At 43.2% G+C, this 70,292-nt stretch overlaps 4 protein-coding genes and 1 non-coding gene across 8 annotated transcripts; 2 read left to right on the forward strand and 3 right to left on the reverse strand.

Annotated features, from left to right (window-relative positions):
- The first annotated feature begins 5,646 nt into the window (after window positions 1-5,646).
- Window positions 5,647-9,252, forward strand: LOC122006398 (AP2-like ethylene-responsive transcription factor AIL1). Of its 3 annotated transcripts, none has more exons than XM_042561887.1 (11): window positions 5,647-5,993; window positions 6,099-6,220; window positions 6,322-6,617; window positions 6,720-7,293; window positions 7,379-7,461; window positions 7,585-7,593; window positions 7,689-7,777; window positions 7,862-7,947; window positions 8,034-8,084; window positions 8,167-8,243; window positions 8,318-9,252. In XM_042561887.1, exons 3-11 carry the CDS (start codon window positions 6,341-6,343, stop codon window positions 8,956-8,958), a joined length of 1,887 nt encoding a protein of 628 aa, XP_042417821.1. In that variant the 5' UTR covers window positions 5,647-5,993; window positions 6,099-6,220; window positions 6,322-6,340; the 3' UTR covers window positions 8,959-9,252. The 3 variants fall into 3 exon arrangements, with proteins under 3 accessions (XP_042417821.1, XP_042417820.1, XP_042417822.1); XM_042561886.1 differs by having other exon boundaries at window positions 5,655-5,993; window positions 6,313-6,617; XM_042561888.1 differs by having other exon boundaries at window positions 5,664-5,993; window positions 6,313-6,617; window positions 7,874-7,947.
- A 35,057-nt stretch (window positions 9,253-44,309) lies between these two features.
- On the reverse strand, window positions 44,310-45,918 carry LOC122003946 (probable inactive poly [ADP-ribose] polymerase SRO3). Its single transcript, XM_042558908.1, has 3 exons — window positions 45,050-45,918; window positions 44,597-44,975; window positions 44,310-44,511 (listed from the first exon to the last, which is right to left on the reverse strand). Exons 1-3 carry the CDS (start codon window positions 45,901-45,903, stop codon window positions 44,413-44,415), a joined length of 1,332 nt encoding a protein of 443 aa, XP_042414842.1. The 5' UTR covers window positions 45,904-45,918; the 3' UTR covers window positions 44,310-44,412.
- Window positions 45,919-48,252: 2,334 nt separating this feature from the next.
- On the reverse strand, window positions 48,253-58,230 carry LOC122006399 (probable protein S-acyltransferase 23). 2 transcript variants are annotated; one of them, XM_042561889.1, is made up of 13 exons: window positions 57,775-58,230; window positions 57,546-57,686; window positions 56,420-56,532; window positions 55,224-55,303; window positions 52,543-52,706; window positions 51,699-51,828; window positions 51,506-51,605; window positions 50,497-50,551; window positions 49,885-49,959; window positions 49,630-49,728; window positions 49,406-49,484; window positions 49,184-49,332; window positions 48,253-48,734 (listed from the first exon to the last, which is right to left on the reverse strand). In XM_042561889.1, exons 1-13 carry the CDS (start codon window positions 58,033-58,035, stop codon window positions 48,531-48,533), a joined length of 1,650 nt encoding a protein of 549 aa, XP_042417823.1. In that variant the 5' UTR covers window positions 58,036-58,230; the 3' UTR covers window positions 48,253-48,530. The 2 variants fall into 2 exon arrangements, 1 of the variants encoding a protein (XP_042417823.1); XR_006118691.1 differs by lacking the exon at window positions 48,253-48,734 and having other exon boundaries at window positions 49,270-49,332; window positions 49,635-49,728.
- A 135-nt stretch (window positions 58,231-58,365) lies between these two features.
- Window positions 58,366-58,439, forward strand: TRNAE-UUC. The gene has a single exon. It is a non-coding gene; the product is annotated as a tRNA-Glu (tRNA).
- Window positions 58,440-58,790: 351 nt separating this feature from the next.
- Window positions 58,791-61,971, reverse strand: LOC122003947 (proline-rich receptor-like protein kinase PERK7). Its single transcript, XM_042558909.1, has 8 exons — window positions 60,691-61,971; window positions 60,087-60,629; window positions 59,915-60,001; window positions 59,771-59,841; window positions 59,610-59,686; window positions 59,388-59,532; window positions 59,146-59,307; window positions 58,791-59,076 (listed from the first exon to the last, which is right to left on the reverse strand). Exons 1-8 carry the CDS (start codon window positions 61,289-61,291, stop codon window positions 58,807-58,809), a joined length of 1,956 nt encoding a protein of 651 aa, XP_042414843.1. The 5' UTR covers window positions 61,292-61,971; the 3' UTR covers window positions 58,791-58,806.
- Window positions 61,972-70,292: the final 8,321 nt, after the last annotated feature.

Consider the following 70,292-nt stretch of genomic DNA (forward strand, 5'->3'; position numbering starts at 1 on the left):
GTATGATATGAACTCATTGGGCCTGCTTATTTTTAGTGTTGTTCTTAGTTTGATAAGATTGGAAATGTGCGTGCAAGCAAAGGTCTCGAACAATCTACTAGAACATAAATTTTTAAAATTTAAAAATACTTATATCCAGAATGAAAATAAGCAATTGGAAAGTGTATTAGGGCACTGTGAGAGCACAAGTCCTATATTTAATCCGAAGTACGATTTAATCAAAATTGAAGAGATTAAAACAGAAGAGCAAAGGTGATGACCTTTTAGGGTTTGTAGAAGTGTGAAGTAATGAGGCAATCTAGCATTCTAGCAACACAGAGGGTGCCTTTGAGAGAGGGTTTGTAATCGTCGTAGTGAGAGAGAGAAGGCGCGACAAGGAAGGCTCCGGCGAGGAGAATTGCGAGGGCACTTCAGTCAAGAGAATTGGCGCTTCAACGACTAGAATTGTGGGCACTTGAAGAGGAGAATCGTGGGTGCTTCGGCGAGGGCTTTGACGAGGGTTTCGACAAAGAAACGAAGAAAAAGTTGATTTTAGGAAATACACACATATATATATATATATAAATTTATTAAAAATGGGCCCATGATATTTATGGGCCCTGGGCAAGAGCACTGGTAACCCTGGCCTAGGGTCGACTCTGTTTACAGATCTATGGTGGGTGATCACCGAGAGCAATCCTCACATGCAAAATGACTGGGGCATCGATGGTCATCCATCATGGATGTGCAAGGTATCAACCATGTATATATATATAGAGGAGTTTTAATTTGCACATCCGCCTGTACACGCCTGTACACGATTATTGAATTTGGGGTGTCCAAAAGTTAGTCGGGATATCTGATTCATTTCCGGATGTTCGAATCACTTCCAGACACCTCAGTCACCCTAGGAGTCGTGCACAAGCAGATATCTAGGTTATCAATTCCTTTTATATAGCTTGGTCCACTCTCAGCATCATTTTTATTCTTCCAAATTTATGATTAGATATCTGCATTTTTTAAATAAACTGTGGAACAATTGATTAAGGACCGGATTAACTGGCTTCTTCACAAACTTTAAACTATAATTGAGATTTTCTTTGACTATTTCCTGTATCGTTTTTTCTTTTAACCACAAGGTTATCTCCGCACCACATTGGCAACATGATCAAAGTCTCTCCAAACAGTAGGTTGCACATTGTCAAAAATATTTTATTTAATATTTTTCTTGGTACCATCCGAAATCAAATTTAATTCCAAATGTAAAAAAGAAAGTAATATAGAAGTTCTATTAGGTAATGGCTGAGAAATAGATATGGATGAGTTGACCGTGTACAAAAGGCCCACTTTACAAGCCTATGGATCGTTGTGAATGAGCAAATTAAATCCCTCAAATTACTCGACGCTTCAACGTTCAAGTGTCAGTTCGAGTGTTTTGCTTGCTTCGTCTTCCAACAGCTAGCTAGCTAGCTAGATTTTGTCCAAAGCTTTGCAATTGACCAGGAATGAACATTGAACAGCCTCATGATGCAATTACTGCGGCTGGTTTTCGTGACAATGCTTTTTAGTCAACAGACAAAACAGAGTGCCCATCACTGAGAAGGCCACCTCAAAGAAGATCCTCCAAGAATCTGCAATTCAGGTATGGTACTAATGCAGGACTTGGCCAGAACCTGTCCTGTCAGTCTGGCCAGAGACATCAACATGCATAACTTGCATCAAAAGAAACTTGAAGCAGCACAGAATCTAGGCATTGCTTGCAGATCTTCTCTCTCCCACAGAGGAATGACTGAGTGAGAGAGAGAGAGTAAAAGCTCGGATGTGTCATGCGGCAGTACGTAGTCTGAAGCCAAGTAGATCGCCGGGAGAATCTCTCTGGTCTCTTCATCCAGCCTGAGACTCCGAAGCTGGCAGAGGACCAAGGTAGACATTTCATTTCTCACAGCAGGATTTTCGGAATAGGAGAATACAAGCTGTTCTCTATGCCATTGAAGGTTTTAGAAGGCGATCAATTTATGCACTGCCTCCTGCTGTCTCAGCATTCCATATCAAATCATTTGACAGTTTACTATAGCTTGTTTTTTCTTCCCGCCTCGGTCTTCAGTGGCGTCTGGGCACTGCTTTTCATGAAGAAAATGGATCCATACACGTTTCCATGCAAAGACCATAACCTCCGGAGACTGACGAGGTTTCTCCTCCAATTTGCAGTACCTTTGCGTGGCATCTCCATCAGGAAATCAGGGATGACAAAACATAAAGGCAAAGAGAGGGTTACATAGTGGCTTGTCCATTCGAGTGGACAAGTGAGGAGAAGGGAGAGGATGGTTGGCACCATGGAGGCCCAATCTAGGTGCTAACAAGTTAACAAACGCATGGGCCGATTGGTAACTTTTTCAGTATTTATTTTCCAATTTTTTTAATTTTTTGAAAAAGGAAATGGAAAAGATAAATATGAGAAAGTAAATTCCTTTACAGCTTTGGCAGGAAAGAGCCTCAAGACAAGACCAAGAGCATTGAAGGCTCTGTCCTCGACCCAGGCTTTCTTTAATCACAACGAAACAGATGGAAATGTGGAGGCATGCTCACATCCATTTGAACAAGGATCCCACCAGTGCGGACTGACGTGAGGGAAGGACCGCAGGGCTGCAGACCTGCTACACTGTAGAGATATAGCCCTTGAGCCAGATGTTTATTTTGATGATTTGTCTAAATCTCTTCAATGCATGCCTCTCTCTTGCTGTTCTTAGCCTCTGGCTTTTCTGTGTCTGTTCTGTTCTGCTCATCTTTTTTTTACCGTCCCATCCAGTAACTTGCCAGTGTTGGTGGGGGAAGATGCAGCAGGGTTGGCTGGGGCCATTGCGCTGTCTCCTCTCTCGTATCACGGTAATAAAAGATCAATACACTCGTTCTTAGTATCTCTGTCAATTCATCTCAAGATTAACACGGAAAAATTAAATCACGAGCGGTTACTGATATTTGAAATAATGATTAACACATTTACCAATTACGGACGGCTACATAAAGAAGATATTTATTTTGATTTTATCAAGATTCAAACTCAAGATCTCACGATGATAACATTTCATGCGCTAACCACTCTCTCACATCCGCACTTAAGGTTGATGACCAAATGACATGCCTCTGGTAATTGACATTTCAGGCATAATTCACATTTACGATCAGGAACATGGCTGCTGAAACTTGGAAGGCAGAGGGTTAGTAACAGTCTTTAATTGGATCCTTAATTGTGAGTTAATGCAGCTACTGGAAAGTGGAATGTCATGCGAGCTTACACACTCTCCTCCACCTCTCTCAGATTGACTTTAGTCATGTTCCCTCCCTCGCGAGGCTGTTGTCACTTTCATTCAGTTGCCATCCGAATAGACCTCCTTGCTCTTCACCTTTAGACTGTCTTCTATTCTCGTAGGGTATTTTACTTGGATTTTGTTTGGATTTATTGTTTCCCATGTGAAAGCTAAGCAAGCACACATTAAATAACTAGCCATTGCTTCTGAACAGTAGTTGCAGCTTGCATGTCACTGGTATTTTATGCCTTCTTATATTATTCATTTATAGAACCCAGAGTAGTTGAGAATTAAAGGGTTGGACTAGCTTTTCAAGGCATTACTTGTATATGCTTTGTCTTATTGATGCCATATGTTAAACTATCTTAAGTGTTTCTGTCACTCGAATCTTTAATTGTAGGAACTGTTCCATTCAGCAAAGCCCTGTATGCTAATTGGATGCACATGCATTCAGAAAATTGAAACTGTAAACGGGCCTCAAGTCACACACAGCTTGTTTCTTCAATGAAAACAAAATGCAACAGTATCAGAAGTTGCTGTATGAATTGTCATTTCATCTGTTTGGACTGTAGCTCTTGTGTTCATGTGTGTGACCCAAAACTATTTAGGTACTAGATTCTACTTTAACAAATACACGGCAAGGGGGACAGATGGTGGGTTTTTTTTCCTTGGTTGATGGTTGAAATTCCCACATAGCTTCTCCTTTTATGGTTTCATACCTCCCCACTGACCTTTGTCTCTTGTGAGCTTTAAACTGGCATTGCTTATTGCTGTGCTTTTTTCTCTGTAACCAGCGACTCAAGCGAGCCTTTTCTTTCCTGAGGTGATGTACCACATCTTCATTCAAGGAAGAAAAAGGTCGAGCCTTTGCCTTGTAGATCCTCTGTCTCTATATAAATCTCTCCACTCAGGCGTGAGAGTGCATGAGAGGCAAATGTCTGTTCCATGAAAGCTAAGAATTGCTTTGGCATGATTAGGTGTGCGCATGCAAAGGCACAGTGAAGAAAAGGAGAGGAGACCACACCTAACAACTTTGGCAAAGTAGCATATAGACAAAGATCGATCTATATATATATATATATATATATATATATAAACTTATCTCGAATGTTTGAATACAGTAAGCACACTTGATATGGATATATAAGATTTCTTGATTCATCTACTTAATGAGCTTGATATCTGTTATCCACTTTAACAGACACCTTTTCAGATTAACTACTCTGTGTATATGAACTGGCTGACTTAAGAATTGGTGAGGTGACCAGGGGACCATACGATGGGCCCTTTAATAAATCATTTTCCTTAGATTACATGACGTAGGAAAGGAAGTGGATGGAATGAATGTTAATATTCAAACAAAGTCTTTTTGAACCACTGAAATATTCATCCCTGCAGCCTCTGAAAAGAAATCGTCAAGATAATGCCATTGTAGATTGCTTGTTTTGTACTCACTCTCTCTGTCCATACTCATGTGTGATGAATATAAATCATACACGTGTGGGTGTAGGTAATAACAGAGATTATTCTCACAGCTGATTGCCTATGCATGCTTCTTTCGCTACAAACATGAGGTCCCCTGAGGAAACAAGACAGAGGTATATATGTATCAGAAATGAGCTGGTTTTATATGTTTGTATCTATCTTAGAGACCTTGTCCTTGAGTGAGCTTGCAGTACTAACATATAAATGATGAACATGAACAATGTTTTGACAATAAACCTTGTTCTTAAGTGAGAGGATCGTTATAAAACTGAAGCAAGATTAGTGAGAATGAGAGGAAAAGGCGCAATGGAATGATTTGGACATTCCTCCGAGTTAGGAGACATCGTGCCATTTGCGTGTGCAGTCATCATTGGGATGGTCAAAAAAGAACGAGGAACTAGAAGCATCCCTCTTCTCCTCTTTCTTTCCTGGTCTCTGTCTCTCTTCCATTCCATATGCTTTCCTGCTTCCTAATCATTCTCCAGGGAAAAATTGTCTATTTGAAGGCCATGCACACTTGCATGCCAATAAAAAAAGCCTCGATAAAGCCTTATGGAATCTCCTTAGCCTGCATGATAACATCACCATCCAACGTATTCCACTTCCCAAGCAATCAGCTATGAGCTTTGGTTGATTGTTTAGAGCTATGTGAAATGGCTATGATAATCATGATTGTATCAAGTTGTATCGGGGTGGTCATTTTCTAATCATTTCTAAGCAAATATCATTATAGCATGTTTCTCTTCATCAGTTTACACATCTTAGTGAGTGATGCTTTTATCTCCATTATTTTTTTGGATGACAGAGCTGTGTAAAGAGATAATAAATGGGAACAGGAGGAGCATAATAGCAGGTTTAATCGGATCCTTGGATTGCACTGCTATATCTAAGGTAGGAGGCTCGTACTGTGCTAAAGTGGCTGGTTGCACAGTTGTCTTCGCTCCCCAGTCAATCCATATGGCATCTCACATACACCAAACTGTGCAAAGAGCAACCTTGTTTTTGGTACCACAGTAACCACCTTAGTGCTCATTGATATCTAAACACACATCAGCCATGGCCAAGGGAAGGGCTTACTCAGTATCCTACTTCATGGATGCTGCCAAGCCAAGCTAACATTACATGTTGGTGTAACTGGCTGTCTGCTCCTCTTCCCATCTCTCTTGGACGAAGGTTTAAGGATCTTAAGAAAAGCAAGGGAAGAAAAAGCTACAAGCTTACATGGTGCTTCTCGGAACACAGATCCCTATGGAGTGCTGCATGGTTTTGTATTGATACAGATTTTTGTTTAGTGGAGGAGCTCAGCTAATTCCTCTTTTTTCCCTTTAGTTTATAGGTCCTGCGGTTGTGTTGCGGTAATCTTCTTCTCGAGTGCCTAGCTTTTTCCTGCCACATAGTTGTCGCAAGGGGGAAGACAATGGTTGGGTTATTTGTGTCGTAGACGATCGAGGGTAAAATCTTCATTGAACTTGTCTCTTTTTTTTTTCCGGCGCTTTCACGGAGATATGTTCATTAGTTTTATTACCTTCTTCGTCTTCTTAAGAGTGTTCAGCTAGCAGCGAGAGTCGAAGATGAAATCCATGAACAATAGCAGCAACTGGCTTGGCTTCTCTCTCTCTCCTCACAAGAACATGGAAGTTGCTTCGGAGCCGCCACATCATCATCATCATCATGGGAGCCATCGTCAGCTGATCACCACGGCTGATGTTTCTTCTTCTGCAGTCCCATGCAGCTTCTTTGTATCTCCCACCACCGGAATCTGCTATGGAGGGGAAGGAGATCAGGCAGCAGGGTTTTATTGCTCTCAGTTGCCTGTCATGGAAGCCATCACAAGATCACAGCACCAAGGTTACATTTTTTTTTTTTTTTAATTTGACCTCTTTTAGTTAAGCTCCAAACAGAACTAGTTTCCTGAAAAATCCTATACTCGTTCCTTTGCATGCCATGAAGGAGCCATGGCGTCTCCAACCCGGAAGCTCGAAGACTTCTTAGGTGGCAGCGGACCAAACACGGTCCCCCTCCATCAACACTATTCCAACTTCGAAAGGGAAGCAATGGCTTTGAGCTTGGACAGCCTCCACTACTATCAAAACCCACACCAGATTCTAGCGCAACATCACCAGCTGTTCTTGCAACCCTTGCAGGAAGGGATGTGCTCAGGCAACGGTATGTATCAGGGGGGACAGATCGAGGGAGCCATGGCAGAAGAAGACGATGGCCTCCCGAGCCTCAAAAATTGGGTGGCTGGGAGTTTCAGTGAGGAAGTGGGGATGGGCACCAGCTCCGTTAATGGCGCAGCTGGGTTCGGGGAGCTGCAATCCCTGAGCCTGTCCATGAGCCCTGGCTCACAGTCGAGCTGTGTCACAGCTCCAACGCTGCCGGTTTCTTCTGCAACTGATCAGTGCATGGCCTTTGGTACCAACAAGAAGCTGAGGTCTGTTAAAGGAAGCCAGAAGCAACCAGTTCATAGGAAGTCCATCGACACATTTGGGCAGAGGACATCACAATATAGAGGTGTCACAAGGTTAGTAATATTCAATGAGCCATTCTTTTCTTTAGCATGCATCCATTAGTATATTATGTTGCAAACCTTGTATCTTCTTCCTCAGGCATAGGTGGACCGGGAGATACGAAGCTCATCTCTGGGACAACAGCTGCAAGAAAGAAGGTCAGTCAAGAAAAGGAAGACAAGGTTAGAAGCATAAACAATCGCCCTTACTTCTAATGCTTCTTTAAGTTTTTTTATCAACTTTCATTAATATATCCCTTTGTTTTCATGCTTGGGAATGCCATAATTCTTTCTGTGCTCCGACAGTTTATCTAGGTAGGTCTCCTGAATTGCACTATATTGAATCTGCTTTGGTTTTATTGTTTTAATCTAAAATACTGTCTCTAAGCATCAACTTTGGCTCCCTTCAGGGGGGTATGATACTGAGGACAAAGCTGCGAGGGCTTATGACTTGGCTGCATTGAAGTACTGGGGACCATCAACACACATTAACTTCCCTGTATCTATCATCCATCGACTCATAGATTTTGTGTTTTTTTTATTACTATGTTTGAATTCCTAACAATGTTTTGCTCTCCACGAGTTTGATGCGCAGTTGGAGAGTTACCAGGAAGAGATGGATGAGATGAAGAGCATGAGCAGGCAAGAGTATGTTGCCCACCTAAGAAGGTATATCCACTGAAGATTTCTATACCGTTTACTTACTAAATCAAAGATGACTAAAACCTTTTTTTTGTGCCTTCAAATGCTTGCAGAAACAGCAGTGGTTTTTCTCGAGGGGCTTCGATTTACCGAGGAGTAACAAGGTAAAGGTCAAGTCGTTCGTAAGAACCATGTCGTTGTTCTAGCATCTTTTCATTATTTGTTAGTCTTCTGAACTTTCTGCAGGCATCACCAACATGGAAGATGGCAAGCTAGAATTGGCAGAGTTGCCGGAAACAAGGATCTTTATCTGGGAACCTTTAGTAAGTTCTCTGCATACTTAACGAGCTTCTCAATTCACTAAGGCCATGGTTATCATAGACTAGATCGACTTCAGGTACTCAAGAGGAAGCAGCCGAAGCATATGATATTGCTGCTATAAAATTTCGCGGGGTGAATGCGGTTACTAATTTTGACATAACAAGATACGACGTAGAGAAGATCATAGCAAGTAGTACATTACTGCCAGGGGAGCTTGCAAGGAAGAACAAGGCAACTGAAGCAGCTAAAGATGTTCACTCGGAGAAGAGTCTACATGGAGAACCAGCTGAAGTAGGCAATATTGCAGGTTCGGGGTGGAAGATGCTCCTCTATCACTCCACTGAGGCAGTTCCATCAGCTGGGCCTCATGACCATGAACCCTTGATGATCAATGGAGACTACAGGAGTCCTATGACATACAAATCAGCAATTCATGGTGGACTGATTGGCTCGGAATCAGGGAATTCAGTGCGAGCGGCTGACGATTCTGAGAAGCTAAACAATGCCCATCTATCAAACCACTCATCCTTGGTCACAAGCTTGGGCAGTTCTAGGGAAGGGAGTCCCGACCGGACCGGTCTCTCCACCATGTTTGCCTGTGGCCTTGGCACACCCAAGTTCAATCCCACTCTAAGTTCATTGGTTCCGCCACTGCAACTGAGGCCGACTACTTCTGCAGCCCAAATGCATGTTTTTGCTGCATGGAATGATGGTTAGTGCTGTCATGACTACTAAGCATGCGAGAAGAAAAGCATATTGGCTAAAGTGAAGGGATGCTTTTCTTTCCTTCTTTCTTTGTTTCAGATGTTTGTGAGAAAGATTGATGATTCATGGTCCATGTGGGATCGACATGCCAGTGCTTTCTCTTTCACTTTAGCTTTGAGGACGTCTAAGTGGTGATTTTTTGCAGAAAGCAGACGTGTGTGAGATGATGCTTAGTTTCTCTCCATTAGTTCGTTATGAAAAGCAGTTCAATGGCTTTAAGAAATGCAGTTTAATCTTTTGACCAAACATTCTCCTTTTTCGTGTGGACTTTGTTCATCCAACATTCTTCATCATTTTGATTTTTCTGAAGGTTGTAGATTCCCCCGATCATGATTCATTAAACAATGATAAATTTAGTAACTAGATCTCAGAGGACAGTCACAGTAGGTGGAACGATGAGTCAAGCCCATGCTGATCGGTACGGGACAAAAGTTATCAACTTGAACAGTCGTAACACAATTCGCCTCTTACTTTGGACTTCTGTAGTGGGTTTTGGCACCTTGCGATCGATGCTGTTCTTTTGGCCACTGCAACTCTACACTAACTTTGCTGGTGCCTTGTTTTTTTTGTTCATATCAGGCAAATGGAAACATGAATCTCTCGCCTCCTGTTCATACGCATCAATCCTGTTCATGGTTCTGTGAAACTGACCAAACATCTGGTCCGATGGCTCAATGAGTTTGAAACATGACTAATCTGCAGCACACATGATGAAGGGGTGTGTTTGCAGAGGCGAGCATGTGAGCGAACAGCTTGATGCCCTGAGCAATTGTGTTCCCAGAACTCAATCCTTCATTGAAGTGGAACACCACAAGACTGTGGAAACTGCTGGTACATCATCTTTAAGCGAAGCAAGCGATCAAATCTGATACGAAGGGGCCCTTCGGCCAAAAAATGAATGATCGGATTAACTCCCTGATCAAGGAATTGTAGCAGGTTGTCTGCAATCCCATCAGCCTCCTTCCATGAACTTAATTGTCTTGGTACTTGTAAATAGTACCGCACTGTGGGTCTGAACAATGTTTTCTTGGTGGTAAAATGAAGTTACGTTTAACCCATATGCTGTCTTTTCTTGTAAAAACTAGCCTTTTGTTGTTCAAAGCAAAGGAGGTGCCCAAATACAACAATACGTCTTCAGTCTAAAATCTAAGTGAAACAAGACCAAACTACAATAAAATAGCAAGTGTCTGACGATCATCATTTTGCTCTCTGTTTCCTCCATGATGTCTTTGATGTTGTCTGAAAGCGGAGAAGATGTTGTCTGAAAACGGAGAAGATAGTAAACTAGGGATGTGATTGTGGGGTTAACTAAACCGTGACTTCGCACGGTCCTACAATACAAAAGGTGTAGTACTGAGCAGGGAAGGAGTTTCCGACGTTGGCCCTACGAAATTTAAGTAAGTTCCTGACACAGTGGAGAATAGTAAGAATACTGTAATAAAGAACGTGTCGAATCGTAAAGTTGCGCATACCTCCGTTCGTAGATAGGAATCCCCTTTTAAGGTGTCACTGTAATATTTACGCACACATTTCAAAACATATGCACGTTTTCCAAAACATCTTAATAAAATATAATTCAAAAAGTATCACTGACATTTTTCTTTAAACGAGCACATAAATCTCTGATGTGACAGGTTAGAAATTTCTAAATGACAGTCTGACTGTTGGACATGCTTCGTTGTTAGTGACACAAGTCTTCAAAAAGGTATGATGAGATACACAGATAAACCCCATTGTAGGCCGAATGGACGCCGATCAAAGGTCGCTCGACAAGGACGTACTCGTTCGGTTATACTGAATAAAGTTATTTTCCTTTGTTCGGTCTTTTTGTTGTCAGAGAGCTGCCTTTCATCTGATCAGTCATGGCGTTTGGTCGGGACGAGAATTGGGAGATTTATGCCTTGTCTCTGACCATCGTCACAAGCTCCCTGTAGCTGGTCGTCCGAATACCCATGTCCGACCAACCATGCATCCTGTTCAACCCACTATGTCTTGCCAAGAGACCTACACTTTGATTATTTTTATTTTGACCTCCACATCCGTCATTCTTTCCTACTTTAACCCATCTTCTATGGGCCGTTTTCATTACCGTATCAGTCTCCTTCCCATAACACTTTGGACTGGAGGAGAATGATCCCTGCTGGTTCAAATCCTCTTTATAACAGGTGAATGCTTCGTGTGTGGTATGTTGGAAGAAATTTGTGAGTTCTTTAGATCGTTGACTTTACTTTGATTAATGGATATGTACTCATCAGTGGTCCCTCGTACACAAATACTAGAATTTGTTTTCTATTTTTACTGAAACTATGCTTTCGTGAGAAAAAGGGCCGGTTAAACAATACAAAAGGATCCGCTTCCATAACAGAGCGAGTACAGAAAAAGTACATGCAAAAATAATTTTAACGTGTCATACAAATTGGAGCCAGTCCTTAGAAATAACTGATACGGCGAATAAGAGCATCCGCAAACAAGGACATCCTCAAAAAAATCTCCTTTAATATCTTGTCAAGGATACCTCAAAAGTAAATTTTTTTATATATCTATCATTAAAAAAAAAAAAAAAAAAAAAAAAAAAACTTTTCAACAAGTTTTTGCATGGATCCCATATTTTTCCATTATATATATTTCTTCTCTTCTTCCTATTTTACCTTAAATATAATTAAATTTATATAGAATTTAAATCTATAAATTATTAACATTAGGAATATTATTAATAATTTAAAAAATACATAAACATTACCATATATGAAATAAAAAATAAAATATTATCGCAATTGATAATTTTTTTTTCTGATTATACCATATGATCCTGTCCGAATCAGGAGTCAACGGACACTGGTACGTGGCGCTCCCTGCTGGATCCTCGAGTGCTCCGGCGAACCTGCAGCAAAACCGAGCCGGGAGGGGTGTCCCGGCGACGGCCCTCCGACGCTCAAGTCAGGCGAGGAATAACAAAAAGGTGGCCTCAAGATGAAGACTTGCATACCTCCGGTGAAGAAATGGAGACCTTATATAGACCTCTCGAAGAAGCCTGGGCGCGCCAATCAAAGCAACCACCTGCTTTTGACCATGCCCAGGTATGGGTCTGTCAGAAGGATGTTCATGAGGCCATACTGCTACTGTATCAACCTTTCCATGATGTGACGGCAAGATCCTCCATCGTGCACTCTTGTGTACGGCGTAATCATCAGACATGCCGTTATTGACATCCCATATCCTGAGCCAAACGAATAGGCCGCTCGGCTAACCTTCGTACCCTCGCCCTTATCCTGGCCGAACGGACCACCCGCTCGGCCCTTCGGTCCCAGCCGAGCAGACGCCCCGCTCGGCCATTCGGTTCTCCCGCCTTGGCGTCGGAAACCCCAGCCCATGACTGGGTTATCTTTGGTTCCGCTTGGACCTACTCAGCTGCTCGGCGCGGCCATTAACCGCTTAGTCAGCCCTCCATCTGTCCTCAAGCTGAGACCCTTCAGGAAGTGGATCCCCCATTCTTACCGCCGGATCACTTGCCTTCCCTTCAAGTCTAGTCGAAGGAGGCAGTGAGTCCGACTGACTGGACTATGTGTCCGAGCGCTAGGGCCGTTCGGCCCTTCTGCCAAATTCAGCCGCTCGGCTCTTCGTTTTGGTTGTCTTGTCGCTCAACGTGGATGTTTGCTTGTCTAAATCTTCTCGAAAATCACGCAAATCCTCTCCATTAAGCCGAAGCATGCGCGGTATGGGCGCCTTAATTGCACCTGGTGACAGAGCGCCACGTGGCTCCTCTTGCGTGGCGGTGATGATCCGTACGATGGGACGCCGATTGCTTTGAAATGGACGGTTAGATGATGACCTTGTCTCCCGTGACCTGCATCCGACGGCGGAGGCCGACCGACCTCAGCCGTATAAAGCCTCCGTCTCCTTCCTTCGCCGCATATTCGCTTGCGCGTTGTCCTTCTGTCTCTTCCTCTGCCGTGACCTCCGACGATCCAGTTCCTGTTTTTCGGCGGCTACCATCTCACCGGTGATCCTTTCCGTCCGTTTCCTTCTCAGTGAGTCTTCTCCCTTCGTTTACAAGGTCTTCCCAACTTGTTTTGGCTCTTTTGTTCTCATTCCTTCGATTTCTTGCTATCTTTTTGCTTCTTCGAGATGGCAAGCTCCTCCGAACCCGCTGTTGGTGTTCATGGCCCTTGGTACCTGACCATGGAGAGTCGATTTGATGAGCAGGGTGCTCGGCGCCTTGTTCGGACGTATGGGATTCCTGATAACCATGAAATAGTTATAGCCGACCCGACTGACCGGCCCCATGACCCCCCGATCGGCACCATTTGTTTTTTTCTAGACCAATTCCAGGGCGGCCTTAGATTTCCTACCCATCCCTTTATTTTAGAGGTTTGTAATTATTTTCGCATCCCGCTCGGCCAACTTGTGCCGAATTCCTTTACGCTGCTGAGCGGGGTGGTCGTCCTCTTTAAGCTGCACAGTATCCCACTCGACCCCAAGATATTCCACTATTTCTTCTATCCCAAACAATCCGAGTTGGGCACTTTTATTTTCCAAAGTAGAATAGGCTTCAAATTTTTTGATAATATGCCGACCTCCAACAAACACTGGAAGGAGTTCTTCTTCTACATACGACTTCCCGAGCGGCCAGCGTTTAGAAGCAAATGGCAGACCGCTGTGCCTGTTAGAGTGTATACTAAAAGCCTAGCTTTTGGTATAAACATTTATCTAGAGATAAGAATCACATTGGTCAAATGTCTACATTTGTGATAAATGTAGTTGTTCAATTAATTTATATTGTAGATAACATGGTGTGTGGTGTCAAACACAGAGGATCATGTTATCAGTACCTTATAAATTATAAACAGTAGCTCACGACCAAAATGGAAAGGAACAAACCATTAGAAGGTCGTAGTGTAATTAGGTATCAGTTTATCTTGACTGTATAATTACACTAGTACACTCAGAGTGTATTGAGTAGGACCATTTGAGGTCGTTTCTTTTATACTGATTTTATAAAGAAACAAAGACCTCGGTTATTATGGAAGTGTGTGCTCTTAATCCTGAAATAATAACAAGCACATATATTTGATATTTATTTCTTTAATTTATCAATGGGTGAGATTTAGTTCGATGAATCAATAAACCCGATAAGTTGGGAAATGGTATCACTTATAGTGTGTGTTGTTGATTATAGAAGAACCGTGTCCTAGAGATACTAGGTTGATAATGTCCCCAAGAGGAGCTCATAAGGATTGTCATGTTAAACCTGCGGTGGACTTAGTCCGACATGGCGATAAGGTTGAGTGGTACTACTCTTGGACTTAGATATTAATTAAATGAGTTGTCGGTAACTCACTTAATTAGTGGACATTCAATATCTTAAACACAGGAGACTAACACACTCATAATAAGAAGGAGCCCAAAATGTAATTTGGGATTGGTGCGGTAGTTCAATGATAGTTCTCTAGTGGAATGAATTATCATTGATAAAATTAAGTTGTGTGTTCGGGGCGAACACGGGATGCTTAATTTTATCGGGAGACCAAAACCAATTCCTCCTCTCGGTCCCTATCGTAGCCTCTTATTTATAGAGTTCTATACCCACCTATACCCACCTTCTAAACCTACCCAATAGGGGCCGGCCAAGCTAGCTTGGGAACAAGCTAGGGCCGGCCTAGGTATAAAATTGGGTGGCCGGCCCTAGCTTGAACCCAAGCTAGTAGGGCCGGCCAAAATAAATTAAAAAAGAAATTTAATTTTAATTTTTATTATTATGTGGAAGATATAATTTAAAGAGAATTAAAATTAAAATATCTCTCTTGTAATAGATCTACAAAAGATTAAAGAAAAAGATTAGATCTCTTTCCTTATTTGTAGATTGTAGAGATGTTTTATTTTCTCTTTAAATATTATCCACATGTTGATAAAATTAAAATTATAGAAATTTCCTTTTTATCAACCATGAAGGGATTTTGGAGAGAAATTAAATTTACAAAAACAAATAAGGAAATTTTTGTTGATTGGAAATTTTTCTTCTCTTTAAATTGTGGCCGGCCATATGAATTTAATGGGGAGTTTTTATTTTATTAATTCCTCATTAATTCATATTAAGGAAAGCTATTGATATTATTTTTAATAAGTTTCCTTAATTGTCAAGGCCAAGGATTATAAAAGAGGGGGTTAAGGTGCCTTGAAGAGAGATAATATTTTTTATTTTTCTCTCCCTCTTTTCTTCTTCTTGTGGCCGGCCCTAGCCTTTCTTCTTTCTTCTCTTTTGGTGGCCGAACCATACATCTCTTGGAGCTCTTGTTGGTGGCCGGACCTAGGAAGGAGAAGAAGAAGAGGAGGAAGCCTCATCTTGAAGATCCTTTGGAGCATTGGTGGTGATCAAGTTCTTCTTCCTTGGAGGTGGTTCTTCTTGTGGCCGAACCTTGCTTGGAGAAGAAGAAGGTGCGTGGTGGTTCTCATCTCGGAAGATCGTCGCCCACACGACGTCCGGGATAAGAAGAGGAATACGGTAGAAGATCAAGAGGTTTTTTCTACAAGGTATAACTAGTAATTTCTATTTCCGCATCATGCTAGTTATTTATGGAAATAATACCAAATACAAGAGGCTTACGTTCTAGTGTTTCGAATATGGTTTTTCGAAGTTGTGTTCTTTTGTTTCTTTCTTTTCCTTGTGATTTGATTGTTCTCTTTGGTTAACCTAAAGTTATTTTAGGAAATTAAATATTAGCTTTCTATTAAAGGTTTTGTCTAGTCGGTGGTGGTTGCTCCCATATCCAAGAAGGCCATGTGTCTCGCCACGTCAGTACTGGGAACCTTTTATGGAAATTAATATTTAATGGAATTAATAACTTAAGGAGACTTGGGTCAAACGTGTTAAGTTTCGTAGAAGATCCAAGTCAAAACCTAAAAGAACAAATAGATTAAGTTTTGGATCAAACGTGTTAAGTTCCGCAGGCGATCCAAAATTTAATTTAAAAGAACACATGGTAGCTAGGAAAAGGTTCAGACCTTTGTACAAAATTTTTGTACAGTGGAACCTATAGGTTTTCCGAGTAGCAACCAACAATTGGTATCAGAGCTAGGGTTTTGCCTCTGTGTATTTGGTATTAGTTTAATTATGCACATGTCATACATAATTTAGGCAGGATAATAGTAGGATGTGCTAACTTTGTGGATGCAGGATCCAACTATTATGGCTTTTAGTTATTATGTGTGTGATTGGACCCTTGGACATGTCAAGGGCATTTATCTGTGTGTGCATGATTGTATTAAAATACAGCAGGAGCTGTATTTAGTTTTATTAGGATTTTATTTTTGATCTAGATACATGTACATTCCTTTTATGGAATATAGGATCAAAAATGTAAAATTCTATTTATGTCGCGGATCGAATCTTGCAAAGCGTGGAACCTTCTAAGGACCAGAGGCGCAGCGGAACTAGGAGCAAGATGGATGCGACAGCTAGACCCGGTGGCGGTGGCCAAATATGGCAGCAGCTTGGGATGACAACACACGGAGGACAACTAGAGATAAAAGCCATAATAGTTGAAAATTAGATTTTCTATTTATTGCTTTTATATTGTGCTGTGTGTGTATGTTAGTTTACAAGTTTAGTAGGCTAGCATAGTTAAAATTCCTCATTCATAAATAACTAAGTGGGAGAGGGATTTTTAAGTAAATCCCATGGTCTCCATTACTGGTTTGTAAGTGATGCAAACAAGCTTGCGCGTTGGCTCTGAGTGCCTTCCTTCTTGGTGTGGATCACTATGATCATCTCCCTTCCATTTTGTGGTGACGAAGTTAAAGGCGTGTGATCTTCCCCAACGGAAGGGGCATAATCTTATTAATGGACTTAGTGTCAAGTAATGGTATACACTTAGACACATCTAATAGTATCCTCCCCATCGGAGTCACTGCTATTATTTGTGTGACCAAATGAAACCAACTATTAATTTGTCATAAAACTAGGTTGACAAGATAATAAAATTAAAGGGTTAAAACCCTCTTACAAATGATTGATTTTGTATACGTCCACACTAACGTGGCATACAAAATTAACGGTGTTTGAGATAATTTTATTTGTCATAAAGTTACGTTGACAAGATAATTAATGGGTAAAACCTTCCTCTTACAAATGATGATTTTGTATACGTCCATACTAACGTGGCATGCAAAATTCACGGTGTTTTGAGGTGTTGGTAAATTTAAATAGTATTGTTAGAGGAATCAATATTATTTTAAATTTAGAGTCTTGACCAAATATTTGATTAAAGATAGACCAACTATTAATTTTATTCGTCATAAAGTAAAGTTGACGAGATAATAAAATTAATGAAATCTCCTCTTCAATTTTGTATACGCAAAATTTATGGAGATTTTAAGAAGTTGATCTTGACCAAATATTTTTGTGATTCTTAGGATGTTTGTCAATCCCTAGTAGTCATACTATAGAAAAAGACTTAGTAGTCCCAAATTGTAATGATTGGAAATAAGACTTGGACATTAAGGTAGACTGTCTTCTTAGAACTAAGAACAATTTAGGTGTATTTAATTCATTAGTTGAAACATGTCTAGTGGTGTTATCTACCAGAACCTGGAGTGTAGATACAAGATGCCATTAATCATGTCTGCAATTCATTGCAGGGTTCCAGGAAACCCGACAACTAAATGAAAGGTAAATCACCGTCCACATGGGCACTACTGTAAAAGTGGTAGCTATTGCAGTGGGAGATGTTTATCCTTTGATAAGAATAAAATATGAATTTTAAGTAATTGTCTTTACGTACCAAGTTTAGAAAGAACCTGACTTCAGTTTCTAAACTATTATAGATATTGTGTCTATTTTGATAACAAAGTTGTTATCAAGAAAAAAAGGGAAGTTATCTATTCTGGTATGGTGGTTGACAATTTATAATCCAATAACTCCCACGATGCAACAAATGGAAATTAGTAACACATCTTCTAATTTTAAGAGAAAGTAACCTTCGGAAATGAACCAATTATATCTTTGACATCTAAAAGTTAGGTTATACTTGAGTAGGATTCATTGGTAGCTGATGAACTTTTGGGTTCATTAGTAGTGGAAATCTTTCCAACCTGCGAGTCTTACTTGGAAGGAAAATAACCAAGGAGCTTTTAAGTCTAAGGAGTATGGAACCAAAGATATATAGGAATTGGTTCATTCTGATTTGTGTGATCCTATGAGCATCCAGGCAAGAGGTTGTTTCAAATATTTCATCTATTTTATAGATAACTATTTGAGATACGGATATATTTACTTGATGTGCCGCAAGTCTAAGTGCTTTGATTAGTTCAAAGAGTACGAGGCTGATGTGGAAAAATATCAAGACACTACGGTAAGATCGTAGTGGCAAGTACCTCTTGGGAGAATTTAGGAGTCAATTATCAGAAGTAGGGATTCAATCCCAACTAACTACATCTGGTACACTCCAACAGAATGGTGTAGTAGAAAGAAGGTAAAGGACTCTTATGGAATAATTAGATAGATGATGAGTTATTCAGAAAATTACCAAATTTGTTTTAAGGATAAACTCTGAAAACGAAAGTGAACATAGTACCTTCCAAGTTAGAACTCTCTACTCATATAGAATTGCTGAATAGGTGAAAACCTATTTTGAAGCATATTCGGATTCGGGTAATCTAGCACATATGAGAGACATTGATAAGTTGGATAGGAGTTCACTTGTTTGTAAGTTATCCTAGATAAACAAAAGTAGGTTTATAGTCTTAAAATCAGAAAGTCATTGTTAGCATCAATGACTGATTTTTAGAAAAGGACTATATAATGAACCACGTGCTCATAAGTAAATTTGTTCTTAAGGAAATAATAAAGGACATGTCTAACCTAGTACCAACTGTACAAGATGAGATACCACAAGAAAACTGCAACACGTATCACAAATGATACACAATTGCGAGAAAGTGCCTTGTCGTAGTGGGAGGGTTGTTAGCAACCTAAATAGGTCATGTTTTGAGAGAGTTTTTGGACTCGATCCGAAGGACATAAACCTGATCTCCGGACATATGATGAAGCACTCAAGATAAATATGCGACATCTTGGCAAAGAGTAATGAATAATAGAATTAGAATATATGTATTCTAATAAAATCTGGAAGCTTATAGAACCACCAAGTGGTGTAAAAGCCTTTGGGTGTAAAAGGTCTATAATAGGAAAAGAGGGATAGACAGGAAGGTTGAAACCTTCAAAGCAAGGCTTGATGAAAAAGGAAACTTTTTTCACTGGTAGCCATGCTTAAGTCTATCCGGATTCTTTTATCTATTTGGCAAGTGGATGTCAAGACAGCATTCCTTAATGGAAGTCTTGAAGAAAGCATCCATATAAAGCAACCAGAATGGTTCATTGCAAAGGGCTAAGAACATCTTGTGTAAAGCTCAATCAGTCTATGGACTGAGGCAAAGCTTCAAGGTCTTGGAACATCCGGTTTATCAAAGTAATTCAGACCTATGGATTTATTTAGTAACCGGATAAGTCTTGTGTATACAAAAGGTGTGATGGAAGCGTGGTGGTATTTCTTGTACTATACGTAGATAACATTTTTAGTAGTTGGAAACAATATCAAAAAGTTGTCAGAAGTAAGAGTATGGTTGTCCAAACAATTAGATATAAAGGACTTGGGAGAATGTATATATTCTTGAGATCAAAGTAATAAGGGATCACAAGAAAAAATATATTTATTCCAAGCTTGATACATCGAAAAAATCCTTGCTCGTTTTAAGCATGCAAAACTCCTCAAAAGGTTTCTTACCTTTTAAGCATGGAGTGTCTTTATCTAAAGAGATGTCTCCGATGACATTAAAGGAGATTGAGGACATGTAGGCAGTTCTTTATGCTTCGGCAGTTAGACAACCTAATGTATGCTATGCACGAGATCAGAAATCTGTTTTGCTAAGAGCATAGTTAGCAGATATCAAAGTAACCCTAGACAAGGACATTGGACTGCAGTAAAGTATATATTAAAGTACCTTAGAGGCACTAAAGATTATATGCTAGCTTACAAGGCAGTTAATTTGGTCCCTGTGGGTTACACGGATTTTGGCTTCCAATCGGATAGGGACAATAATAAGTCAACCTCGGGGTTTTGTGTTTACTTTAGGAGGTAAAGTCATAACTATGGAAGAGTGATAAACATAGGTGTTTTTCTGGACTCCACCATAGAAGCTTAGTATATAGCAAACCTCTGAGGTAGCCATAAAAGCTGAATGACTCAATAACCTCAAGATAGACTTAGATATGATTTCTGGTTTGTCCAAAGATTATTACAATTTATTGTAATAATGTTGGTGCAGTAGCAAACTCGAAGAAACCATAAGTCTATAAGGCAAGTAAACACAATAGAGCGCAAGTACCACCCAATACAAGAAATTGTATAAACGAGGAGAAGTTGTTGCCGCCTAGATTGCATCAGGTGATGACCTATAGATCCTTTCACTAAGGTCCTTAAGGCAAGAGCTTTTGATGGGCATGTTGAAGGGTTGGGAATCAGATGTATGGCAGCTGATATGACAACTTAGTCTTTTAGTATAAGTGGGAGATTGTTAGAGTGTATACTAAAAGCCTAGCTTTTGGTATAAACATTTATCTAGAGATAAGAATCACATTGGTCAAATGTCTACATTTGTGATAAATGTAGTTGTTCAATTAATTTATATTGTAGATAACATGGTGTGTGGTGTCAAACACAGAGGATCATGTTATCAGTACCTTATAAATTATAAACAGTAGCTCACGACCAAAATGGAAAGGAACAAACCATTAGAAGGTCGTAGTGTAATTAGGTATCAGTTTATCTTGACTGTATAATTACACTAGTACACTTAGAGTGTATTGAGTAGGACCATTTGAGGTCGTTTCTTTTATACTGACTTTATAAAGAAACAAAGACCTCGGTTATTATGGAAGTGTGTGCTCTTAATCCTGATATAATAACAAGCACATATATTTGATATTTATTTCTTTAATTTATCAATGGGTGAGATTTAGTTCGATGAATCAATAAACCCGATAAGTTGGGAAATGGTATCACTTATAGTGTGTGTTGTTGATTATAGAAGGAAGCGTGTCCTAGAGATACTAGGTTGATAATGTCCCCAAGAGGAGCTCATAAGGATTGTCATGTTAAACCCTGCGTGGACTTAGTCCGACATGACGATAAGGTTGAGTGGTACTACTCTTGGACTTAGATATTAATTAAATGAGTTGTCGGTAACTCACTTAATTAGTGGACATTCAATATCTTAAACACGGGAGACTAACACACTCATAATAAGAAGGAGCCCAAAAATGTAATTTGGGATTGGTGCGGTAGTTCAATGATAGTTCTCTAGTGGAATGAATTATCATTGATAAAATTAAGTTGTGTGTTCGGGGCGAACACGGGATGCTTAATTTTATCGGGAGACCAAAACCAATTCCTCCTCTCGGTCCCTATCGTAGCCTCTTATTTATAGAGTTCTATACCCACCTATACCCACCTTCTAAACCTACCCAATAGGGGCCGGCCAAGCTAGCTTGGGAACAAGCTAGGGCCGGCCTAGGTATAAAATTGGGTGGCCGAGCTTGAACCCAAGCTAGTAGGGCCGGCCAAAATAAATTAAAAAAGAAATTTAATTTTAATTTTTATTATTATGTGGAAGATATAATTTAAAGAGAATTAAAATTAAAATATCTCTCTTGTAATAGATCTACAAAAGATTAAAGAAAAAGATTAGATCTCTTTCCTTATTTGTAGATTGTAGAGATGTTTTATTTTCTCTTTAAATATTATCCACATGTTGATAAAATTAAAATTATAGAAATTTCCTTTTTATCAACCATGAAGGGATTTTGGAGAGAAATTAAATTTACAAAAACAAATAAGGAAATTTTTGTTGATTGGAAATTTTTCTTCTCTTTAAATTGTGGCCGGCCATATGAATTTAATGGGGAGTTTTTATTTTATTAATTCCTCATTAATTCATATTAAGGAAAGCTATTGATATTATTTTTAATAAGTTTCCTTAATTGTCAAGGCCAAAGATTATAAAAGAGGGGGTTAAGATGCCTTGAAGAGAGATAATATTTTTTATTTTTCTCTCCCTCTTTTCTTCTTCTTGTGGCCGGCCCTAGCCTTTCTTCTTTCTTCTCTTTTGGTGGCCGAACCATACATCTCTTAGAGCTCTTGTTGGTGGCCGGACCTAGGAAGGAGAAGAAGAAGAGGAGGAAGCCTCATCTTGAAGATCCTTTGGAGCATTGGTGGTGATCAAGTTCTTCTTCCTTGGAGGTGGTTCTTCTTGTGGCCGAACCTTGCTTGGAGAAGAAGAAGGTGCGTGGTGGTTCTCATCTCGGAAGATCGTCGCCCACACGACGTCCGGGATAAGAAGAGGAATACGGTAGAAGATCAAGAGGTTTTTTCTACAAGGTATAACTAGTAATTTTTATTTCCGCATCATGCTAGTTATTTATGGAAATAATACCAAATACAAGAGGCTTACGTTCTAGTGTTTCGAATATGGTTTTTCGAAGTTGTGTTCTTTTGTTTCTTTCTTTTCCTTGTGATTTGATTGTTCTCTTTGGTTAACCTAAAGTTATTTTAGGAAATTAAATATTAACTTTCTATTAAAGGTTTTGTCTAGTCGGTGGTGGTTGCTCCCATATCCAAGAAGGCCATGTGCCTCGCCACGTCAGTACTGGGAACCTTTTATGGAAATTAATATTTAATGGAATTAATAACTTAAGGAGACTTGGGTCAAACGTGTTAAGTTCCGCAGGAGATCCAAGTCAAAACCTAAAAGAACAAATAGATTAAGTTTTGGATCAAACGTGTTAAGTTCCGCAGGCGATCCAAAATTTAATTTAAAAGAACACATGGTAGCTAGGAAAAGGTTCAGACCTTTGTACAAAATTTTTGTACAGTGGAACCTATAGGTTTTCCGAGTAGCAACCAACAGTGCCGACCCAGCCAGAGCTCGGCAAATTCAGAAGCAGTCCAGCTTACCTTCATGCGGCAAACTGGTTGTCCGGTCAACGGTACAAAATCGACCAGTTGCTTCTCAAGGGAGTGTTGTATATTTTTGGATTATCTCCCGTTCGGGCCAACCTCCCCTACCGCATGGGTAAGGACTCTTTACTTCTTTCACATTTTTTGTCTAACTGATTTTAATTTCTTCTGCTGCAGCTGAAGTCATGTGGCGCTCCAAGGCTACCGGCCATCTGAAATTGAAGGTCGTGGAAATTGAGCCGGCCACCAAAAAAGAGCTCGCCGAGCGGGGTCTCATACCCAGCCGCCCGGCAGATGCAGGAGAGGGGGGGGGCGCAGTCTGCCCCTGAAACAGAAGTTACCCCATCCGCTTCAACGGAGGTTGAGGCGGATCCTGTTTCCTCGGCCCCCGCCGAGCTGGGAGTCCCTCAGGTCGGGGATCCACCACTGGAAGTTCGGCGAAAACGTCGAAGACACTCCAGCCTTCCGCCGACCCAGGAGGGCGAGCCACAGGCACCGATCGAGGTCGCTTCGCCAGATCACACGCCGTCGCGGATCGGGACCCCAGTGACCTCACCTACTGCACAGCCCTCTGGCTCTCCTCCACGGACTCGTCGTCGCTTACGACGGTTGGGTGAAACTTCCACCATAGGGGAGTCCTCGTGTCAGGCGACCGCGGCTGAAGAAGCGCCGGCCGGCCACCCGACCATCAAGACCACCCTCCGATTCCCATCGGAGGAATATCTATTGTCCGCCGATCGGCCATCGAGCCCCGTTCACGAAGTAACCCTGACGGGTCCGCTTGCCAAGCTCTTCGAGGGCGCCAGATTCAGGTGGCCCTCATGACGCCCAAGTAGCTGGGCGATAACAACATGCAGCAGGCCACTCAGGTACGCTCATTTTTCTCCCCGTGCCATGTTACCGTTTGGCTCCTGATTTTATTATTTCCCTTATAGCGTTGGGCTGAGCAAATCGCCACTAGCCATCGGCTAGCCGAGTTGGAGGATCTCCTGGAAAAACTCCAAGTGTCGGGAGGTCCCACGGCCGAGCGGGAGAAACAAGCCCTCGAGGCCGAACAGAAGAAGGCTGCCGATCTGGCTGCAGAGGTAGCCCGACTCGAAGACTTGGTGAAGAAGCGTGACGGGGACGTGAAGCGCGCCAGTGGCCGGAAGAGGCGAGCGATTGCTGATCTGGATAAGATGAAAGTTGAAGTCCGGGCTCTAGATCAACAATCTAAAAAGCTGGAGTCCCAACTGGCTGCCGAACGGGATGGGCGCTCTGCTGAACGCACCAAAGCGGAGGTGGACCAGAAAGTTCTTCAAGATTCACTGATTGCCTCCCGAGCGGCGCTCAGACAATATAAGGAGGGAGAGTCGAGTCGCCTAGCAGCAGCGCGCCAAGAATACCTCCGCTCGGAACGGTTCGGCGCAAAGTTCGGCGGCAACGTTTCCTCAACTTTCGCCGAGGCGGTCAAGGTCACCATGGCGTACTTGAAGAAGGGTGGCCACCTTCCCGCGGGGATGCACATTCCCGCTTCCGACTTGGCGGCCATGATAGATGATATCCCGGACGCCTTTTTTAATTTTGAGGACCCGGAGTGAGGCGAGCTCTTCTAAGTACTTTCTGTATTTCATCCGCTTTTCGAATGTAAAACTTTTGTACATGCCGTTCGGCATAATTGCGTTCCTTTACTTGTATTTTTGGTTTGCCCTTCATTGCCCCTTTTTATTCTGTTTGATGCTCATTCGTAGAATCAATTAGGCTCCACGTGTTTCTCACTAGACGACCGACCAGGTTAATCAATTGGCTCGTTTTCTTCAAAATCGTTTAGCGATTGGCTGTACTGTTTGCATTCAGTGAATGCGAAGTATTGGCAAACCGATGGCCGATCGGACCTAATTAATTTAGTACTTGTGAACGCTCGTTATTTGGCGTCCTTAGTTCCGTCCAAGTTCACAGTCGCGAGTTCGGCACTCGATCTTTGACGGAGCTCGTCGGTCTTCCGCTCGGACGTTTATAGACGCCGGCTCGTCTCTCGATCTTTAACGTCGGAGCTCGACGGCGCTGATATTTATAGCCGATCAGCGCGGCTCTCGATCTTTAACGACGGGGCTCGTCGACCTTCCGCCCGGACATTTATAGACGCCGGCTCGTCTCTCGATCTTTAACGTCGGAGCTCGACGGCGTGGATATTTATAGCCGATCGGCGCGGCTCTCAATCTTTAACGACGGTGCTCGTCGGCGCGGATGGTTATAGCCGATCGGCGCGGCTCTCGATCTTTAACGACGGGGCTCGTCGACCTTCCGCCCGGACATTTATAGACGCCGGCTCATCTCTCGATCTTTAATGTCGGAGCTCAACGGCGCGGATATTTATAGCCGATCGGCGCGGCTCTCGATCTTTAACGACGGTGCTCGTCGGCGCGGATGTTTATAGTCGATCGGCGCGGCTCTCGATCTTTAACGACGGTGCTCGTCGGCGCGGCTCTCGATTTTTAACGATGGTGCTCGTCGGCGCGGATGTTTATAGCCGATCGGCGCGGCTCTCGATTTTTAACGACGGTGCTCGTCGGCGCGGATGTTTATAGCCGATCGGCGCGGCTCTCGATTTTTAACGACGGTGCTCGTCGGTGCTGATGTTTATAGCCGATCGGCGGCTCTCGATTTTAACGGCGGTGCTCGTCGGTAGCGGATGTTTATAGCCGATCGGCGCGGCTCTCGATTTTAACGACGGCTCGTCGGTAGCGGATGTTTATAGCCGATCGGCGCGGCTCTCGATTTTAACGGCGGTGCTCGTCGGCAGCGGATGTTTATAGCCGATCGGTCGGCTCTCGATTTTTAACGACGGTGCTCGTCGGCGCGGATGTTTATAGCCGATCGGCGCGGCTCTCGATTTTTAACGACGGTGCTCGTCGGCGCGGATGTTTATAGTCGATCGGCGCGGCTCTCGATTTTTAACGACGGTGCTCGTCGGCGCAGATGTTTATAGCCGATCGGCGCGGCTCTACGGTTTAACGTCTGGGCTAGACGGCTCTGGCTAATTTTGACGCTTTCGTTCGGCGAAGCTTTTTGCCCTCCTTTTTATCACTTTTGGTTCCTTTCACCCAGCTTGGATAACGTACTCTTGGCCGAATGGCTCAGGGTCTGCTTCGTCGAGCATTTTGGCTAGGATAATATACCTCCGTCCGAATGGTACGGGACCTTCAATTTTAGAGCGCTTGGCCCGACCCATTTACCTCCGGCCGAGCGGCTCGGGGCCTTCGTTCTTTTGTTGGCGATGCCTTATTTGTTCTCTTGATTTTTCGTTTCTGCATTTCAAGTATTCAGTCGAAAAAAGTACACAAGATGATTTACATAGGCACACCTTTCACCCTGCCCGGTAAGGCTGGAGGTGGTTCGCGCTCCACGGCCTATCTAGCTGCCGACCTTCCTCATCCTCCAAATAATACGCTCCGAGCGGAGCTTCTCGATGATTTTGAAGGGACTTGCCGACTTCGCCGACCGGCTTGACTTTCTTCCAGACAAGATCGCCAACCTGGAATGACCTGGGAATGACGCGCCGGTTGTAGTTTTGCTTCATCCGCTGACGGTATGCCATCAGCCGAACGGACGCCTTTGCCCTCTCCTCTTCTACCAAATCCAGCTCCATGTTTCTCCGTTCGGCGTTGTCATCATCGTAGCTCTGGATCCGGGCGGACTCAACGCCGACTTCAACCGGAATGACGGCCTCGCTGTCATATACCAAATGGAACGGTGTGACTCCTGTCCCTTCTTTTGGCGTCGTTCGGATGGCCCACAAGACGCTCGGCACTTCATCCGGCCAACTTCCTCCCAAATGGTCGAGCCGAGCGCGCAGAATACGGAGAATTTCTCGGTTGACCACTTCAGCTTGACCGTTGCTCTAAGGATAGGCCACGGACGTGAAATGTTGCTCAATGCCGTAGATTTTGCACCAATCCTCTAACATCTTCCCTGTGAACTGCCGCCCGTTGTCGGACACTAGTCGAACCGACAAATGATGTGTTGCCAGATGAATTTTTTAACCATTTGTTCAGTGATCTTTGCTAGCGGCTCGGCCTCCACCCACTTGGAGAAATAGTCTACCGCCACTAGTAAGAATTTCCTCTGCCCGGCCGCCATCGGAAATGGACCGACAATATCCATTCCCCATTGGTCGAATGGGCATGAAACGCTTGACGCCTTCATTTCTTCGGCCGGTCGGTGGGAGAAGTTGTGATACTTCTGGCATGAAAGGCAGGTAGATACTGTCCGAGCGGCATCTGTTTGTAAAGTTGGCCAAAAGTATCCGGCCAAGAGGATCTTCTTGGCCAACGAGCGCCCGCCCGGATGACCCCCGCATGATCCTTGATGTACTTCCTGGAGGATGTAAGCTGAGTCCTCCGAGCTTACACATTTCAGCAACGGGCGCGAGAAAGCTTTCTTGTAAAGCTGAGTGTAAACCGACCGGCCCTTCTTCTGAGGAGCCGGGCTGCATATTCATCGGAGGGTGTGGTGCCCGAACGGAGAAATTCTATAATAGGTGTCCTCCAGTCACTTGGAAACGTGAGGCCTTGCATCCGATCGACGTGCGCCACCAGCAGTACTTTTTCAATTGGTTGCTGAATGGCAACTGGCGTTATTGAACTCGCGAGTTTGGCTAACTCGTCTGCTGCCTGGTTCTCCGTTCGAGGGATCTTCTGTATAAGAACCTCTCGGAAAGTAGCTTTGAGTTTTTCAAAGGCCTCAGCGTAGAGTTTAAGCCGAACACCGTTGATTTCAAAGGTGCGGAAAGTTGTTGCCAACTGTGAATCCGAATAGAGTCACCCGACCGGCACATCTTACAATCCGGCTATGAGGGCCTCATACTGCTTCGTTGTTGGTAGCTTTGTAATCCAGTAGGACGGATAGGTGCATCTTCTCTTCTTGATGTGAGAGCAGCAATATTCCAATCCCACTTACGAGCGGAGTGGAGGAACCCTCAACATATATTCTCCACATAGCTTCCGGCCATGGCCCTTGCACTTCGGTCAAAAAATCAGACAAGGATTGTGCTTTGATCGCCGGGGCTGGTATTGGATGTCAAATTCATTTAGTCGTCCACTTGATGAGTTGTCCGGACGCTTCTGGATTCAACAGTACTCTTCCTAGTGGACTGTTCGTCCGGACAATGATGGTGTGAGCCAAGAAATACGGTCGAAGGCGCCGAGCGGCTAGAACCAAAGCAAAGGCCAACTTCTCGAGCCCGGTGTAACGAGATTCAGCATCTTTTAAAATGTGGCTTAGAAAATACACCGGCTGCTCTTCGCCGCTTGCCCTCACAAGTGCTGAGCCTACAGCATGCTCAGTTGACGACAAATAAATATAAAGTGACTCACCCCCGATCGGCTTGGCTAGCACTGGCAGAGAATTAAGATATGTCTTCAATTCTCCGAACGCTCGGTCACATTCTTCATCCCACTGGAACTTAGTAGCCTTGCGCAGGATCTTGAAGAATGGAAGGCTCCGGTCGGCGGTTTTGGAGTGAATCTGGACAAAGCAGTTATCCGACCGGTCAACCTCTGCACTTCTCTTGTATTTCTTGGGGGCGGCATGTCTTGCAGAGCTTTCACTTTGCTGGGATTTGCTTCGATTCCCCGCTCGGTCACTATGTACCCCAAGAAACGCCCTCCTTTTGCTCCGAACAGGCACTTCTGGGGATTTAGCTTGACTCCATATTTGCGCAGCGTTCGGAAGGTTTCTTCCATGTCCTTGAAAAGATCGTCCGCTTGGACGAATTTGATAAGAATGTCGTCCACATAGACTTCCAGATTACGCCCGATCTGCCCCTTGAACACTTTGTTCATCAAGCGTTGATAGGTGGCCCCGACATTCTTCAATCCGAACGGCATCACATTATAGTAATATGTGCCGTCGGCCGTTACGAAGCTTACTTTTTCTTGATCTTGATGATATCCTTGATAGGCGTCAAGCATGCAAATTAATTCGCAGCCGGCCGTAGAGTCCACCAGCTGATCTATCCGGGGCAGAGGATAGAAGTCCTTGGGGCATGCTTTGTTTAAGTCCCGAAAGTCGATGCAGACTCTCCACTTGCCGCCCGGCTTGGAGACCAATACTACATTGGCCAGCCAGCTCGGGAACTGCACCTCGCGTATGTGGCCGGCCTCCATAAGTTTTTATTCTGCTCGGCACTGAAATCCCTCTTCACTGGCCGAGCGTCCGGTCGGACATGCAATTCATGCTGCGCTAGGCTCGGCGAAATTCCGGGTAACTCATGTGTCGACCAGACGAAGACATCATGATTTCGTTGGAGGCATTGGATCAGTTCCTCCTTCTGCTCCTCCTCCAGATCAGAGGCGATAAAAGTTGTAGCCTCCGATCGGGTCGGGTGAATCTGTACTTCCTCTTTTTCTTCATAAATTAAAGAGGGCGGCTTTTCAGTGATGGCATTTACCTCGATTCGAGGTGCCTTCCGAGCAGAGTTGGATTCTGCTCGGACCATCTCGATATAGCATCGCCGAGCTGCTAACTGATCTCCCCGTACTTCTCCTACTTTGTCTTCGACGGGGAACTTCATCTTCTGGTGGAAGGTTGAGACGACCGCTCGGAATTCGCCGAGCGCCGGTCGTCCCAAAATGACGTTGTAGGACGAGGGAGAGTCGACCACCACGAAATTTATTGTCCTGGTCCTCCTGAGCGGCTCCTCTCCCAGCGAGGTAGCCAGCCGGATCTGTCCGACCGGCTGAACTTCGTTGCCCGTAAACCCGTAGAGGGGGGTCGTCATGGGCTGCAGCTCGGCTCGATCAATTTGCAGCTGATCGAACGCCTTCTTGAATATGATGTTGACCGAGCTCCCTGTGTCAACAAATACGCGGTGAATAGTGTAATTTGCTATTACCGTTTTAATGAGCAGAACGTCGTCGTGGGGCACTTCAACTCCTTGTAAGTCCCCGGGCCCGAAAGTGATTTCCGGTCCACTTGCCCGCTCTTGGCTACAACCGACCGCGTGGATCTGGAGCTGTCGGACGCCCGCCTTTCTGGCTCGGTTGGAGTCTCCTCCGGTCGGCCCACCAGCAATAACGTTGATCTCGCCTCGGGAAGTATTGCTTCTATTTTCCTCTTCCCGCGCGGACGGCCGGGATCGTTCTCTTGACGCTCGGCGATTCTCCTGCCTTGGAGATCGGTGCCGATCGGGCGTATGTTGATGTCGCCTCTCGGTACGAGTCCGGTCGGCTTCATGGGTCCTTTGTCTCCTGTCGCTGGGAGGAGACCGTCGTTCGGCATTCCTAGGAACGGGGTTAGCCACGAAGGGAAGACTTCGACAATCCCTCGTGTTGTGCGTATCTGTCCGGTGAAAGGAGCAGAACATAGGGGTCCACCTCTTCTTCGGCTTGGGCCGAGCAGCAGCTACCTCTTGTACTTGGGACCTCACCCGAAGGGAGCGGATTGTTTCGGCCCTTGGTCCTATCGGCGGTTGATAAGTGGCGTGCTATTTCCGTTCGGCATGAATAGGTGCCCGCTCGGTTGGAGTGTCCTTTTTCCGGGCGGCTTGTGCTTCTTCCACGTTTATGTATTCATTGGCTCGATGTAGCATGTGATCATAATCTCGGGGCGGCTTTCGGATGAGCGCCCGGAAGAAGTCCCCATTCACAAGGCCTTGTGTGAAGGCATTCATCATCGTCTCCGCTGTGGCCGTTGGAATATCCATCGCCACTTGATTGAATCGTTGGATGTAAACTCGCAGCGACTCTCTCGGCTCTTGCTTGATGGAAAACAAGCTGACACTTGTCTTCTGATAACGTCGACTGCTGGCGAAGTGGTGGAGGAAGGCCGTTCGGAAGTCCTTGAAGCTAGTGATGGATCCGTCCGGCAGCCTCCGAAACTACCGTTGAGCCGATCCCGAGAGAGTTGTAAGGAAGACGCGGCACTTTACTCCATCTGTATATTGATGGAGTGTAGCTGTGTTATCAAACTTACCCAGATGATCATCCGGGTCCGTTGTTCCGTTGTACTCGCCGATCGTCGGAGGCACGTAGTGCTTGGGTAGAGGGTCTCGTAGAATAGCCTCCGAGAATTGGCGATTGATCCGCTCAGGAGATGAGTCCGCCCGGGGAGCTTTCCCTTTTCTGTCATCCCGCCTTGGCATTTCGTCGCGATCTCTGAGGGAGTGCGGAAGAGTGCCCGATGGAATGCGACGGTGGCCTGAGGTGCTTCCGCTCGGCCACCCGACGCAGATGTTGCTTGTTGCTCCGGCCGCTCGGCCGCTGCTTTCTGTTTTTGCTCCACAAGTTTGGCGGCCCTCATCTCGACCAGAGCGTCGAGTTCTTCTGTTGAAAGCGCCACCGTGTGTTGTCGTCCAGCCTCGTCCATCGTTCCCGTTCCGATGCAGGAGCGTTCCCACAGACGGTGCCAATTTGATCCTGTCCGAACCAGGAGTCAACGGACACTGGGCACGTGGCGCTCCCTGCTGGATCCTCGAGTGCTCCGGCGAACCTGCAGCAAAACCGAGCCGGGAGGGGTGTCCCGGCGACGGCCCTCCGACGCTCAAGTCAGGCGAGGAATAACAAAAAGGTGGCCTCAAGATGAAGACTTGCATACCTCCGGTGAAGAAATGGAGACCTTATATAGACCTCTCGAAGAAGCCTGGGCGCGTCAATCAAAGCAACCACCTGCTTTTGACCATGCCCAGGTATGGGTCTGTCAGAAGGACGTCCATGAGGCCATACTGCTACTGTATCAACCTTTCCATGATGTGACGGCAAGATCCTCCATCGTGCACTCTTGTGTACGGCGTAATCATCAGACATGCCGTTATTGACATCCCATATCCTGAGCCAAACGAATACCCTCGCCCTTATCCTGGCCGAACGGACCACCCGCTCGGCCCTTCGGTCCCAGCCGAGCAGACGCCCCGCTCGGCCATTCGGTTCTCCCGCCTTGGCGTCGGAAACCCCAGCCCATGACTGGGTTATCTTTGGTTCCGCTCGGACCTACTCAGCTGCTCGGCGCGGCCATTAACCGCTTAGTCAGCCCTCCATCTGTCCTCAAGCTGAGACCCTTCAGGAAGTGGATCCCCCATTCTTACCGTCGGATCACCATATATCAAAATACATAAATCCATCGAGCTGTTGTGTGTACTTTTTTAATAACAAATATTGAAAAAAAAAATAATTAAAAAAAATTCACTAACTACGGAACGGCTCCGCAAACACAGAGTCACTCCGTCATTTGAGGCACGAACCTCCCTTCCATAATGGGAGGGAGGTCCGTCCCTCACACCATGTCGGAGCTCCCACTAAGGGTATGTTTGGGAGGAGGTGAGGGAAGGGGAAGGAAGAGGAAATAAGGAGAAGGGAACCTTTGAACCTCGTTTGGGAAGGAGTGAGGAAAGGGAAGGAAAGGTAAGGAAGGGTAAGCTTTAACCTTCGTTACCCATGTAAAGAGAGATTTTCTTACACCCCGAATTGGGGTGTAAGGAAGGGGAAGGGAAAACAAAATATTTTTTATTCCAATTCTATCCCTGTTCTTAAAAGTTTAAGAAATATTTCAATTTCTAATTTTACTATGTCGCCGGAGTTCAATTTCCTCGCCTTCTTCACAGCTCGCTTGCTACCAGATTATTAGAGGAGGGGATCCGACACGTCTTCTAACTGAATTGAAGGGAGAAGCTATTTTTGTCATCAAAATTTAAGAGAATATCTACTATTTTTTAATTTTTTCCATCAAAATTTAATAAGTTTTTAAAGAATAGGAATTCTCGTTATCGGCGTTATCTTTCAAATTTTTTTATTTAAGATTTCTAAAATCATTATTTTCATTATTTCTTATTTAATTACTTGATTATCGGTAATTCATTGTTTTATTATGAATAGTATAAAAAATTAATTTTTTATTAAAAAAATAGCTAATTTAAATGATAATATAAAAAATTAATTTTATTATTAAAAATATCTAATTTATTTTTATAAAATAAATATTAATATTATGAAAATTTTCTAATTTAAAAAGTAAGGGTATTTTTGTAATTTTATCTATTTAACCTTCATTTCCCTTCCTTTCCTCCCAAACAAAGTAACACATGTTACGTTAATGAACTTTCTCTCCCTCCCAAACAAGGAGAAGTTAAATACTTTACTTCCCCTCACTTCCCCTTCCTTCCCCTCCCTTCCCCTTCCATTAATGAATCTTCCCTCACTCTATCCAAACATAGGGTAAAGATGCTCTAAGGTAGGCCTTTAAATTTAGGGTCGAAGTTAATAAGGCTAGTTGATGTAGCGGTCAAAGTCAAGGAGGCTAGCTGATATGGTGTTCTAAGTCAAGGAGGCTAGCAGTTATGGCGGTCAAAATTAAGGAGGGGTCAACACTTGGGGCTAGCATGACAGCATTGTTGGCTGAGCACTCCAGCCGATTGAATCTTTTGTTCGATTGGATTTCGAGTCCTCCTGGCTCAATGGAGAATCGAGTCCCCACAGCCTAATCGAAGCCTCTATACATACGGCTTGATCGGACTCTTATCCGATCGGATGCCGAATCCTTGAGATGGTCAGCCTTCTGCAACCAACTCAATCTGTCCAAGAGCCATGTCCGACCAAACAACAGAGAAGACTCGAACATCTCATAGTTAAAGTAGGGCTCGTCAACCCAAAAGCCCAATATCTCTCTTTGGCGTATTATGTAACCGTTTTCAGATAATCAAAGGAATACTCCCTGTGCAGTCTGTACGGTAAAAGTTTCCACCCTGCAAGTGTAGAGGCGGTGGCCTCAATTTAAGAAAGACTATAAAGTGTCAAAATGGTTGGTCATATTTTAGCAATGCATCGATATTCGTGTAGAGGAGAAAAATAATACTATATAAGGGGTCTCCACCTACGGGCATAGGTAAGCTTCGCTATTAGAGTTCACTGTTCATTAGCTCTGTTCTTCATTTTTTCCTCCGCCATATTTCTAACTTGTGCGTCGGAGTGCATGCGCAGAGGACCCCTTCCTATCTTGGTCATTGACGTTTTCTTCCTCCTTTATTCTTCTTTGACACACATGCTCGATTGCGGCACCAAGTTCCTCCTGCTCAGAGTCTTCTCGCGGTCAACTTCAACGCCACCTAGCTAGCACGCCATCTTGGCATCTTCCTTGATTTAAGACAGGATCAAATTTGGCACTGTATGTCGAAATTTCGTCTGATTCTGAAATGTGAAGATGGAAGAAGCTGGATAATGCACAACAGTTACCTTATCGCAAGAGGACTTGGATTTGCTTGTGGCCACCAAAGCACAGAAGATAACACAATAACAAGTTGTTGGACACCCTTTGCCAAATGATCCAACATTCTCGGTGACAGGACCTCACACTGAGCTAAGGATCAGGGCAAAAGGTCCCATGGAGTTTCCCCTAGTCCTCCTTCGACCGGTTTCAATCAGGTACTTGTACAACCGATCGATTTTCCTGTTGTGCCCCTGTCTCTGATCGCATGCCACAGGACGATGACATGGGTCACCTGGAGAGGCCCTAAGGATTGTCCTCGAGAGACACACTCACTCGAGATCTGTGGAAAGCGAAGGCTCGAGTTCTTAGTGGCTCCCCTGAGCGGCGAAGTATTACGTTCTCTTGAAAATATTGGAGGATAAATTGCTGCCCCACTTTCAACCCCTTGCAATTAGAGAGTATGGAGGCACGACTAACTAGAGGACCACCTACTCAAGTTCGAAAATACAGTCATCCTCCATCAATACACGGATGGTGTCAAGTGTCAAGTGTTCTTGACTACTCTCTCCATCTCCCACCTTGTCGAAGAAGGAGATTCTTACTAGTGCTTACTTCTACCTTAGATTAGCAACCCCTCCAGTTGTAAACCAAGTAAATTGGTAGTCTCATATTTCTTTTTTATGCATTCATTTTATCCTAATTTACAAGTATCTATTAACTAAAATCCAAAGATCGAGAAAGGTGCAATTTATTTTCAGACCAATTCACTCCTCTTTTGCTGTCCTAACGACAATCTACACCACAGGCTGAGGATGGCAGCAGGGGGAACATCAGCCATGATGGAGGAGAAGGGGGAGCAAAGAAAATTAGGGAAAGCGAAACTTACGAGAGAAGATGAAAACCCGAAAAAGGTGCAGGCAACAATGATGAGATTCGAGGAAGAAGACGAAGGCGAGAATAAGAAAAAGATACAGGGACCATTTGATCATGGGAGTAGGAGAGAGAGGAAGAATCAGGGCCGTTGAATTTGAATGATGGCCTGTCACATCAGATCCTAACAGTAACTTGTCTTTTTAGATATTATTTTTTACATGAATACATCATGTGGCATAAAATTACGGTCTGCATTTATTAGGGATGAGAATCGGTAATCATTATTATGATCAAAAGACGTGCTTACCGATGTACTTGATTTTCGAGGTTCAAGTATGGAGGTGGGGAAATAACGTCAACTTGAGTTGAGCATCCGATCGGGGAGATTTAAAGGAACACATGGGTATAGTCAGTCGAGTTTGCAACATCCTATAACTAGACTTAAAGGAGAGACTTATAATACAACGAATAAGGTAGGGCTCTCAAAGTTGGGGCCAAAGTCAAGAAGACTAGCTGATGTGGTGGTCAAAGTTAAGGAGGCTAGCTGATATTACGGTCAAAGTCAAGGAGGGGTGATGTATACAATCCGTAAGTACATGGTTGTAGTAATAAAATATCAATCCTATAAGGACTGTTGATTAACCACTAGTTGAATTCACATGATAAATTATCTAGACAATCGGAGGTTGGTTGGAAAAGCTTGAAAGCAAGAGAGAATGAGAGAGAGAGAGTCTGAAAAGAGAGAGAGATTTAAGAGAGTAAGAGAGAATGAAGAAGGAGTTGGATGGTGGATGAATAATTCTAGGAGTTCGGTTTCACTATGATGCTAGTTAATGTCCCTATGCATTGTTCATCTATTTATCTCCATGTCTACACTTTATAGGATTTCTAACTAAAGTTTGGCTCAACCCTACGAAGATTGCACCGGAGAGTTTACCTAAGTTCTAATACCGTTAAATAAAAAAGTAACTATAAAAAGTCTGGTTAAAGGGTTACTTTAAGGCCCTCCGATCATACAATTTTAGAGTTATCCAATTTACTTTCTAATAATAACTAATGCAACTAAGTAGAAGAGGTAACCTAAAAAGTCCGATTAAATGATTACTCTCTGTTATAGGGCCCCCCGATCATACAGTGCTTGTAGGATTGATGACGTGCTAGAGGGGAGGGGGTGAATAACCCTCGTGGCTAAGTTGTTCATTTCAGAAAACTCAAAGTAATGCAACGGAATAAAGAACAAGACAAAAGCAATGCTAATACAATTTCTTTTACTTGGTTCGGAGTCTATGATGACTCCTACTCCAAGGCCCACAATCGTTGATTGCTTTTGGTGGGCAAACACTATTAGTTTGAATAAAGATTACAAAACTTGAAGTATCATATAACAAAGTTACCGACAACAATAGAATTAGAAGTCTTTCCTCGGTTGTCGGAGCAACATTGAAGAGAGCAGCAGTTGTTCATTCTTGATCTCGAAAATATTAGACCCCGTGGTAGTTTTGATGTGATCAACCAAGTTAAGTTATGTTCTGTTATATTTTGATCCTTGTGTCTAAGTGTGCAGGAGTTTAGGAACACAAAAAGTCGAACGGAAGACGCAGCTAACGAGAAGGAGGACACGAGAAGAGAGTCGACGGGCTCGGTGCATCCGAGGGACGAGGTGCTATGGAAGAGTACACCGGTGGACGAGAAGGACTTGCATGACATTCTGAGGGATGAAAAGCCGGAGAGGAAGCTTGCTCGAGGAGAAGGCTAGAAATTTGGTTCGGGTGAGCCCCATTTCGGTTGGCCGACATCACCCAGACGATCGGAGTAGTAGGAGAGCAAAAGAAGGCTGAAGATGTTGCTAGAGGCGCCTTCAAAGGGAATTGAAGGCGGCGGTGCCTCTGCGATTCACTGTGGAAGGCGCCTTCCATGGTTGAAAGGCATCTTCGATGAATAGTACGAAGACGCCTTCTAGCTATATGGAAGGCGCCTTCGACCAGGCTGATTTTAGTTGTTGCCAAAGGATAAAGCTTTATCCTTTGGCGCCTCGCTGGAGGCGCCTTCCAACCCTATGGAAGGTTCCTTCAAGCCACGGATAAGATTTTTCAGGAGCTATAAAAAGACCCTGGACCTAGGAAATATATATCAACTCTTGTATTCTTTTGTTAGCAATAGTCTGAGTAATTAACGAGTGTAAGAGGCTTCTCCGCCTTCACCGTAGGAAATTTTTTTTAGAGCTTTCATGGTCCTTAGATTAACAACCATCTAGGTTGTAACTAAGTAAACCCTGAGCCTCTTCCTTCATTTTTGTTATTTATTTTAATTATCCTATTGTTGCTAATCTGAGTTGTTTGGTCGACCGATCCTGCCGTTCAGTGACCGATCCCGCTATCCTCGCTGGCTTATCTGGACTGATTTGATCAATCCGACATGATTTTAGTCACTATATATCCACTGTTTGGTTAACCGAACCCCAGGTTCAGGCGACCGATCCTTTGGTCGAACCGTTTATCTAGCTGGAAATCTATTTGTTTGCTTTAGAGGTTTGGTAGATCGATCCCCGGTTCAGTCCATCGAACAAGGCTAAGTCTGACCGTACAAAACTGTTAATTTTCTGTAAAACAGAGTTAGACAAAATAGCAAATAATATATAAATCATTATTAACTTGACAGCCTTCGGACTGTCCAGTTCTGACTTCGAATTTTTTCCGAAAACCCTAGATCGAACTGACGCCTACTGTTCCCTCACTGGGGAACATGTCCTTATTAGTAATAGCCCTAAGAGCCAATTATGAGATGATTATGTTTATTGGGTTATTGGGTTAATGGTTAATTCAATATAATAATCCAACCTATTAAGAGGAAAATAAAGAGAAGTTTAATCCGAATTAGACTCAATTGGATCTAATTATTAGATTTAGTCTAATTTGAATTAGATTCATAGAGTCAATTTGGATTGATGTCCATGGAGTCAATTGGGATTGATAAGGTTCAATGAGTTAGACTCATTGGACGAACTTAAATTCACCAAGGAAGAGGAAAGGTCAATTTTGACTTGACCAAAAGGGAAGAGGAAAGGTCAATTTTGACTTGACCAAAAGACTCTTCATGAAAGATGACTAAGAGTTAATTCATGAAGAAGATCAAGAGGCAAAAGGGAGATCAAGAGCCAAATGGACTTTTGGTATTCCATGGGAGTACAAAAGGAGGAATTTTGGCCATTGATTGTATGAAAGTTCATTTTTTGTCTTTTTCTCCTTCCTCCTCTTCTTCCTCTTGGCCGATCCTTCCTCATGGTCGATCCTTCCTCATGGCTGAATCACCTTGTGTGGCTAGCACCACAAAGTTGGTTCTTCTCTAGATCGAGAGTTCGTGAGACGAACGGAACATGTTCGTGTGGATACCGTAGAGGCGCGGACACTTGATGGCACTGAGATCTACATCCAAAGAAATGTTGCTGCCAAGATTGTGAAGGGCATGCATCAAAGGTATAATCCTCTCATGTAAGACTTAATATATGGTTTCCTTTCACATGAATCTTTTAGAGGAACTAGAGATTTTCCGCTGCGTTTTCGCGTATTTAGCGCCCTAGTTTCTTACAGTGGCATCAGAGTCACTTGCGAAGGGATATACTAAGTTGTAGAATTTTTATATGCGTGATATAGAAATTTGCATGATAGATTTGTTATGTTTTCATGATTATGAGTTTTTGTCTCTGTTGGGAATGAAACAGTGAGTATATGGACAAACTAGAGGATATAGTATCTTCATACATGTTATGAACGAGTGTTATAACCTATTTCGTTTGATAGATATATACTTACAAGGTTTCGACCCAAGAGAAATTGTGAGTAACAAGGTGGTCTCGACCAAAATGTTGTGAATAACATGGGCTCATAATTTTTTGTTGAAATCATAGTAAATTTATGTCATAAGAATATTGTGAATATAAATGACGTGATACATGGTTATAGCCCTTTAACTCCAATGTGATTGTGTATGATGTTGTAATTCATAATACGGCATGCGTGTCGTGCCTTCATCTTTCTCATTCTTGTTGTAATTTTAAACTACACTCGAATGTAACTCGAGTTTATTTAGATTTTCTAATGTACAAATTAGAAAGGAGTTAGTCTATTAGACGACGGGTGAAAAGGAAGGAAGAACAACAACACACGACAACCAAGGAAGCGCTTGGAGAAGCCGCTTTGACCTAGGTTGACTTATCGCTCTTCTCATTGGCTTGAGAAGATCGTAGTTTATGGGGGTCATAACCATGTCACATTTTATTTATACATATATGTGATGTGTGCTTTGATTGTATTTGATATATGTTTAGTTTAAACATAATTAGGTCCTTTTAATATATGCCTACCAAAGTTTAGTACTCACTTCTACCTTGATCATTTGTAGTCAGGTTTGCTAAAGCAAAGTGACTCATTTTATCTTGGTAGAGTGTGACAGGATAATTGTGATGTCCGACTATTGGACTTTGGTTGTGACTTAACTTAGTTACCTCAATTGGATTGAGAACTTAGAGGCATAACCTATGCAATGTAATTCAAATTATACTAATCTTGGGCGATTAGCCAAAGTTAACTCAAGATGAATTATAATATGGATTTCATAAGATTGACAAACAAACAAATAGAGATTACAGGAGATTGCGAATGAGAGTCAAGTAGGTCAAGGTTGACTGGATACTTGACTGGAAAATCCTGGTGAGTGAAGTCAGGTGAAAGTCCTAACTGGAAGGTTAGGCAGAAGAAAGTCCTGGTGAGTGAAGCCAGGTGGAAGTCTTGGTGAGTGAAGCCAGACAGTTGTGGAAAGTCCTAGTGAGTGAAGCTAGGCAGAAGAAAATCCTGGTGAGTGAAGTCAGGTAAAAGACTTAGTGAGTGAAGCTGGCAGTATGGAAAAAATCCTGGTGAGTGAAGTCAGGTGAAAGTCCTAGTGAGTGAAGCTAGGCAGAAGGAAAGTCCTGGTGAATGAAGCCAGGAAGATGAGAAGTCCTAGTGAGTGAAGCTAGGCAAAAGGAAAGTCCTAGTGAGTGAAGCTAGGTAGAAGGAAAGTCCTGGTGAGTGAAGCCAGGTAGATGAGAAGTCCTAGTGAGTGAAGTTAGGCAGAAGGAAAGTCCTGGTGAGTGAAGCCAGGCAGATGTGAAGTCCTAGTGAGTGAAGCTAGGCAGAAGGGAAGTCCTGGTGAGTGAAGCCAGGCAAGGGAAATCCAGGTGGATCAAGGTTGATCAGATACCTGGTGGAGATAAGTCCAAGTGGGTCAAGGATAATCGGACACTTGACACGAGGAGAAAAGTCCAAGTGGATCAAAGGGATTGACCGGACACTTGGTGAGAGAGTCCTAGTAGGTCGAGGGTGACCGGATGCTAGACATGATGTATCAACAGGTTATGGTTGACCGGATGTTGGTTTAGGGGACTTTGGACTTGGTTTTGGGTAAAACCATGAGCTGGATCGATCAACTGATCGATTGGCTCATGCCCAATCGATCGGCTGATCGATTGGGTGAGTTTCCGCGACAAGCCTCCTTCCAATCGATCAGTGGATCGATTGGGAGAAGCTCACGATCGCACAGAATAGCTCTGGATTGATCGTTCGATCGATTCAGAGCCTCCAATCGATCAGTCGATTGATTGGGAGCTGCGATTTCGCGCGATAAGCACTAGATCGATTGGCCGATCGATCTAAGCAATTCCTGAGAGCACAGAGGCGCTCTGGATTGATCATCCAATCGATCCAAAGCCTCCCCAATCGATTGGGAGCAATCCAATAGATTAGGATTCGACCGTTGGCGCTGGATAAAGACGTTGGAGTGCGATTTCGTCGATAGAACTCTCGGCTTTCTTCTCCAGCGACACCAACGATTCCACAACTTCTCCACAGAGTTCTCACCGCCAGTTCTTGAAGATTCTTGGAGGCTTATGCTGGTGCACGTCCAAGTCAAGAGGTGAGGAAGAAGTTAGGGTTAGGGTTTCTTGTGCAAACTTATAAGATCTTATTGTATTTTGTTTCCCTTTCCTTTCTTCTTGTACTGAGAGCTTGTAAGGCTTCAACGCCTTCGGTAGTTATCGAAAAGGAGTGTTTACATAGTGGAGGGTGCGTGAGTGTGTGGATCATTAGACTAGTCACCTCTTCTTGAGGTGGATACCAAGTAAATCCCAAGAGTTAGCATTGTTGTGTTGTCTCTTGTATTTTATGCTGCCATCATCTTGAAGAAACAAGCAACGACGAGCACGAGATCGTGCTGAGCTATTCACCCCCCCTCTAGCTACTTTTTCGGTCCCAACAGTACCCGCTGCCCCACTACCAGCCTTCCGGCTACCTCCTCCTTCGTTCACCTGCAACGGTGCTCTCTCATTTCCGCCGAGCGGATCCTCTTGGTAGTCGACCGGTTGTAAGCCTCGGCTCTCTAGCTCGGTCGCGGCTGCAGCATTGATCTCTGCGTCCGCCAATTTGCTCTTGCCATCCAGTCGCACCCTTAGCATGATGTGAGCTAGAAAAGGAGAAAAAAATCAGTTAGATTCAACTAAGAAGAGGAAGTGGAGCATACCTAGGCTGGATGGGAGCTTCGTGTGAATCAGGCTCAAGCCGAACACGTAGAAGACTCCCTCATGCAACAACTTGTGGATGTGGTACTTCTGACCGGCCAGGTGTGAAGTTGCATGGAGGTAGTCCGGTCGGCTCTTGTACTTTTTGAGCACCGGGGGGGGGGGGGTTCGCCACTTCAAGCTGCTAGTCAGTCGGGAATTCTGGCCGCTTGGGAAAGCGAACGAAAAAATAGTAGTCCTTCCAATACTTATTGGAGGACGACATCTTATCGAAGAAGACCAAGCTCACTCGGGCTTGGAATAGGAATGTCCCCGACTCGGACAATTTAAGATAATAGAAATAGTAAAAGAGCCGAGGGGTCAAAGGAATGTTGTGCAGGCGGAAAAGTACAACGACCCCGCACAGCAGCCTAAAGGAGTTCATGACTAATTGGTGGAGAGAAATACGAAAATATTTACAGACAACAGAAAAGAAGGTGTGGACAAGAAACCGCAGACCGATGGTGAATTGATCCCTAAAGAAGCATACAAAACCAGGAGGCGGTTCATTTGGACGGTCGAAAGCAAAAGGGAGAGCGATTTGATAGTATGAAGGAATTTCGTAAGCGACTCTCAAACTCTCAACGTCACCAGCGCCTAGGGACGGGGATGAGAGGCTTTGAGGAGCTTGCCATCGAAAACAAAGAGGTCGACTAAGAACGACGAAAAGATTCGATCGAGAATGTAAGGAAGCTTACAGAAAGGGTCGTCGGAGAGGAAGAGGAAGCAAAGCGTCGCCGAGAAGCTCGAAGATGAAGGCACACAAAGTAAAGAAGACAACAACACACGCAAACTTTATAAACCTCGCGGCCAATCGACCTCAACCGTCCGATCCAGAGTTACGAAACCCTAGAAGATGATCCGACCGTTTAATTTGAAAAGCCGCCTGTTACGTCATCATCGGATATCCGCCTGTCACGTCAAAACATGCGGCGACAGAAAGGGGACACATGGCGCCCAATCACCGGACGACATTAATGAGGCTTAATTAAAAGGCATGGCGGCGTGCTTGGACATAATGAGCAAAGATTTGCACGGTCTTCAAGAAATTTAGATGACATCAGGACATTCAGTCGAGAAGCGCGAGGAGCAAAGAGAAGAAAATTGCCGCCAAGTATAATTGCCTGTCGTCTCGATCGAGCACGGATAAGTTATCATCATACAGCCAAACGACCAAGGAACATTTTGCTTCCGGGGTTGGGGCCGATTGACAGTAACACACCCAGTCCGGTAAAATAAGGTCGAATGGCGCAGACGTGTGCGCCAATCAACACCTTGAGCATATGGTTGATTGGGTCTTAGAGTCGATGAAGACACATCTTATCCAATCAGTCGGACTTGTAGCCTTCTTCGACTAGATTTGAAGGGGATGCTTGTGATGCGGCGATAAGAGTAGGCCCACCTGACACGGGTAAACCGCTAGGGTGGAGGTCAAAGTCAAGACGGTCAATACCCAAGTGTCAAAGGGTTGAACGGAGAATAAATTCAACGGCCAGTCGGGACAGGTAGGACTTGATCGGCGGGAGACATGTCTGAGCGAACAATCCTTCCGACTCGGAGAATGCCATAGGCAAGCGCTCAGGCCGTATTATCTAGACGCTGAGGGAGACCGAACATTTTGTCCGAATGGAGAAAGGCAGGTTACTACACAAACACCGCGCGGAAGGACAACTGAAGTTGACAGAGCGGAGGACTTCCGGCTGAGCGGCTACCCACTCGGCCAAGCAGCGGGACCTGACCGTGGACATAGCGCAGTCCTCGCCGAGCGACTGATCCGCTCGACCAAGCAGCAAGGTAGTGGTCCTCGTGACATCCTTTCATAGGACAGTGGAGGGTGTGACCTCAAACATGTTGGAGAACGAGGTCACAGATGTGGTGGAGAACGTGGTCATGAATATATCGGAGAATGTGCCCATACCTCGAGAAGCGTGTACGTAGCTCACCAAGGCTTTATATAAAGAGGAGTCCATCACCGGCGGAGGTACGTGTAATTTACTTTCGAAGCATAATTTTACTATTATTCCACTCTTCTCCGTATTTCGATGACTGACTTGAGCGTCGGATGATCAACGTCGATGACCCCTTTCTTGATTCGATATTAATATCATTTATTTTGCAGAGTGAAACAAAATCTATATCCGATCAATGAAATCGTCACTTTTTTACCTTTCCCCTCGTCCACTTTTAATCTCCTAACATCCAACACCCAAACTTGGCCCCGATCTGGTTGCCGCACTGGCCACCTAGATGTGGAGGATCTCTCACATCTTGATCTCGCTAGGGCTCCGGCGAAGAGTTCGAGAAAGGATAGCTGCAATTGGAGAAGGGTCGAGACTCGAGAAGGGGGTTTTATAACGGGGAGCACGGCAGAGTTTGACGGACGTTTGGAGCGGAGCAGAGCGGAGCGGAGCGAGAGTCACCTGTTAAGAGCGTTCGAGTAACACGTCTTATATATAGCCTTTGGTTTTTGTGCGGGAATTTTGAATTTTGAAAAATCGTTAAGGTTGGAGTTAAACGTGATATTTTTAACGGCTATTTTTTCTGGGTATTGGGAGCTGCAAGTGACGGGCGCGTGAGTGGTGCCCCTCTAGAAAAGCATTGAGTTTTCTTTCTTGCATTTCTCTTTACGCAATAGAAAGTTGCAACCGGATCATAAATGGTGCGAAGAAACATGATGACAATTGATAGAGTTTAAGCTGTATTTTCTCGGAAAGAAATAAAACATCAATTACAAGTGTTTTTGCATAATTTGTTCTACCATCTTCAATGTCCTCTGATCTTTCTCATTGCCAAAAGTAGTACTTTATCATCCACCATCGACCTAATGGATCTGATAAAAGCTGCCTTGCTCATCTTTCTTGCCTGCAGTAATTCAAAAAAAATCATCCATTTCAATCGATGATTTGATATAAAAAAATGGTTTTTTTCTCTCTTTTTCTTGATTTACCTGGAATTGTTTGTAGGTATTCTGCAGAGTCCGCAAGGTTGAGGAAGGAATCGACCTGCTCAACTCTGCAAGTAGTCGAGTGAGCAGCAGTTCCTGAGGAAGGGTTGCTGATCTCGGTGCAAATTGAAGGCGCTGCTGCTTGGGGATCTTGTAGCTGACGATGGCGTCGGCGAAGACGTGCGTGTTCATGAGAGTGCTCCACACTACATACCGCCTCGGATTTGCAACATTGTCAACGCCGATGTCGAACTCGTCGCTGCTTCGGTGGTACTGCTCCGATCCTGCCTCCACCTTCTCCGGCCTCCCCACTATGATCTTGCACAGAACCATGTGTTTTTCTTCGCAATCGCCGGAGTTGGCTTCTTCCGCCGGGAGATCACTGTGAGTAAGAAGAAATTAAAGCACTCGCTTATAATCATCTCTCAGTAGAACAGAACATTAGGGTTTGGATACCTCAAGTAAGGATACGGCGCGGCTGATAGATGAAGGCCGAATCCGCCGACCTCCGCATCCGGGCGAGCATTTTGGGGCTTTCCGAAGCCATGGGCGACTATGGCGGCTACGTCCATCGCCGAGGCTCCGTACCAGCCGAGCTTCACGTTGGCGTCGCCACCGCGGGCGGCCTTCGTCATCTGCATCTGAAGCTGGAACGTCTTCAGCCGGGAAGCACTCCGGAAGCCGGAGCGCGAGCAGCGATGGATCGCGGTGACGACCACGCCCGGCACGTACCTCCGGTAGCCCGTCAGAAACCACCTCTCTATGAGCTTAAAGTCCCGATCGCCCTCGCCGATCGTCTCTGCCCCAACCCACCTCGCCCGCCCCAAACTCGCCATCGTGGAGACCACCTCCACCTCCTCCTCCTCGATCTCGCCGCTCGCATCGGAGAAATCTCTCTCCGGAGACGATGAGCCTGTTCTCGTTAGCGGAGTGATCCTCTTCCCATCCTCGATTGGGAAGAAGCACCGCCCGAGGGCATCGATCCAGGCGATGGGATTCGCCGCGCCGGTCCGGACGTCGATCTGCGTCATCCGCAGGAAGTCGAATAGGTACGAGGAGCCGGTGATAAGAATCTCCACCGAGGTCCTACCTCCGACGAACTCCCGGCGTAGGGTGTCGTTTACCTCCGGCGCGAAGTCGGACCACTCGTCGCCGTGGGTGAACAAGAATCGCGACGGAACGGCACTTCCCTTGAATTTGTAGAACTGCCGGATCAATCCAGCAGTAGCTCTGTCTTCGATCGACGACGACATCGCCGGCAAGAAAGGTTCCTCATTTGCCATTATGAGTCGGTCGATGAAGGGCGGCATCGGCGAAGCATTTATGGGAGTCAGATGCCAGCCATGGCGGTTCGATTAAATTACGATCGTGCCATTGGTTTTTTCTTTGCGATCAAGGCACGAGATTCAGAGTCCTTTGACAAATGATTTTTGTCAACTTAAATAACAATAATAATTGATTTAGTGAGCTAAACGAAGATTTACTTAATTTATTTAAGAAAATCAAATTGAAATACATATTTTTATTAATATTCACCCAAAAAAATATAAAATTAAGATGATAAATTAGTTTTTTATATTTGGCCAGTTTGACGCTTTGGTGTTTGGCTAGGCTGCCACGCACGTGACGGGTTTCCTTTGGGACCAAGTAAAGTGTGAGTTGGAACGAGATACGATATACAAAGTATGAATGGTCGGTTTAATTTGGGTCGTGAATCTGATGAAAAAGTCAAACTTAGGAGACTGGTTGACGTCTTATGCTTCGTCGTCGCAAAATGTATGCCGTGTTGGGTAGTATAAGAAGATAGGAAAAGTCATCAACTCCTTTTGTCTGCACGTTAGTTGTGATCAAAATTTAAAAATTATATATTTATATTTTTAGTATTAGATTAATGAGATAAAATTTATGAAATTTATTATTATTATTTTAAAATAAGTATAGAATAAGAACAATATAAAGAGATTAGAGTCGAGTTATTTTGATAACGGAGAGTACTTTATTTGATGGTAGTAAAAAAGTGATTTTGTTTATAGTATATGCCTTTTAAAATTCATTTCTAAATTAGATATAAAAAAGGTAAATTATGAGATGAATTAATAATCGACCCTCAAATAACTTAGTGGTGAAAGAAATAAAAAATTGTTCTTAAGAATATATGTCTATTAAAATTTAATCTTGTTTTGTTCAAGAACTATGAACAGGACTTTGGACGTAGTATAATTTGGGCATTTTGTCAACTCTGAACAGAAGCAATGATAAAATATTTAGCCCTCTAAATTTATACGTGTTCATATTGTATTCCTGTTTTAACATAAAAAAAGTATTATGAGTATTAAAGATAAATAAATCCTGAAAGAATAACATAAATGATAAGTGAATTATAATAATTTTGTGATCCCTTTAATAATCATATTGGTCTGATTTATAATCTTGTTGATATCTTTACCCACCACTTGAATCTTCGATAAACTTTCTGGATTACACTCGAGTCATCTCGTTGGACCTTAAGCTCTTGCCGATATTTCCAGTTGCATTTGAACCCTTGTGGCTCCCTTGATCACTCCTCAGCCATCATCACTATCTTGGTTTGTCGCTTGAGCTCTCGGGACTTGACTGAGTTAGTTACTTCATGATAGAATTATATTATCAAATCAAGTAAGAATCAATTCTTGACAAAATTAAATGAAACATTTTAGTGGCATGTTCAATTTTCTAGTTTACCTCTCTACAAATGATTATGAAAACAACCATGTACTTTTTGTCAAATGTCAAATCACTATCTTAGCTTGTCGCTTGAATCCTTGCCAACCTCTTACTCTTTCGGTCACTAAATTCAGTTAATTTCATTGACTAATTCTAAGATGATCGACCTAACCTCACGAAATTTTTTCACCAACCATCAAGATCAATCGAGAAACGCGTGCAACAAACAATCTAGAAATTCAATATCCTTTAATTACGTGTCTCATTTAGAAGAAAAATTATTACAAATATATCATAACTAGAAATCGAACCATGAATATCTAGATGACAACCTAAATATACTACCACGATACCATAACCCCAGGACATAACCCCATGACATATTTGACTTGGGATCTCAAATTTCATATTTTTCACTTGTCTTCTCGAAGCATCAAGATATAAGAATATTTATACAAGAACGTCAAAATCATTGCTAAATTAGAAAAAGCTTAAATCTGGTTGACCATGCGATATTAAACAAGAACGTCAAAATCATTGCTATTTAAAGGCTTCACATCCCTATTATAATCTCAAGTCAAAGATCAACTCAAATCCCACATAATTAATCTGTAAAAGTCAAATGGCAACTCCTATGTCACACCATAATAAATCCTTCCAATCATATGGCAATGACATATTGTCAACTGGGTTGGGAATTATTCTTCGTCACAAGAATGACAACAAACTTAACTAGTTGATCATACGTAATCCATGAGATCCATTGTGTGTGTGTGTTTGTTGTTCTCATGAGATTCAAGTCAACGCAATCCTGAGACAGTGTCTATTACTCTCCTAATGTAGGAACCACACACACAGGATGGCCGACGCAAGGACATGCAAAGATACAAAAAAAAAAAAAAAAAAATTATAGATGTTGCCTTCTGGCTGATGAGTAGCAGCTAGACGCCAGATCATTTTTCTGTAAATTATAAAAATGAGCAACATGACCTGCTACAATCTTATATTGTCATGATTTACAGCTAATGCTCAACTATTACATCATAAAATACAAGTTGGCTATAAATACAGGAGCTGCTCCAGAATTCATGGCTGTCCCTTATCGGGAAACCTGATGCGGGAGTGACCTCTGAAACATATACTCAGCCTAGTCATTCAAATATTAATGTTGATGACACTAAATCATGTACGAAAGGAATCAAGTGGAAAGCAGCTGCGCCGTGATAGTTTGATGTCATAGTTTTGCATGCTTATGCGGTACACCTTGTTGAAGGGATGGCCAAGCTATTTCATCATCAATGTACCCACGAATAAGGAAATCTGAGCAATTCTTATGGCATCCGTGATTATAGGGGTTGCGGAAATGCCCATCCGCACCCTGAAGGTAGGGATAACGAGTAGCATTTGCTAACTCATTGGTTGTGACATTCCGAGCTATCTGCACACAGACAGATCAGAACAGCCCGAGGTTTTTGTCAAGTTTTATCTGAATTGAGAAACCCACAACAAGTAGAACAAAAGTACAATGGAACCACCAATTTTCATGATTTGTATAACAAAAGTCACCAACTGCCGCCATCTGGCAAAACTTAAATATAAATAAACATAGCAAAGAAAGGAAAAGCATTCAATTTTCAGCCTCTACATTTCAGATTAATATCCCCAGTAATTACTTTCCATGAAATATTCAAGTGTTTCATATTTATACTTTGATATTGTAAATTTGGTTCCTTATCTATAAATGTAAGTTTTAAACTTTACTATTTTGTTTGTGAAAATTATGCACACTTTAAGAATAAACATCCAAACCCTCCACTCCCTCTCCCATGGTCATGCACCCCGTCAAACATGGATCCAATTTAAGAAACAAATGCAAACAATTGTCACCTGAGAGCCCTGTGCCACTGCCAAAGTCAGAGTTCCAGCAAGTGTAATAAGATCCATCAACATGAACAGAACGGCACCAGGATGTTCCAACATCACAAGATGCGTCCATGTCTTTGATGAGAGAGTCGCTGGTGACCATGCCCACACCCCTATAATACATTAAGTTAAAGCTTTGTTTAGTCATGCCAAGTTCATAGCTATAGATGTTTATAAAACACTTACTGTGAATGGCAATGACAGCGCCAATGGACAATGTAAATGCTCCCATACAGACAAAAATAAAGAAGTCCCATCTGTTATTCTGAAAAAGTAAACAAAAAAGGGCAGCAGTAATGAAGCCAAACATAAAAAGGTCTTGAAGCTCAAATTATAAAAGTCATAGTTTAAGAACTCTGGCAAAATCTATCAGTTAATTCTTGTGTACATTTGTCTATCTTACTACTAACCTTACCAACACAATTGGATATCCAAGGACAGTGATGGTCAAATTGCTCCACGCAGTGGTTACATTGAGGACAGTGCTTTGACCGAACAGGTCGGATTATCTGACAAAAGATGAGAGAGAGATCTGTTACAAGTCAAAGATGGGTCTCTTAAAGTCAAAAGACAACCATCAAAGGAATGAATAATAGCCATGAAAACACCCAATATGCACTGCTTGTAAATTTGGAGTATAAGTTGCACACAGTTAGAGTAACTACCTTACATGTAGGACATAGTTGAGACCAACTTCCCGTCCAAGTAGAATTGTTGAGGGCAATGTCCAACAGAGGATCCTATCAGATTATTCAATTGTGAAACTAAAGCTATAATGAATGAACTCAACTAGCTCAAAAACATAATTTTTAAATATGAATTCTGTAACAAGAAAAAAAAATTACAAAACATCATCATCATCTACTGAAGTACTAATACTAACAATTCATGTGCATTTAAAATTACATTGCTATTCTTTTCATTGTGAACTTATGGCAAAGGAATAATAAAACAACAAGAAGTATTGGCTACGGGAAAAAAACAAAAAGAACAGTAAAGTCAATATAGAAACTACCCATAAGAAAGCCAGTTAACTTTGTAGCCAATACTTCTTGCACCCTTAAATGTTAACCATCATAATTGCAATATTTTTGGTTATGCATTTATTCCACTTTTTTTTTAGATTTAAGATTAACAAAACAAGAGAGAGACACATTTCTCACTGGCTTTAATTATTCTTTTATTAACTGATTTTTTGCTCCAGAACCTTTAGAAGTATTTTAAAAAAAAACAACTGGCATTGAATTTGTATCAAAGTATGGTATATTGCCACTTACATTTTCAAGAGTTTCAGATTTTCCTGAATTACATTTGATATAACCTGGATCCTTGCTGCATGAAATTAACTAAATCAATACAATTTGAAGATGAGAATAAGGTAAGACAATAAAGTATTGCATCATTTCATCACCATATTATATGGAAAGTAAATAAACAAGGTGTATCTGCACTATAATAAGATAACAAAATAATGATTCTGAGGTTCCAATGGATGTGGATCATATGAATGTTCCAAGTGACTGATAAAAGCTGATATAAAGGAAATAAATAGGTCCATGTGAAGGATTTTTATTTTAAAGTGGGGAAAACAATATGTTTTCAGTATGACATTGCTGGAAGGGAAGGTAATGGCAACCAACACTGACAAAGTAACCAACTAGTCACTGAGTCAGATGTGATAGCTGTAGGACATTGTATTTAGACACGTGAATAATCAGAAGAATTGTCTTTCCTATATGCTAGGATATTACATTACTTATGTCCATTAATCTGAAGTCTTTTTCTGCTTTCTGTTTGTGAGAACAACTATATAATCAATCATGTAAAAGATCTCCAATTTCTTCAACACCTAGTTTACAATGTTGTCAAAAACTGGAATCCATCTATTATCCATGTGCTACCCACCACATGAAAACAAAATGAATTAGCAACTGAATTTAAGCATATCATACATTCAATCCAGAGAGAAAAAAAATTGCAGATGTATTGCAAATAGGAGAAAAAAACATGTATTCACTAGCTTGGGGAAGTGTTGGAATATTTTTAATTTCTCTTTTTAATTGACAGAATGAACATTATAAAATAACAATATATTGTTTACTGTTTTATTTCTTACCTTTTGTTTCCAGTTAGTTAGGAAGAGATACTTTTCTGTTTTTGGAATTCATGTAATATATTGCTGAAAATTCATATTAATTCTGAATTAAAAGCATTCAAATTTGAACAGATATGAATAGACGAGAAACACTTTTCTCAAAATAAAATAAAATAAATAAAAATAATCACCTGCTACATCTATAGAACATTATCAGGGAACTAACCACCAAAGATACACCAATCCATCCCCAAAACCAAACAATTGTAGTAGCCTTTGGAAAATTGGATCCTAGAAACAAAGAAATCCAATTGGAAATTTTGATTTGCAAAAATGAGTCCACTGACTGTCAATCACTAGCTCTAGGAAAAAAATCATACCAACCTAACATAATGGAATTTATAAAGAGAACGAATAAAATGATTATAACAAACAGAAGGATAGGAGCATATCCAGTTGTTCCAGAATACATCCTGCCTTTACACAATCTGCCTCTCGTTTTTCCTGCATTATTCTATAAAAACAGGGCACTATGCATAAGGGTCATTAAAAATATTCACAAAATTAAAAAGTATAATGAACAGAAAAAGTGCATTTTACAAACAAGCACGCTGGAAATTAAGAACAAATACTTTAGGAAAATATAAATCTCTCTCATATGAAATATTTTTAAATGCCATGTTATATCTAACTTATCATCATCTATGCTCATCCACATGTTACTTATGTTGGTTAGAATATTGGATCTCAACATCAACATATCTCTTCCAAATTTTAGTAAATACAACTAAGTGTATTATGCATAAAGTAATGTGGAATCAAAACAAATACTATAGTTTTAAAAAGTTCATACACGATAAAGAACAGTCTCATTTACCCTTAAAGTTACTTTATTTCTCATTTAAATTTAAATCAATCCCAGTTATCAAATCAAAGCTAACTGAATATTCTGAAACAAAACAAAGTTACTTTGGACTTTGGAGAACTTTTTGAATTGATAAACATTTCAACAAATCTAGTTTCAACCAGGTGTGAATGCAAATGCCATCTATGACCATCAGAAGATTTATTGTACAAATGGACATATGATGTATGCCAGCAACAAAGTCTGAGCCATCTTAAGACTTCATAAATCAACTCCGAATAAAGTGTTGGCCACTAATAAATTAATCTTTTGATTGAAAAAAAAAGTAAATAAATAAAACATTAACCTCTGGAAACTACATACAAGAATGTATGCAACATGCCGATGACCTCTGCTGGTGGCAAGCTTGGCAGGAGTAAAGCCATTTTTGTCCTTGATAACTAGTTCTCTCTTATTGCCTGTATGCACAAGCACAGTACATGCCTCCAGATTGCCACCCAATGCAGCCCAATGCAAAGGTGTGCAACCTGCAGTACCAGACATATGTGGTCAGTTTAATTACAAAGTTAGATGAAATTTTAATTCCAGTATAGATGAACTAGAGATTTACAAATCAAGAATGATAAACCAATAAACATTAAAGTATAACAACCAAGAGGTACCAGTATTTCAATCTAATTTTGAAGCCCAAATGAAGAATTACATCATGAAGCCAAAGAATTCATTAGAGAAACTAGAAGTCCAAGAAGACAACAAAGAATGGCATCAATAAGTAATTAACACATTAAAATCATGGAAACATGATTAAGTAACACTTTCTGATGTTGCAACTGAGGCATTCAAAGTTTACATATCAAAATATTAGAAGGCTTTACTTCTCTAGTAGACATGTGAACAAGGAACCTAATAAGTTAGTGTAGGAAAAATAAACAGACAGTTTGTTCACAGCCTTTTGCTACCAACTTCGTCACTTTTGTTAGTCAAGAAGATAATGGAAGAAGGAATGACATCTTTCTTTATACAAAAAATCAACGAGACAGTAAAAACAATTAAAACCTTGTTGCAACATAAAGAGATCATGGCACTTTCAGACATCAATTGCTAGGAATTTAGCCTCCTGAAATATCTATAAGTAATAAAATATATCTTAAGATAGGACCACTAAATATCACTCCATCTTAGAACATCTTTGATTACAACCTCTAGAATTTCTTTGTCTCCATCTAATTAGGGGTGTAAACGAGCCAAGCCACTCGTGAGCTATTCGGGTCTCGGTTCGAAAAAAAGTTCGTTCAAGTTCATTTGATTAAGTTAATAAGCCGAACTCGAGCTTGATTTCGAGCTCAAAAACATTGTCAAGCTGAGCTCGAGCTTAATAGTATTTAGTTCGTGAGCTCGCAAACATGTTCGTTTAGAGGCTTGCGAACCTGTTCGTTAAAAGACTCGTTTATATATATATATATATTACATAAATAATAAATAAAATAGTATATTATTAATTATTATTGCTAATTATCTTAAACGAGCTCGAACTAAGTAAACGAGCTTTTTTCGAGCCGAGCTCAAGTTATTTAATTTTATTACAAGCCAAGCTCAAGAACTAAAGCTCAAATCGAACTCGAGCCAAGCTTGAGCTTAGGGATAATGAACCGAGCTCAAGCTTGAGCCTTTTATTGTTCGGCTCGATTTGATTACACCCCTACCTCTATTGGAAAGACCACCTTGTCTTGTGGCAGATGCAACTTATCAAACTCTAAAATTCATTAACCAAAAGTTATCAGTATCCAGCCCGATGGCAAAAAAAAAAGAAAGAAAAGAGTTTCATTATGACTAGATAACCAATGTAAAAGTGTCCGTCCAAACATTGACCATAGATCAAGAAGACAAAATGTGACATCATAAATATCATAAGCAATAGTAGTGGCTACATCATTTTCTAATATGAATAATATCATGAAAAATTATTTAAAATATTTTACAATAAAATAAATGAAGTATGCTAAAATTTTATATTAAAATAAAAAATAATGTAAATAATACAAACAGAAATAAAATGGTATTTAGTATTCAAGATTGTATGCTAATATAACAAATTAAAAAAAAAATTATAATGGATACTGCATTATAGGAAAATTATAATGTTGTTCTCTGGATGGCAACAATGCCACTAGTTGAGCTGTTCTCAATTAGGGCAGTGACACTTTCCCTTTCACAGCCAAACTCTCGTGCTCAAACTCTTCATCAACCCTTTATATCTTGCCTTATGACCAACAACCACATTCCAAGCTAGACATTGAAGCCCCCATCCACCATGTATTGGAACCTTTGGAACAATCTGAGGTACCACACCAGGCAACTGTTTGATACCAATTTGACATTTCAAGATTTGATACATCCATTAGCCATGGATTTGAACCTGAAGTATTAGACATTTGGTTCCATACCTGTGTAAGATACCCTAGTCCAAATTCAAGTACCATAGCAACCAAGGATCTGCTACATGCTGAATGAACCATTTTACGATTGACATAAATTATGGCCATGAGTACATCCAGAAATCAGCATAATTCCATTTACTGGATTACTATAAAAAATTAAGATTTACTGGTTTACTATAAAAATTTAAAGTACAATCAAAATGAAATAGATAGAAATTTTCAAACTGAACAAAATTGAGACTGAAATCAATAAGCTCCAAACCAAACTAAACCTATCTATTTGATTTGGTTTAAACCCCAAAACACAAAATATTTGGATTTTTTATATAAAAAATCCATCAACATATACATTCTATTAGCTATTAGCTATATGAATCTTACCCTGCAAGTGAGCATTTTGCAAAATTACATTACTTTATTAGTATATTTGTTTTGAGAAAAAGGATAACGATGGCATGAGAGTATCCTGTCAAATTATTAGTTGTATATGTACAGGAAGAAGGATCGTCAAATATTAACCATTGCTTTTGTTCTACTCTAGGAATTTGAATACAGAAAAGAAAAGATGTTACAAAGAGAACTAAATTAAAAGGCCCTAAGAAGTACCATTTCCATCTTGCCTCCCTTGGTATGCATCTCTGAAAAGAAGTAGCCTGATAACATCTGTATATCCCTTATAAGAAGCCCTGAGAAGTGTAATAACTTCCATTTGTAAAAAGAAACCATCACGCAACAATATAGGCTTGCTACAAATTAACAGTCTTTCAATGAAAAGAAATATAATTATGCAACTGGGATGATGTTCTGATTTTATCAGCAAACTGTAAAAGTTTCATTGTTGCAATTAAGATAAGACACAAATTCAACAACTTCTCCATTCTTGTGTGGCCCCGGTCCACGGACAAATTGTGGTCCTTGTTAATGCAGTTTTAACAAAAGTGTATTTCATGTGCCACTAGCTTTGCTGTTTTGTTTCCTCCCCATGTCTGCTTTTTTGCTATATTTAGAATTTCTTGGTGGTGACATAGTGACATAGGGGCCTTGCTAGAATAAATATGCAACTATGGTCTAGGGTGGCAAGTTCTTCAAGGATTACATATAGGCATAAGCACATTAACAATTCATTCATATAATACAAGTAGCCTTGCATAGCCGAATATACAAATAGATATACAGGTAATTGAATTATAAGCCACATATATATCTGTTGAATAACTGTGTTATATACTAACTGAAGGGGTGACTCATAAAAGAAGCACAGTCATGAATAGTACATATCAGTAAATTAGGAAACTAGTGAAATCTTGATTCTCATACATTTCAATTAACTAATGATAAAGTGAGGAAGAGCAGTAGGTATCCAGTGGTGGCAAGATTTGAGGAAATGCAAAAGAAATCAAACTCGTCATATGAACGACAATAACAAGTTTGATGTTAAAAGACTAAAGTGAAGAGAGAATGAAAAGAAGAATATAGAAAGCAGTAATGAGAGAAAAATAACAATCAGATAGGGTATAGGATTAGCTTAAACTATATACAATGATCTGCTAAAGATGGATTTCACATTTGAGTTTGTTGTGTGTTATAAACAAAATGACAGATTGGATAAAATACGAAAGCAAGGCATGAGTCTGATTTAGTGCACCATTTAAATGCAAACTTGTATAAGCAGCATAATCAAACCAGCTAGCCTAAATTCACAGCCATAGCATACTGATCTACACAAGAGACTTTGTTTCCAATTCAACAAAATCAATTTTACAATACAACAATAAGATAACTATGTCAAAATCGCCACATACCAATGGAGTGGACTCCTCCCATCATTATCTGGGGGATCATGGTCAGCACCATACTTGGCAATAATGTGGTTTAAGAATGATGTTTGTCCATACTGTGCCGCAACATGAACTGCCTGATCACAAACATAACCAAAATACTTATGTGATCAACATAATGCATAGTACAAGTGAATGTCTAGTTATATGGTGTGGCTTAGTTTTAACGGGAAGCTCCTGCCAATGTGGGGTCCCAGTGAAGGGTCTATTATATGCAGTTTTACCCTTCTTTACAAGAGGTGGTTTCTAAGACTCGAACCCTAACTTCTAGATCACACGACGACAACTTTACCGTTGCGTCAAGGCTCCCCTTCTTAGTTTTAACAAAACAAAGAGCTAATTATAACAAGTAATCCAATTCAATTCAAAGAAGGTCAGTTCCAAACAAGCAGTTATTGCTGCAAAAAGACAGAAAAAAAAAAACTATAGTTATTGCAATAACAATAGGAGATGCATATGTAAAATGAGAAGAAAATAAAAAAAAAGTAGCTGAAAAGTTTACAGACATCAAGTGAGCTTAAAGGAAGTCCAAAGATGGGACACAAACAAGTATAAACACATGTATTTCTGTCTACACTACATATGGCTGTGTGATATAAAATATGAGCAATGATACGCACAAAGAAAAATTTCAATGAAATTCTCAAGTATAGACACATAAATTAATGGCCCATCATTTCACTTTTTGTGGACCCCATCATTTTATGTATCTATCCTTGAGAATTTCATTGAGATTCTTTCCTTAAGCATATCATTTCTCATAAAATATATAATAACTATAAGCATGGGCATGACATGTTTATAGATGTGTCCTTGGCCATGGGGTAAAGACTTATCCCTGGAATACCTACAAACATAACCGATCCTAACCATATGAGATAAAAGAAAAAAATGATAATGAAGAGAATAACCACGACCCAAACATCAACTCATGTCATCCAAAACTATTCGGTGGCACAGAAATCCCATACTCCGTTGCATGTTATAGCACTCGCTATTCACTGGCGAGGAACAATCACGCCAATATCTCTGTTTCCTAGAAATAGGAACATGAACAAAATATATGTCATCTGCCTCTAGAGGATCTTACCCGGTAACCGCTAATGTCAACAGCCTCAACCCGAGCACCATTCTGCAACAACACATCCGCCACTGGAATAGACCCATGTACTGCGGCCCAATGCAAAGCAGTCTGATTCCTGTGGTCAGTGGCATTTACGTCTCCACCATGCTTCGAATCAAAGAAACCATGCCGGATTTCTCAGTCCAAACCGAAACGAGGGTAACAAACAGAGGTTGGCCATGGAAACAAAAATTACCTCGATTATATACAACGCTATGTTGGGAAAGTTATTCAGAGCAGCCCACTGGAGGGCGTAGAAACCATTTCCATCGGGGAGCGAAACGGACTGGCCGTCTCTTTCCACGAAGCCCCGGAGTTTCTCGAGGTCGCCGTAGATGGAGGCGGAGCAGACGTCGACGACGAGTTCGGAGATGGAAGCCCCGGGCCCAGGGTTGGAGCTAGGGTTGAGGCCGTTCTGCTGGTATTTGGAGTCGACGACCACATCGATCTCCGCCATCTATCGACGGCGACGGGAACAGATCGGGGATTGCTTGAGGGAGAAGTAAGGATATTGAGAGATCTCGAATTGCAAATAGAAGAGCGATTCAAATGGTGGCTTCTAGAAAAGAAGACCGACGGCTGCAGCGGTGGAGTAGTTGGATCAGCTACCGCTTCCGGGGAAGTTAGGATCGATAAGTAAAAACAAGTCCGCGAAGGGGGAGGAAGGTTTAAAATAATAAATAAATGCATTAATTGCAATTTGCAATAGTCGCATCCGAGCTTCTAGAAGCGACGATCGAGAAAGTAAATTAAGTAAAAGGATAACTAAAAGAAAAAACAATATCAATCCATTGTCGTCTAGTCCGGTTAGGATACCTGGCTTTCACCCAGGCGACCCGGGTTCAAATCCCGGCAATGGAACTTTTTTGTTCTGAATATTTCATTTGTCCACTTCGAAATTAACTCGCAATAAATGCATAGATTTATTTTAAATGCAACAAAATTTTAAATCAAATGCCTAAATAAATATTACACTGTTTCTACTAGAACTTACTAAGCACCCTTTTATGTTTACCAAAATGTAATCGCCTCCTCCTCACTATATTTCAATGTAGTGGAACAAACATTCTACTGATAGCTAGCCCAATTAAAATAATCACAGTTCAAGAAAGATATCCACACACAAATTAAAGTCAATTAAAATGATTAATCAATAAGTAATCAGGTTCCGATTCGGTTCAGCTTAAATAAATAAATAATTGAATCTCTTTGTGTGCTGGTTTCTTGTTCAAAGATTAGGACGATTTGCCTTCCTTCGACTCGAATTTACTTCTCCCGAGCTATTGCTCGATTCGGAGGGATTGAGCCCGTACTCGCTGGTGCCGCCGCTGTATTCGTTGCTGTACTCATTGCTCTCCAGTGCAACCCGCCTGAATTCCCTCATTTTGGATGAGTATGCGTCGGTCGCGTCCAAGTCCGAGCTCGAGCTGTGTAACCCTGGCTTCGCCCCCTCATTCAGATCGTCAAGCGAAACATCACCTTCCAAAGCTCGAACGATCTGCATCATTTCAGTTTGAGACACAGTACTAATGGACGAGTGAAGTGAAGTGAAGAAGAGTGTGCCTACTTGGCTCATCTTAGGACGCTTCCTTGCAGAATGTCGAACGCAAGCTCCAGCGCTCGCTATCATTCGCGTCATTTCTTCGACGTTGTACTTGTTCTCGAGGCGCTGATCCACGAGTTCATCGAAGTTTTTGTCAGCCAGTGCCTGAGTTAGAACAGGCTTGGACTGTCCCAATAGAGCAGCAGGTTTTTAGAAGCAAAATACTAATTAAGAAATACGAGCATGATTTCAAGCTAAGTGCTGACCCAATCGACCAAGCTATCCTCCATGTACCCCGTCGGATCGACAGGCCTCCTTCCTGTTATCAGCTCCAAAAGCATCACGCCGAATGAGAAAACATCTGATTTTTCAGTTAGCTTGCCGGTCGATGCATATTCAGGAGCCAAGTACCTAGGTACAATTGACAATTCAAGAATGACGACACTGATGCTTCAGTTTTGTGAGTTCATCCTGCATGTTTTTCTTACCCGAAGGTTCCCATGATTCTCGTGGAGACGTGTGTGTTCGTATCGGAATTGAACTTGGCCAATCCAAAATCCGCGACCTGGATTTCGTAACAAAGTAGACACTCAAACACACTTGCGTCAAGGCGAAGATCGAGATCAGATCACACATAGCACTTAATTACCATGGCTTCGAAATTGTTATCCAAGAGAATGTTTGCAGTTTTGATGTCGCGGTGTATAATTCTTGGGTGGCCTATGCAAATTAAGATCAAAGGTATTGTTAAAATGGTGGACATGAATGGGGAGGAGAAAGACATTGAGCTCACAATCCTCGTGCAAGTAAGCGAGTCCTTTTGCTGATCCGATTGCGATCTTGAGTCTGGTAGGCCAATCCATCGCCGGACCGTCCTTTACTGCAGCGAAAACTCGATCGATAATCTTGTAGCTGGTAGATCGACATACTTACAGGTTAATTTGAAGCAGCTGATGATTACTAACCGTGCAGATGGTGCTCGAGAGTGTTGTTGGTTACGAACTCGTACACGAGCAGCCTCTGTGAGCCAGCAATGCAGTAGCCAACGAGGGAGACCAAGTGGCGATGGTGGACTCTGCTGATGATCTCCACCTCCGCTTGGAACTCCCTCTCCCCCTGCCCGCTGCCGGGCTTGAGCTGCTTCACGGCGATCACCACGCCGTTGGGGAGCACGCCTTTGTAGACGAAGCCGAAGCCGCCTTGGCCGAGGATGTTCTCGCGATTGAACCCGTCGGTGGCGGCCGAGAGAGCCTCGTAGGTGAAGCTACTCTTGCTGAAGCCCAGGGACGGGGAAAGGGCCTGCATTGCTGCAGCCCCGCCGCCGCTGCCGTGGGGCCCGGAGTTTGTCGAGCTCTCGCCGCTGTACATTTGGGGAGGAGGGAAAGAATTTTGCCACGGGGAGAAGCCGGGGGCGCCGGGAGGCGGAGGCAGGTTTCCGGGGTAGTCCGTTCTTTGCTCTGCGTTTGGCCACTTGGAGAGGGATCCGCCACCGTAAAAGCCTCCTGCGCCTGTTAAATTGAACAGAATTAGAAATTCAACGACGACGGCGATGGCGGCAGAGAAGAATACCGTTGGGACCGAGGGAGCCGTAGTAGTCCATGGGCTTCTTCTTCTTCTTCTTTTTCTCGCTGCAGCAGAGCACCGATGCAACAATCATCATGACTAGTAATATTCCGATGCCGGTTGTGACGCCGATGATGACCTGAAGACTCACGTCGGATTGGCCGGATTTGCCGGAATGGCCGGATTTGCCGGAATGGCTGTTCTCCGACGACGTATCTGCGTTGTTGGCCGAAGACGGAGTCTTATGCGACGGCAGCGAGTGCGAAGGGTTTCTGGGCGGAGGCGTTGGCGGCGAGAATGATTGAAACGGCGGCGGGGGATGCGAGGAAGAGGCATCGCCGGACTTAGGAGGCGGAGGCGAAGCAGGGGAGAAGGAGGGTGGGGAATTCTGCGGTGGGGGCGAAGGTGGAGGTTGGGTAGAGACGGGTGACGGTGGAGGAGGCGGGGAGGAGGCAGGCGGCGGCGGCGATGGCGAAGGTGGCGGAGACTGCGGCAAAGGCGACGGCTGAGGGGGAGGAGGGGTTCCGGTGGCAGAAGAATTGGTCGGCGGCGGGGAGGAAGCAGAGGAGTTGACAGGCGGCGGTGCGGCCGTGGGAGTGGAAGCCATGCGGAGAGGATGGAGCGCGAAGTGCAGACGACTCCACCCTCTCTGTGCCGGTGTTTCCTAAGCCAATCTGTAGAATAAAAAATGCAAAATCCACCATGAGAAACGCCTCTCAAAAGATCGAAACCTGAATGGAATGAAGAAATCAACGCCGTGACTGCCTTCTCGAAGCTACCCGAACAATTGGAGTTCTTCTTCCCACGATCTAGTTTGGTTGTTTTGCTCGTAGGAAAGGGAAAGAGTCAAAGAGATGAAATGGTGGGGCAGAAGGGGAGGGGGAGCATGGACGGACAACCACCGGTGGGGAGCTCTATTTGGGTTCATCCGCGTTTTCCGGCGACGCAAATATGGAGGGAAAATATATGCTAAAAATAATCAAACGGAAGCGACAAAAAAGAAAAAAATTGTGGTAATTCTGCGCCGCCACTTTCTGTCTGAGGCGCCGCAATCGCCGCGTTCATCGCCGGTCGGCTCTTCCACCGACGACAAACGGAAGCGACGGTCTCCCACAGAGCTTCCGGGATCGCAGGAGCCTCCCCACCCCTCGCCGACTGTAGCTCCGCGGGCCTCTTCTCCTCCAGTCGGGCTGGTTACCTCCTACTCGATCCTCCCTAACCGCCGGATCTCCGAGTCGGTTTGGCATTTCATCGCTCTGATTAGTTGATAGACTTACATCAATGGAAAGGGTTTGAGTCGCGGCTGTGGCAAATAACGGTCAGAACCTGATTTGGGGCTGACAATGAACGCTTGATCAATCGCATTTTATCAAACAGATAGTTCGCTCCTTCTACGCTGGAAGAATAACAACCACAACCCCCACAAAAGAGTTCTGATCCGTTGGTAAAGGGGTGGACCCGACTGGCAGGAGGTCAAGGTGGTCAACACCCTGTAGGTATCCGACCAGATGAATCATCTCCCCCGATCGGGGGAAAGCCGACCCGGCATCTCGATAGATTGGCTCGACTCGGGCCCGAGCTCCTAACGCCCAGCGAGTGACTAGCACGACTTAACAGCAGGGGACAAAGGCTGAGCGATCTTCATCTCGACCGAACAACAGCGCCAGGGCATTCGTATGATTGGATGAGCAAATGTCCCGCTCGGGCAACCGCGACATTAGCCGAGCGGTTCTTCCGTCCGGCTTGATATGAGACAAAAGGGGCAGGTAACTCTATCTTCCTCGAGACAAGTGTCGCCGACAGGTAGAATGGTAGGCAGCCGAATCAGACAGAGAATTGTACGACGAAAGTTTCCGCTGTCACGTCAAGGATATGCTCGCGCTATTGAAGTATAGCGTCAGACACGCTTTTCTGACACACTCATTACATGTATGCTTTGAGAGATGTGCATGTCTCGGTAAGCATGCACGTACTTTCACGGAGCCCTATATAAGGACCCCCAGACTCCAACGGAGGTATGCGCGATTTATCACTGTAGCTACAGTTCTCGTCATTCGACGTCGATTTTTTATTGTCGGAGGCTGACTTGAGCGTCAGAGGACCGTCGCCGGGAACCCCGTCCCGGCTCGGTTTTGTGCTTGCAGGTTCTCGTCGGAGGTCTACGTCACTCACAGGGTTGCGCGGAGTCAACGAGAGCACCACGTCCCCAGCAACCGTCAACTCAGCACTTGGACAGGATCAAATTGACGCCGTCTGTGGGAACGCACCTGAATCTGAGTCGAGAAGATGGAGGAAGCTGGACGTTCACACACTGTGACGCTCTCTCCAGAAGAACTCGACGCACTCATCCAGGCGCGAGTGGCAAAAATAGTGGAGCAGTAGCAGAAGGCACAAGCCGAGTGGCTTGTGCAGCAGGCCACCTTGGCATCCGGTGCCCGAGCGACGTTGGAAGATCGACCGGAGCAGTTTTCTACCTGGGCACAGAATAAGGGGCAGACAGGCATGCTAGGAGAAGCGCCGCCCGCCCCGATTCCATTCCATCGGGCTCTGTTCCAGACGCCCTCCGAGCTCGCCGAGGCCAACCAAGGATCATCCGATGAAGCTCCCGCTCGGGACATCAAGAAGGGCAAAAGCCTCAGACCGAGTCATCTCCTGAGCAGATCAATCGACAGTTCTCTGAGGCGATCCTGCAAGACCCGCTCCCGAAGCACTACGCCCCTCTGGCGATCGGAGAGTATAGCGGTACGACTGACCCGGACGACCACTTCAGTAAGTTCAACAACGCCACTACTCTACATCAACACACGGACGGAGTTAAGTGTCTAGTTTTCCTCACTACCCTGTCCGGCTCTGCACAACGATAGTTCCGAAGGTTGCCAGACGGATCGATTCGGAGTTTTAAGGACTTCCAGATGGCGTTCCTCCACCACTTCGCAAGTAGCAGGTGCTATCAGAAGACTAGCGTGAGCCTGTTCTCCATGAAGCAGGGGCCCAGAGAAATGCTCTGAACCTACATCCAACGATTCAACCAGGCAGCCATGGACATCCCGATAGTTTCATCCGAGATCATGATGCACGCCTTCATCCAAGGGTTGGTCGATGGAGGTTTCTTCCGTTCGCTCATCCGAAAGCCGCCCCACGACTATGACCATATGCTGAAAAAGGAGAGCGAATACATCAACGTGAAGGAAGCACAAGCGGCCAGAAAGAAGGAGGCGCCATCAGAACCATCCGCACCGACTGAAAAGAGGCCACCTATCAGCCACCAACCCCCTAGAGGGCCCCAAGACGAGGGGGCTCGACAGCATTATGAGGCCAAGCCGCATGTTGTTCAACACGTGGCTGCCGAGCGGCCGAGACCGAAGGGAAAGGTATGGACTCCCATGTTTTGTTCCCTACACTAGTCAGCTAGCCACAACACCCGTGATTGTCGAGGGTTCGCCCCAGTTGTCTCGCCGACGCCAAGAAACTATCGCTGCTAATCGCCCTCGCCCAACCAGTGACATCGGCACAGGTGTAGGACCATTGCGGCCGACTAGAAGGGGGGGTTGAATAGCCCTGTAAAAAAAACAAAATACTCTTCTCGAACTTTCAACAAAATACTTGCATAAAATAAATTGAATAGAAACTATAGAAAGGAAGAGGCAAAAGGATTTACTTAGTTACAACCAAGGAGGTTGTTAATCCAAGGAATGCCACACTAATATCTCCTTCGGGCGGAGTAGCCTCTTACAGCAGTGAAAGCGCAAAACAAAGAAGCTAATCTAAAACTGAAGCGTACAAGCGTTGGAAATGAATTGCTTTGAGTTGTTGAAAGATTCTGGACCAAGGCTATATTTATAGCCTTGGTCGGGGGGCGCCTGGAGGGTTTCGGGCGCTTGGAGGGTTTCGGGCGCCCTGGGGAGGATAAATTTTATCCCCCAACGTTCAGATCGAGTTTTGACTCGATCTGGTCAAATATAGACTTCTGGGCGCCCCGGTACGTTCTGGGCGCCCCGGTACGTTCCGGGCGCCCCGGAGGGGTCCGGGCGCCCAGTCAGCTCCGGGCGCCCCGGACCCAAAAGTCAACTCTGGTTGACTTTCTTGGTCCGGGTCCTCTACTCCAGCTCTGGTCGCCTCGGTCCGGGTCTTCAACTCCAAATCCGCTCGCTTGGGTGATCTTGGCCATCCGGAAAAGGGCTCACTCAAACCCAACTTCCGGTCTTCTCGAGTGGGCTTCCACTCCGGCTTCTCGTCCCTCAGAATCGCCGCATGTTTCCTTCTCGTCCGTCGGCGTACTCATCCGCAGTCTTCGTCCCTCGGACGCACCGCGTGTCGTTCTTCCCGCTAACTGCGTCTCTTGCTCCTCGAGCAGTCTTCCGCTCCGGCTTTCATCCCTCAGAACCACCGCACGCTTCCTTCTTGTCAGCCGGTGTACTCTTCCGCAGTGCCTCGTCCCTGGGAAGCATCGCGTGCCGTCCTTCTCGCTAGCTGCGTCTTCCACTCGACTACCTGTGCTCCTAAACTCCTGCACACTTAGACACAATGTTAGAAACACATAGGACCTAACTTAACTTGTTGATCACACCAAAACAACCTTGGGGTTCCAACAATCTCCCCCTTTTTGGTGTGAGCAACCCAAGTTAAGCTAGGATAAAAATAGACATAATATAAACTTAACTAAATTTGCAATTAAGTGTAAAAATAAAACAAGTTAAATTTTGGTGTCTACCTCCCCCTAGACTTATATTTTTTCCTTCTCCCCCTTTGATCACATAAAAAATGGGGTTCTGAAAAAATCTAAGGGTAAAAACTTAGAAAATTTTGAGATCCTTAAAAAATTTTACAATAATAAATAGTCTCTGAAAAAAAATTTAAGTAAAATTGAAGAAAATTTTCTAAGTGATATAAAAAAAATTCTAACTTAGACAGCTTTGCAAAAACAATTTTTTTGAAAATTTTTCTAAATATAAAGAGAATTTTTCTAAGGAAAAAATACTAAAAAAAATTTTCCCTAAGAAAATAAATATTTAAAAAAAAATTTAAGTCTTTGCAAAAATTATAAAAAGATCCTAACTTAAGATTTTTCTAAGTAAAATTTTCTAACTAAAAATTTCACGTAAAAGTATTTTTCTAAGTATAAAACTATTTTAAAAAAATGTTTGAAGAACTTTAAAAGCATTAATTAATTCTAATTTTAATGCTTTGACAGGAAGTTAATAAACATTTATTTCAATATTTTGGCTTCCAGGTCATAGCGAGGCAGTAGACCTTCTTGATTATTGAAGCAACATCCACTTCCTTAGACAAAGCCTCATAAAGAATTTCAATATTTAATTTCTCGTTGAAAAGCTCCAAGTCTAATCAATAGTTTAATTTAAACAGGACTTAGAAACCCAATATAGGATCCAACTTACTGGATTGATTAAAAATTTCTTAGGGACATATTTTCTAGAGATATTCCTAATTTGTCCCTGGTGATATCTATAATATCAATTCAAATTTTTAAATTTTTTAAAATTAGATGAGCATGCATGATTTTTCAAATTATCTATTTGAATTTTCATATCTTTATTTTCTGATTTCAATTTCTCATTTTCTAATTTTGATTTGTTTAATTCTTCTAAGGGACAGGACTTAGCTAGAATTATTTTAAATTTTTAATCTCCTTTTCTAATTTGCAACACTCTTTTGTTAATAGTTTAACAAACTTAAAGAGTTTATCGGGAGGAAATGATCGTACCTCACTTACCTTGTCGATCTCGTTGTCCGTTTCTCCCCTGAACTGCTGCTTTCTTCCGACGTGGCTCCCCCTTCATCGATGCTCTCGATGCTCATTTCGGAAGAGCTTGACTCGCAATCGTTGTCTTAATGGCTTGCCATTAGAGCAAGTCCAGAGAATGCCTCGACTTCCGACTCCGACGACGTATCGTCCCACGTCGCCTTTAGGGCCTTTCACTTTTGGATAGGATTCTTACCCTTCTCCTTGTCCTTGTTCTTCAGCTTGGGGCAGTTGTCCTTGACGTGCCCTTCTTCGTCGCAGTGGTAGCAGCGGATCGTCCTTTTCTTTTTCCCCTGCGGATGGTTAGTAGATCTAGATTTACAAAGTTTCTTGAATCTTCTTACTATCATTACCATTTCCTCGTCATTGAGAGAAGATTCCGACTCAGGTTCGTCTCTCGAAGCTTTAAGGGCAACATTGTTCTTGGGCTCCTTCTAACCTACACATCTTGATTCGTGCACTTCAAAAGTCGAGAAAAATTCTTCTAATGAAATTTTTTCTAAGTCTTTTGAAATGTAAAAGGCATCTACTAGTGATGCCCATTTGAATTTCTCGAAAACGAATTTAACGTGTACCTTAGCGAATCTTGGTTACTTACCTTTTCTCCGAGATTCGACAGTCCGATGATGATCTCTTTGATTCTCGAGTGCAGGTGCGCGATTGTCTCGTCTTCCCCAAGTCGCAGGCTGGTGAGCTAATTGCGAAGTAGATCTCTTCTGGCGAGCTTGCCTTCGGACGCCCCTTCGTGTAGCTCGAGGAACTTCTCCCAAAGTTCCTTCGCGGAGTTTAGTTGCCTATTCGATTGACTTCTTGTGGCAGAAGAACGCTAACAGATGGTATTCTGCTTTGTCGTTCGCCACGTATTCAGCCTGCTCCTTTTTTTCCATTGACATTTTTCCTTACCCTCTAGGGTTACAAAGCCAGATTCCATTGTTAAAACTAATTCAAAATCTATTGTAAAAAAATACCTACATCAGCTTTTTCCAAGTAACGAAATCCCCTTCGTATTTCGGTGGGTGGATGCTTGGTCCGGCCATTATCTTTGCTTCGATTGGCGGTTAGTCCTCCTGAAGCGCCTTGGCTCTGATATCACTTGTAGGACCGTTGCGGCCAGCTAGAAGGGGGGGTTGAATAGCCCTGTAAAATAAAAACAAAAATAGCCTTCTCAAACTTTCAACAAAACACTTGTATAAAATAAATTGAACAGAAACTAAAGAAAGAGACACAAGATATTTTTACTTGGTTACAACCAAGAAAGTTGTTAATCTAAGGAATGTCGCACTAGTATCTCCCTCAGGCGGAGAAGCCTCTTACAGCAGTGAAAGCGCAAAACAAAAGAAGCTAATCTAAAATTGAAGCATACAAGCGTTGGAAATGAATTACTCTGAGTTGTTGAGAAGCTTCTGGACCAAGGCTATATTTATAGCCTTGGTCGGGGCGCCTTGAGGGTTCCGGGCGCCTTGGGGGGATAAATTTTATCCCCCAACATTCAGATCGAGTCAAAACTCGATCTTAGGAAAAAGTCAACTCCGGGCGCCCCGATACGTTCCGGGCGCCCAGGACCCAAAAGTCAACTTTGGTTGACTTTTTCGGTCGGGGTCCTCTGCTCCGGCTTTAGTCACCTCGAAACCACCGTACGCTTCCTTCTCGTCCGCCGGTGTACTCTTCCGCAGCGCCTCATCCCTCGGACGCACCGCGTGCCGTTCTTCTCGCTAGCTGCGTCTTCCACTCGACTACATGTGCTCCTAAGCTCCTGCACACTTAGGCACAAGGTTAGAAACACATAGGACCTAACTTAACCTATTGATCACACCAAAATAACCTTGGGGTTCCAACAACAGGGACACTGAGTGACGAGAAGTTAGGCGATCATCCGAGTGGCCACATCACGATGATCAGCCCCGGACCTCTCACGAGCGAGCTAGACCATCCGCACAGGAGGAAGAAAACAGAAGCAACGCCGCTCGGGGGGAGATCAATATCATAGCAGGAGGGCCCATCGGCGGGGATTCTAACCGGCCTCGGAAGTCGCATGCTCGACAACTAAGGATTCACGCTGTGGGTTGCAACCGAGAGAAGGCGAACGGGCCCGAGATTAGCTTTGGTCCGAGGGACCTCGAGGGAGTCGAAGTACCACATGACGACACCCTCATCATCAAAGCAGTAATAGCCAATTATACTATGCACCGCATATTTATTAACACAGGCAATTCGGTCAACATCATCTTCAAGAAGGCATTCGACTAACTCCAGATTGACAGAGGCAAGTTGTTGCCCATAACAACCCCACTGTACAGGTTCACAGGAAACGAGGTTATGCAGGTCGGACAGACCCGACTAGCCATATCACTGGGAGAAGAGCCGCTCCGGAGGATGCGGGCCACTAACTTTATCGTGGTAGACGCCCCCTCCTCCTACAACGTGATCCTGGGGCGCCCCGCCCTCAACGAGTTTCGGGCTGTCGTCTCTACTTTTTGTCAGAAAATAAAATTCCTCGTCGAGGACCAGGTAGGAGAGGTCCGAGGAGACCAGCTAGCAGCTCGGCGCTGCTACGTGGAAATGGTCCGCTCTGAAGCCAGATCCGCACGGAAGACACCCCGGATCGAGATAAACGCTATAACCGAGAAACCTCCTACTTTAGTTTATGAGGAAAAGGAGGAAGTGCAGATTCATCCTTGCCGACCGGAGGCCACCACCTTCATAGCATCTGACCTGGAGAGGGAACAAAGGAAAGAGCTCATAAAATGCCTCCAACAAAACCACGATGTCTTCGTATGGTCAACGCACGAACTGCCCGGCATTTCCCCAAGCGTAGCTCAGCACGAGCTCCACGTCCGACTAGACGCCCGACCAGTGAAACAACGGAAGAGAGACTTCATTGTCGAACAGAATCAAATAATCTGAGTGGAGGTTGAGAAGCTCCTGGAGGCCACCACATACACGAGGTACAATTCCCGAGCTGGCTCGCGAACGTAGTGCTCGTTTCCAAGCCGAACAACAAATGAAGAGTCTGCATCGACTTTCGGGACCTAAACAAAGCATGCCCGAAGGACTTTTATCCTCTGCCCAAAATCGATCAGATGGTAGATTCAACCGTCGAGTGCGAGCTAATATGCATGTTGAATGCAAACCAAGGATACTACCAGGTGTCGCCCGCCCGCGAGGACCAGGAGAAGGTTAGCTTCATCACGACGGACGACACCTACTGCTACAACGTGATTCCTTTTGGCTTGAAGAACGCTGGGGCCACTTACCGGCGTCTTATGAACAAAGTAGTCAAGTGGCAGATTGGGCCCAATATGGAGGTATATGTAGACGATATATTGATTAAATCACTCCGGGTTGCCGATCTCTATGCAAATATAAAGGAGACCTGTCATACGCTACGGACGTACGAAATCAAGCTCAACCCCCAGAAATGTCTGTTCAGTGCCAAGAGCGGATGTTTCCTTGGATACATTGTGACCTAGCGGGGCATTGAGGCTAATCCTAGCAAGGTGAAAGCGCTACAAGATATACTACCACCAAGAAACCTAAGGGAAGCGCAACGTCTTACTGGCCGGATAACATCTTTATCAAGGTTCATTTCAAAATCTGCTGACTGGAGCCTACCATTTTTCAAGATCCTGCGCCGAGCCACGAAGTTCCAATGGGACGAGGAGTGCGATCGGGCGTTCGAGGAGCTCAAAGCCTATCTCAACTCCTTACCAGTGCTAGCCAAGCCAATAGCTGGTGAACCCCTCAAAATTTACCTGTCCTCGACCGATCACGCGGTCGGCTCGGCCCTAGTAAGGCCGGACGGTGACGAACAACCTGTATACTTCTTGAGCCATATATTAAAAGACGC

Source organism: Zingiber officinale, chromosome 7B (genome assembly GCF_018446385.1).
Source record: "Zingiber officinale cultivar Zhangliang chromosome 7B, Zo_v1.1, whole genome shotgun sequence".
Classification (NCBI taxonomy): Eukaryota; Viridiplantae; Streptophyta; class Magnoliopsida; order Zingiberales; family Zingiberaceae; genus Zingiber; species Zingiber officinale.

Coding starts and splice junctions, on each gene's coding strand:
- LOC122006398 (XM_042561887.1), top strand. CDS start 6,341: ATGAAATCCATGAACAATAGCAGCAACTGGCTTGGCTTCTCTCTCTCT. Junction 8,085..8,166: donor ATTTACCGAGGAGTAACAAG/GTAAAGGTCAAG, acceptor AACTTTCTGCAG/GCATCACCAACATGGAAGAT. Junction 8,244..8,317: donor TCTTTATCTGGGAACCTTTA/GTAAGTTCTCTG, acceptor GATCGACTTCAG/GTACTCAAGAGGAAGCAGCC.
- LOC122003946 (XM_042558908.1), bottom strand. CDS start 45,903: ATGCCGCCCTTCATCGACCGACTCATAATGGCAAATGAGGAACCTTTC. Junction 44,976..45,049: donor GCGCCGTATCCTTACTTGAG/GTATCCAAACCC, acceptor TCTTACTCACAG/TGATCTCCCGGCGGAAGAAG. Junction 44,512..44,596: donor ATACCTACAAACAATTCCAG/GTAAATCAAGAA, acceptor GAATTACTGCAG/GCAAGAAAGATGAGCAAGGC.
- LOC122006399 (XM_042561889.1), bottom strand. CDS start 58,035: ATGGCGGAGATCGATGTGGTCGTCGACTCCAAATACCAGCAGAACGGC. Junction 49,960..50,496: donor AATCTGAAACTCTTGAAAAT/GTAAGTGGCAAT, acceptor ATAATCTGATAG/GATCCTCTGTTGGACATTGC. Junction 48,735..49,183: donor CAGTGGCACAGGGCTCTCAG/GTGACAATTGTT, acceptor GTCTGTGTGCAG/ATAGCTCGGAATGTCACAAC.
- LOC122003947 (XM_042558909.1), bottom strand. CDS start 61,291: ATGGCTTCCACTCCCACGGCCGCACCGCCGCCTGTCAACTCCTCTGCT. Junction 60,630..60,690: donor CGGCTCCCTCGGTCCCAACG/GTATTCTTCTCT, acceptor TCAATTTAACAG/GCGCAGGAGGCTTTTACGGT. Junction 59,077..59,145: donor AGCGTCCTAAGATGAGCCAA/GTAGGCACACTC, acceptor GAAATGATGCAG/ATCGTTCGAGCTTTGGAAGG.